General features: G+C 34.8%; 3 protein-coding genes across 4 annotated transcripts; 2 read left to right on the forward strand and 1 right to left on the reverse strand.

Annotated features, from left to right (window-relative positions):
* LOC109835654 (transcription initiation factor TFIID subunit 15-like) lies at positions 14,218–20,469 on the forward strand. 2 transcript variants are annotated; one of them, XM_020403631.1, is made up of 8 exons: positions 14,218–14,377; positions 15,364–15,498; positions 15,611–15,972; positions 16,461–16,658; positions 17,815–17,898; positions 18,702–18,783; positions 18,867–18,993; positions 19,988–20,469. In XM_020403631.1, exons 2-8 carry the CDS (start codon positions 15,379–15,381, stop codon positions 20,179–20,181), a joined length of 1,167 nt encoding a protein of 388 aa, XP_020259220.1. In that variant the 5' UTR covers positions 14,218–14,377; positions 15,364–15,378; the 3' UTR covers positions 20,182–20,469. The 2 variants fall into 2 exon arrangements, with proteins under 2 accessions (XP_020259220.1, XP_020259221.1); XM_020403632.1 differs by having other exon boundaries at positions 15,369–15,498.
* Positions 21,304–35,116, forward strand: LOC109835656 (V-type proton ATPase subunit C). The gene is made up of 11 exons (XM_020403634.1): positions 21,304–21,531; positions 21,609–21,677; positions 21,763–21,890; positions 22,395–22,494; positions 24,117–24,184; positions 24,289–24,430; positions 26,850–26,966; positions 32,656–32,781; positions 34,252–34,335; positions 34,433–34,512; positions 34,753–35,116. The coding sequence occupies exons 1-11, from the start codon at positions 21,418–21,420 to the stop codon at positions 34,847–34,849; spliced, it is 1,125 nt and encodes a 374-aa protein (XP_020259223.1). The 5' UTR covers positions 21,304–21,417; the 3' UTR covers positions 34,850–35,116.
* On the reverse strand, positions 35,243–38,649 carry LOC109835655 (protein CHUP1, chloroplastic-like). Its single transcript, XM_020403633.1, has 4 exons — positions 38,288–38,649; positions 37,507–37,589; positions 36,702–37,382; positions 35,243–36,249 (listed from the first exon to the last, which is right to left on the reverse strand). The coding sequence occupies exons 1-4, from the start codon at positions 38,427–38,429 to the stop codon at positions 35,626–35,628; spliced, it is 1,530 nt and encodes a 509-aa protein (XP_020259222.1). The 5' UTR covers positions 38,430–38,649; the 3' UTR covers positions 35,243–35,625.

Here is a 52,397-nt window from a genome sequence, read left to right on the forward strand (position 1 = left end):
AAAAAGTTGTAACTCAAGATGACAATTATCTCATTAATGAAGAAAGCAACAGTTTTCCACGCGAACAGCCCTTCTTCTTGCTATTCTCCTTCTCCTTGATGTTTAGACAATCTCTCTTTCAATATCTCTGCTCCTTGTACAATATACACATTGGTTCTTTCCTAGCTGGTAATAGCCTCTTGACTTTGACATGCCTCTATTGCCACATCTCGGATATATGCTTCTACCTCTCGTCGACAAGGCCTCTCCTGAAGTACTAGCGCGGGAAGTCTCCTTGTTTTTCCTCCTCAAATCATAATTCATCAAAGCGTTAGTTACTTTATTATAAGTGATAGAAGATCTCCCGTTCAATAAAGTAAGCACAAATGTATCATACTCCTCATCTGGTAAGGAGCCCAACACAATAATAGCCTTGTACTCATCCGATATCTTCTCATCAATATTCGCCAAGTCTGACAACAACTTAGTGTAGTTGTTCATATGAACTACTAGTGAGGTGTCCCTGGATATCTGAAATCTGAATAACCTGCGCAGCAAGTGTAATCTATTCTCAACACTCTTCGTAAGATACTTATTGTTGAGAATTTCCCACATATTCATTGTATACGTCACCCCAATCACATCATATTTCAGCTCCTGTTCCAAATAAGACCTGATCACCCCACAAATGTTCCTATTCATCTTTTCTCATATCGCCTCTTTATATTTTGGTGGCCTCTCATGGACCATGATGGTCTCCTCCAAATTCTGAGCATTGAGCGCATCCTGAACACAAGCCTAGTTGAACCGGACCAGACCAAGTTGAACCGGACCAGACCTGATTTGAACCAGAATTCAAATTAAAGCTGAATCGAGCGTCGAAACAACTTCAAATCGATAGAGGGCTCAGTCCTTGGTTTATTCTTGCCTCTCCCACATGTTCGAAAAAATCAGAAGATTTTTTGAGCCGAATTACTGCCTTTTTTGGCTCATTATCAAGCCGGTTCAGCTCATTTGGGCACAGAAAATACTCCAATAAGGTATATGAGTATAAACTGTTCCCTAATGTAGTTGTTCATATGAACTACTAGTGAGGTGTCCCTGGATATCTGAAATCTGAATAACCTGCGCAGCAAGTGTAATCTATTCTCAACACTCTTCGTAAGATACTTATTGTTGAGAATTTCCCACATATTCATTGTATACGTCACCCCAATCACATCATATTTCAGCTCCTGTTCCAAATAAGACCTGATCACCCCACAAATGTTCCTATTCATCTTTTCTCATATCGCCTCTTTATATTTTGGTGGCCTCTCATGGACCATGATGGTCTCCTCCAAATTCTGAGCATTGAGCGCATCCTGAACATCGCTCATCTACAAACCAAAATTGATCTTGCCGTCATACTTCACCATACTAATTTTGGTGTTCTGAAAACCAGCTTGAACTGTATCCGTCATCTTGATACTTTTACCAACTTCTTCACTCATAATCACAAACTTCAAATTGCAAAGGAAGATTCAAACTTTATAGAATTTAGAAGTTACCCAACTAAATCCTAGAATGGATTCCAAATAGATCTCCTAACCACCTGAGGAAAGCGAAATCTTCAACGGCAGCCCCAAACACTATCTCCATCGAAGCCTAGAACTCCAAGAACCAGGCTTCCACGACGAATCTTCCTCCACCTAATGCCAAAACCCTAGATATGAAATCTAAGCTCTGATACCAATTGTTGCACGCCTATGCGGAAGCGTGCTCGCACACCGAACGAATCTATGATCACGGGAGAAGAGAACAAACCACACACGAGCATAATTCAATCCAAATACGACAGATCAAACCAAACACAGAGATATACGTGGTTCAGTAATTTGCCTACGTCCACGGGGAGAGGATGGGAAGATTCCACTAAATCAAGGAGAGTACAAAGGGTTACAATCTCACAAAATCAATCACACAAACCCTAAACCAAATCTCTCAACTTGCTCACAAGTTCTCCCTCTCAAAGTGCTCAAAATACTCACAAATCTTTGTTAGAACTCTCCTCTCATAGCCCTAGAAACGAGTGTTTCAATATATATCAAAACACAAACCCAATGCGAACAGGAAACCAAATTCAGGCCCAGTCAGACTCACGGTTGACCGCAGAGATACGTGCGGTCGTCCGGACATAACGACAGAAACTAAAAAAACATTACAGGGTTTAGCTGGTCGATCGCCGCGCCAATCATGATCGACCGTGAAAAGTCTAGAGACTTTTCCAAGAGCTGTGCACATTTTCGGTCGACCGCAGAGTCAAGTTCGGTTGACCGCTGGAAGTCTAAAATAGTTTCTGCAGTTTTTCCTGTAATTTCTTCAGATAGTATTTTTCAATGGAGTAAAGATCTCATCCCTTTGAACTCAGTACTTCGTATGGAGATCAACCTAAAGTCGAGCAAAGACCGAGGTTTGGTTTGATTTGTGTACAAATGTAATTTAACTTTTTTAACCTAAAGAATGCTATTTTATAATTGCTGGGTTGTTGTTGACTTTTAATTATTTTATTGGATATTGAACTTTTCGGATTGATATTGTTTCAAAAGGATGACTCTCGGTAGTAGTTCAAGGAGGAAAACCCCCATAAATAAGAAGATTTAGAGGTAAATATCTCTTTATAGTTTAGATATGATTTTTCTTAAATAAAAAATAGCTGATCAATTTTTCCTTTCTTATTTTGTTTCCAATTTGGATGTTAAAATGTAACACCTATGAACTATCGTTACGGTGTACGGTGTCGTTAAGAATTTCCATTAAGCTATGAGTTCATAATTTCTGTATGAGAACTTTTACAATTCTCGGTCTGGAAGAGCATTAATTCTCAGCATCCAGTATCAAAATAATAATAATATGTTAGAATATAACACTCATGAATCGTCGCTATGGTATACGGTGTCGTTAAGAATTTCCGATAGGGTATGACCTAATAATTTCTATTTATGAGAATTTTTTTATTAGATAGTGTAGGAAATGTTATTACTTGCTTAAATGTTCTGTTGAGGTGTTGAGTGCAAAGAAACCCAAGCTATTATGTACTGATAGATTTTAATCCAATGTTCCAATCTTTACTAAATTAAACCTTATTTTAAGTGGGAGACCATTATTTTATTTAAGGGAAATAACATTACCGTGCGGTATATTTGAGTGCAGAGGCGAGAGCACGCATCGCCAATGCTCTTGAGGTCAGAAGTCAAAATTAGGGTTTTTTCCCTTCCTTGGTTGGGATTTTGATGATCATATTCGTTTCAATTTTCTTTCTTTTTTTGTTTAGGCTGACTCTTCTTGAAATTTGCGGGAACGTTCCGGGTGTGCTGCCTGAGACCCTTGCCACCTGACTTAGGAGTGCGTTTTGTAGTGCTGCGGTCATGGACTGTGACCCGTACCATCCCCCTATTTGTCTGCTATCATATATATATATATATATATATATATATTCTTTCTTTCTATTATTCTATTATATATCTAACTTATTCTGAATAAACTAGTATTAGCGGTTTTGCTCTCTATTCTCTCTTTCTATATGGTTATGCAGAGCACAGAACCCTAACCCTAATCCACCACCGCCACAATCCTCATCCAACATAGCCGCGCCGCCGCTAGCTGCCTGCGCCGCCGCCGCGCCTGCGCCGCCGCCGCGCGCGCCGATTGCGCCGCAGCCCGCCGCTAGCCTGCTGCTACCGCCGCTCTGCCTGCCTGCTCTGTTGCCGCCGCCGCCTGCGTTGGCCGCTGCATCGTTTTGCTTACTGCTGCTCCGTTGCTGTCACTTCTTTTGCTCTGCTACGTCGCTGTCGCTTCTCCTCCCATGGCCTCGGATAGATCTGGTATGTGTCTAGATGAAATATCATCATATTGCTACTGATATGCTCTTAGTTTATGTTTAAAGAATGGATCTCTACTACTGCCCTAGCTATTTGACTACCAGCTGTCTACTATTATTGTGCAAAAATAACTACTACTACAATGTCAGAAGTCTCCTCCTCTACTCCTCCCTCTGCTGCTGGTGGTAAGACTTCTACACCTAAGGTAGTCTTGGAGACTATAATAAAATTGAATGGTACAAACTATCTGCTCTGGGCACATGCTTTCCGCATCTTCATTAGTGCTCAGAGCAAACTCCCGCATCTTCTGGCCTCTCTACCCCCCACCACAAATCTCACCTACAGTTCTTGGCTCTCGTCTGATTATTGTGTTATCACTTGGCTTCTCAATAGTATGGAAGCACAGATCAGTAGCAGTGTTATGTTCTTAACCACTGCGAAGGAGATGTGGGACAAACTGAAGATTATGTACGGGAATAAGAAGAATGCTTCCCGTGTATTTGAGATCTATGAGCGATTGTTTGCGCTCAAACAGGGAGATAGGTTAGTTCCTGAGTTCTTTGGTAAGTTGAAGGGACTGATAGACGAACTGGAGATGCATCGGCATATAGTCACTGATGCAGTGATGTTGTTGGGATATCGTCGCGACCTGACAATGTCCAAGTTTCTTTATGGATTGCACCCTACCTTACAGCCCTAGGTGAGAGGACAAATATTAGGTGGAGATATCATCCCCTCACTGACTACTACATTCTCCAGAGTCATGCAGGTCTCTACTAGTGTTACTTCTGATACTACTGCACTGTCTCCACCTTTAGTGGATCAGTCAGCCATGTTCTCTAGTCGAGGCAGAGGCTGCGGTCGTGGTCGTGGTCATAGCCGTGATTAAGGGGGAGGATGTGGCTCCTTTGGTGGGAGACAAGGTGATTTTGATAGGGGCCCATGTCAGTATGGTTACTGTGGGAGGACCAATCATGTTTCTGAGAAGTGTTAGGAGAAGTTTGGTCTTTCTCAGTGGGCCCAGGTGGCTGACACTGAGTCGACTCGCTCGTCTATTTTTGCTACTACTTCTGGTGGTCCAGCTGCTACTGCTCCTACTGTTCAGATTTCTCAGGCAGATTATGAGAGGTTACACCAGCTAGAGCTCTCTCAGAACAATCATTCTGCTACTCATGCATCCTCTTCAGGTATGGATGCTTACGTAGCTTCTCCTCACAAACCCTAGGTACTAGATTTTGGAGCCTCATCCCATATGACAGGTATAAATGATCACTTTGTATCTTTACATATTTCTGATAAGTTTTCCTCTATCCGCATTGCTGATGGTACACTTTCTCCAGTTCGTGGTGATGGAGTAGTTCATGCTACTTCCTCTTTGAAACTAACTAATGTGTTATATGCTCCTAAATTCCCTGTTAGCTTATTATCCATTAGCAATCTTACAAAGCACAATAACTATAAAGTCACCTTCTTTCCCTCTTATTGTGTTTTTCAGGACATAGCAACTAGGATGACGATTGGTTCGAGGCATGAGAGAGGAGGTATGTACTATTTGGACGATAGTGTGCCAGATGCTGGACTTGTTGCATCACAGCCTGACTCTACTTTACTGTGGCACTGGCATCTGGGTCATCCTTCACTATAAAAACTTAGATCGGTAGTTTCCGTTCAGTCTTCTATTTCTTCTTTAGGTTGTGAGTCGTGTGAACTGGGTAAGCACGATCATGCTACTTTTTAGAGTCGTGTCGATAAATGCAGTAGCTTTTCATTTGAGTTAGTTCATTCTGATGTCTGAGGTCCTTATCGTGTTCCCTCTGTGAAGGGTTTTTGATATTTCATTGTTTTTGTTGATGATTTCTCTCGCATGACTTGGCTGTATTTGTTAAAAGAAAGGTATGAGTCTCGCATATTATTGAACTTTTTTATAATGAAATAAAAAACCAGTTCTCTAATTCTGTTCGTATTCTTTGTATTGATAATGCTTTGGAATATATGAAAAATGATGTTTCAAAATTTTGTGCACTCAATGGTATTATTCATCAGACTTCATGCTCTCACACTTCACAATAAAATGGAGTTGCTGAGAGGAAGCATGGACATGTTCTAGATGTTGCTAGAACACTGATGATACATATGAATATTCTAAAGTATCTGTGGTCTGATGTTGTTCTCACTGCCTGTTATTTGATCAATCGCATGCCTTCCTCTGTTCTTGATGGTTTAATACCATTCAATTGTCTTTATCCTGCTAAAAACAATTTTTTGTGATTCCTCGCATCTTTGGTTGTACGTGTTTTGTTCAGGATTTGACCGCTGGTTTGGATAAATTGTCTCCTAGGTTAATTAAGTGTGTGTTTGTTGGATACTCACATACTCAAAAAGGGTATAGGTGCTATCATCCGTCCACCAGGAGATATTTTGTGTCTGTTGATGTTACCTTTTTTGAGTCTATCCCATATTATTTTTCCTCTGGTTCCACTACTGATGTCTGTCCACCGGTACCACTACCTTCTTATGCCCCTACTACTATTTTGTTATCTGCTCCTGTGGCTCCTGCACTGAAGCCTCTACTGACATACTCCCGTTGTCCTAAAGTATATGCACATGTCTCTGCTCCTGCTGACTCTTCATCTCCACCTGCAGGTCTATTTCATGTTGAGACCTCTATCTCTTCTGATTTGGATCTTCCTATTGCTCTTCGAAAATGTAAACGGTCTTGTCCAAAATATCATCTCTCTCTTTTTGTCTCTTAAGACCATCTCACCACATCCTTTCATCAGTTTTCTTTGTCATTGTCCATTGTATCTATATCCAGGTCACATGAGGAAGCTATGTTAGTACCAGCCTGGAAGCAGGCTATGGATAAGGAAATGGATGCATTACTTTCTAGAGGAACTTGGGATTTGGTTTCTCTTCCTACTAGAAGGACTGTGGTTGGTTGCAGATGTATGTATACCTTGAAATATTGCCCCGATGGGTCTGTTGACCGCTATAAAGCTTGCCTAGTTGCTAAAGGTTATACCTAGACATATGACATTGACTATTTTGAGACATTTTCTCCTGTTGCGTGTCTCAACTCCATCAGAATCCTTTTCTCTTTGGCTATTAATATGGATTAGGTGATGCACCAACTAGACGTGAAGAATGATTTCCTTTATTATGATTTGAACGAAGAGGTTTATATGGAGCAACCTCCCGGGTATGTTGCTCAGAGGGAGAATATTATCTACAGGCTGAGGAAGGCCATCTATGGGTTGAAACAGAGTCTTCGAGCTTGGTTTGATAAGTTCAGTAAGGTTATTTCTAGTGTTAGTTTCCAACGTTATCATGCTGATCACTCTGTCTTTCTTCGACGCACAATAACTAGTTTGGTTATTTTAGCCGTATATGTTGACGATATTTTACTGACTGGGAGTGACTCTGTTACCTTAGCGGAGACTTAAGGAGTATCTAAACCGTCATTTTGTAACTAAGGACATGAGAAAGCCCAAGTATTTTCTTGGGATTGAAGTTGCATATCAAAAGCATGGCCTGTTGTTATCCCAAAGGAAGTATGTGCTAGATTTATTAGAAGAAGCAAGTCTCTTGGGATGCAAACCCGCAATCACTCTAATGGAGGCAAATGCTGATTTGTGGCGTGATGATATCTCTCTACTAGATGACGCCGAGCGATACAGGAGATTGATTGGGAAGCTAATCTATTTGACAGTTACCAGACCTGATATTACCTTTGCAGTAGGTGTACTGAGCAGGTTTATACACAAACCTGGAGAGGTTCATTGGACAGCTGCTCTGAATATTTTGGCATATGTCAAGAGTTATCCTGGTAAGGGATTGCTATATAAGAAGCATGAGCATACTCACATTTTTTGCTTTCTCTGATGCTCGCTATGCAGGAGATATGGGAGACCGACAGTCAACCTCAGGATTTTGTACTTTTGTTGGAGGTAATCTTGTGACTTGGAGAAGGAAGAAACAAGATGTAGTATCATGGTCTAGTGTAGAGTCCAAATATAGAGCAATGGCTCACACTGCTTGTGAGATAATGTGGCTATGTAAGTTTATGACAGAACTTGGTTTTGTTCAGCCTGGACCCATGCGTATGCATTGTGACAACCAGTCTGCCATTTATATTGTACAGAATCATGTGTTTCATGAGAGGACAAAATATATTAAAGTTGACTGTAATTTTGTTAGAGATGCTTGGGAGAAGAAGATAGTGTTTCTCATATTCACTACATCCTCACAACAACTTGCTAATATTCTTACAAAGACTACTTCTTCAAAGGTGTTCTCTACTGTATGTGATAAGCTAGGCATGGTGGATATCTATGCTCCAGCTTGATAGATTAAGTCTATTGGGTATTGGGTTAATGGGCTATGACCCATTAACCATACCCCTATATATATATATATATATAACTATCTGAATAAACTATATATTTAACTATCTGAATAAACTAAGTAATTAGGGTTTTGCTCTCTATTATCTCTTTCTACAATTTCGATTGGATTTATGTTCCTTTCTTGGTGCTGTAGTCGTGATTCTTGAGTAGGATTTAAGTTTTTGGTTCTTGTTAGGGTTTTGAAATTTCGGGGTTAGCGGTGGATATATTCCATAAAAAATGACATTTTGGGTCTTCAAATTGGTTTCAATCATGCAATTGACGCTAGAATTTACACAAGAATATGTAAAGCAAATCCCTATTAGCATTTGAAGATTCCTAATGATGACAGTGGAAGCTTGAATGTAAAGTCATTTATTGATTATTGACCCCTTTTTTTTGGTTGCTTAAGAACCATCACATGAAATAGATCATTCTGCTTTGATTATATATAATGTTTCCTCAGATACAGGACTGATTGATTATATATAATGTTTCCTCAGATACAGGACTAATTGGCCACCGGGTTCACTAAGAATTGTGTTATTTGTTGTGTTATTCAAATTGGTTATAATTATGCAATTGTTGTTGGAATTTACACTTTGTTAGTCAAGAAGATGTAGTCAGCACTTCCTCTTCTACTTGACTTACTCAAGAAGATGTTATGAATGTTTTGATCCGACCTCTTTAGCATTTGAAGGTTCCTAAGTTACAAGGTCGATTTTGTATCGCATAAGCTTGCTTATATACACGTTATATGAAAGCACAGGGGGGGGGGGGGGGGGGGGGGTGTGTGAATAGGGTAATTGCTAATATAATCTGATTTAAATGCCAAATTAACACTTGTTAACAATATCCTATAAATGTGATATGCAATAAGATATATGCAAGGATAAACAAATAATCAATAGGCGATATGAAAATATACACAAGAAGAAGAAGTGTGCCAATGCCAAAAACAAACTCAAGAATACGTTCACGGAGTTCGCTCACCCTCGACCTATGTCTCCGCTCCTCACCCTCTAGGAGATTCTTTACTATCAAGACAAAAAGCTACACAATTTGGTTTTTTCAAAGCTCACCGAAAACTTTTACAATCACACATTGTCAATCCCACAAGACACTCCTCTAAGTGTTGGTCTACCAGTGTTATCTTTCTCAAATGCTTAGAATTACTACCTCTCCCTAGGCTTTTACAACCAAGCTACCCCTCTTGGAATTGACCCCGTCACTACCAACCACTCCTCAAAGTGTCAATGTGTATTACAACATGTTCTCAATAATGAAGTGCAAATAACAACATTTGTTCTCTAATACAAATTGAGAACGAAATTGAAAGCTCACTCAACAATCACACTCACAACCCAATAATACTATATGTGAAATACTTAAGCTCAATGGTTGTGTGTGAAATAATAAGTAAAACAAATTAAACTCAAATCAATTTAGCATGAATATATGAGAAGCAAAATAATAAAAAGCTAGATGAAGAGTTTTAAAAACTTCTCCAAACAAGAGATAAAGATGTTGAGGATGGAAGCCTCAAACTCGAAATTGAATTCCTTCTCTTCTGAAGAACTCTTCACATAAACGAATTTTTTGATCTTCAAAATTTTGAAACAAACAGTCCAAAAACCCTTGAAAAACTTATAAAACCTTTTTCTAAACTTCCATGAGTGAAACAAATGGGTTATGAGGCATATATCTAGCCTATACAACCAAAAAATCCCAAAACTAGTCGTTATTGTGCTTCTAACCGTTGATCGGTTGACTGATAAACAGTATTGGTCGACCGATGCACTGTTCACAGAGTACTATTCACAGAAACATGAAACCTAAAAATCTAATTTTGTAAAATCAATTAAAAATAACAAATTAACTCAAAAAATAGTAAAACTTGGAGAAATATTTATATACATGAAAATAAATATGTTAAAGAAGAAAATTTTGAAATATCATTTCCCATTTGTAAAAGCTCATCTGTTTTGTAAAAACAGCATGAAACCTGAAAAGCTGATTTTCTAAATTCAATTAAAAATAACAAATTAACTCCAAAATTAGTAAACTTTTGGAGAATATTTATAAACATGAATATAAATGTGTTAGAGAAAGAATTTATAAAATATCACTTCTCATTTGTGATAAATTATTATTTTAAAATAGATATTCTAGATTCTGAAAAACTGCTGAAAACTTCTTTTTGTAAATTCAATTTAAAATAACAAAACAACTCCAAAATTAATAAAACTTAGGAAAATGTTTGTATATATGATGATGAACATATTAGAGAAGAGAATTTTCAAATTGCATTTCCCAATTGTGAAAACTCATGTATTTTGCAAACTACTCAAAATATGAAATCTCTTAACACTTGTTTTTTGATGAAATTCTTTCAAGCAAACTTTGAGATTCTTTTTAATAGATTTATAGAACTTTATAAAAGATCTAAAACTATATCATAAAGTCAATAAAACAAGATTGAGTTATTTTTTCAAAGAAGCGTATAAAAAGCTACGCAAAATTTCAGAATCTGCCAACTCAGCGAACGGTCACACTATCAGTCAACGGTCACATTATTTTCTCAAAGTCACCTACACAAAATTTTAGAATCTGCCAACTCAGCCAATGACCATATTACAAAATTTCTTTTTTAACATGTTTATTTTCATGTATATAAACATTTCTCCAAGTTTTATTATTTTTGGAGTTGATTTGTTATATTTAATTGATTTTACAAAATCAAAATTTTAGGTTTCATGTTTCTGTGAATAGTGCTCTATGAACAGCGCATCAGTCGACGGTCAGAAGCATAATAACGGCTAGTTTTAGGATATTTTGGCTGTAGAGGCTATATATGCCGCATAACGCATTTGTTTTACTCATGAAAGTTTAGAAAAAGGTTTTGCAAGTTTTTCAAGGGTTTTTGGGCTGTTCGTTTCAAGTTTTTAAAGATCAAAAATTCGTTTATATGAAGAGGTCTTCATAAGAGAAAGAATTCAATTTTGAGTATGAGGCTTTCATCCTCAACATCTTCATCTCTTGTTTGGAGAAGTTTTCTAAACTCTTCATCTAGTTTTTTATTATTTTGCTTCTCATATATTCATGCTAGATTGATTTGAGTTTAATTTGTTTTACTTATTGTTTCACACACAACCATTGAGAAGTATTTTACATATAATATTATTGGGTTGTGAGTATGATTGTTGAGTGAGCTTCCAATTTCGTTCTCAATTTGTATTAGAGAACAAATCTTGTTATTTGCACTTCATTATTGAGAACATGTTGTAATACACATTGACATTTAGAAAAGTGGTTGGTAGTGACGATGCCAATTCCAAGAGGAGTGGCTTGGTTGTAAAAACGTAGGGAGATGTAATAATTCCAAGTATTTGAGAAAGGTGACACGGGTAGACCAACACTTAGAGGAGTGCCATGTGGGATTGACAACGTGTGATTGTAAAAGTTTTCGGTGAGCTTTGAAAAACTAAATTGTGTATCTTTACGTTGATAGTGGAGAATCTCCTCAAGGGTGAGGAGCGGAGACATAGGTCGAGAGTGAGTGAACTCCGTGAACATATTCTTGAGTTTATGTTTGGTATTGGCGCACTTCTTCTTCTTGTGTATATTTCCATATCGCCTATTGATTATTTGTTTATCCTTGCATATATCTTATTGTATATCACATTTACTAGGATATTGTTAATAAGATTTAATTTGACATCTAAATCGGATTAGATTAGTAATTACCCTATTCACCCCCTCTAGGGTGGTTTAATTTGGTATCAAAGCTTGGTGCCCTTGATTTGTGGCTTAATCGCCTAGAGTAAAAGATCCAAATTTTTATATCTTGCTAATCTAGTTTTGTTTTTTTGCTTGCATATTTATCATGGACATGTACGATGTACCTAGTTTAGGCTATGCTATTGATATTGCTCCTCGTTTTAATAATTTCTCTTATACTCAATGGTGTTTTAGTTTTAAACCATTTGTTAGATCTAAAAATATCGAATTGTGGGAAGTTATTGATTGTGCTTAAGTTGTGCCCACTTTGGAGAAATCCAAGTGGAGCAATTATGATAAGAAGATGTTTACCATGAACAAGTTAGTGTTAGAATTTATACTTAATGATTTTGATTCATCTACTTCTAACAAACTTGCTTCTTTTAATAGTGCCTATTTATTGTGGAAATATATAGAGGCACATCAAGGCAACTTGGAGGAAATCCGTTGTGTTCCGGAGGATTCCACTTCAAGTACGAATGGAGTTTCATCGTGCACATGGCCACTTGGCGATAGCCCTAGTAGGGTATTATGTCATAGTACTCTTGCAACACCAAATAGAGAATTTAAAATAGCTTAGGAATGGAGCTAAGAGTTAAGCAAGAATTAAACATAGTTGAAGAACGTGATAAGAGTGACAATGGGTGTTTATCATTAGCAGCTACTTTCTCAATAAAACCAAAGAGAGCAGCTAAAAACAAATCAATTTTAATAATCCTAATTTTTTTATCACACACACATGCTTTCTTTTTTTTTGTAATAAGTGAAGGTGAAAATCTTTTTTAAGAGGGTATTTAGTAATGACCCATTGGATATGGTCATTTGGTCGGACTATTAAAATCATCACTAGGGCCTATTGCGAAGTTGGCTGTATTGAAAGCCACCCATCGATGGCTCATATTGAGCCACAAATTGCCAGACCCCCTCTGTCGACTAAAGAGTCTGAACACACTGATGTGTCCTACATGATTTGGACACGTTTCCGAGTCCTGTTTGGATTCGAATTGGGGAGTTTGTTTGGCTAGTTGAACTCCTATTTGGATTCAAATTGAGAAGTTGTTTGGCTAGTTAGACTCGAATTTAAGGGATCGAGACTATGAATAAAGATTGCCTAGGGTTTCTCTATGTACGTATCTTTTACAAGAAAAAATAATATTTATTTTGGCTTTGTAAGGGGGAGAGATTAGGGTTTCTAATCTTCTCCGTCTTCGTTGTAACCTCTTGATAAATAGTGGATTGTCGATCTCGCTGGTTGTGAACGTAGGCATCTTGCCAAACCATGATCAATCCTTGTCTTTTCTTTATGAGGTGGTTGCACATCCGTGTTTGTCAGTACACCTATCACCTAACAAGTAGAAAGTCATACAAGACTAGAGCTTGTCCATATATCGGTCTTCGAGCCTTCAAATTGCCAGGCCATTTTGACAGGGAACAAAAATAATTCCAAATCAATCTTTTCTTTTTCTTCCTTGTTTTCGCTTGATGTAGGGTTTTTGGAGAACCCAAACTTCTTGACCATGACTTAGTGCATACAAAAGAAGGTGGCTCAAGAGGTAAGGGTCTTTCAATTGACATCAGAGCTAAACTTATGCTTCTCAGCTGGCAATGAGTGTTTGCTCAGACTAGTCTAATGCAAACCCAAAATAGTGACACCAATACTAAAGTACTTGATCAAGCGAATTATGAGGGGTCAACTCAGTTTAAAGCCTGTACAATTATTTTATGTTTGGTAGGTTAGGAAGAGTTTAACTCTCCTCAACCATTTTCTTAACCCTTTGCCAAACAGAGAATAAAAGCAATGTGTAATGAATCTGGTGCTACATTTAAGGGAGTGCTTTTAAAAGCAACTGAGAATTTTATTAAAATGGCTTTTGTTTTTTATTTAATACCATATATACCATTAAACTTTCGACATTAATATTTTATCTATTCTGAAATTATTTTTTTAGTATGTAAATTTATAGTTTTCATTTTATTTCAATAGCTAAAGTTATGTTTATTTTCAAAAGTAGCTTGTAATATATAATTACTAAGCCACTGCTTTCAGCAACTTGTGCATAGCAATACAAAACTAGCCCTACATAGGGGTTCGTATGAAATAATCCAAAGGTTTGGGGGTTTAATAAACTTTACCCCGAGAAAAAGAACATGATACCGGATCTTATTTAAACTTTACCCGCTAACCCATTACCCAAAGCTTCAATTCTCTCCCCTCTCTCTCTCTCTCTCTCTCTCAATATCTCAAAAAAACGATACGAAGGAAAACGCAGATCTAGGGCACACCCCAGCGCCGCCGAGAACTCCGCCGGCGACGATAAAACTCCGGCGAACTCCACCGCGCCGCCTCTCCTTCTTTCTCTCGCTCTAATAAAGGTTCAAATTTTCTTGTTTTTTCTTATCTTTTATCGAACGCCTAAGAAAATAGCACTGTGGAAATGTCAAAAATTCTGAGAATTTTGGCAAAAATGAGACCGATTCACTTATTATTCTTACTGATTTGATGTGAGGATGGATCGTATTAAAATTATTTTGAATAACGAAGATGTGATGTTCGCAAGCGATGATAAGCGTTGATCAAACTATATTTTGGACGAATAAAAATTTGATTATTAAAATTCAGTAAATGAATAAGTATCAATCAAACTATATAGTCCATCTAAGTAAGCAAAAACAGATAGATGATGTATACCTTGATTGGAAATTTGGAAGGGGAAATGTTCCTTCAAATTTTGACGAAGAACAATTTATAATTGAATATTCTCCTTATAATCACCAGATGAGTAGAATGCTTTTGAGCCGTCAAGCCGGAGCAATTGATGATTGGATAAAACCTTAGTTTATATTCAATTGTCGCATGTTTCATACATTTGACGAATATCCCCAAGAGCTTAATTGTAGCTCATTGGCTACCCCTTTGCTAAGTCATAATAGGAAGTGGTCTCATTTCTCGCATGAGATCGAATGGCTTGCATGAGCTCACATTACCAGAACCCTAGTCCTAGCCCTTACTGAATTCATGCGTTGGTCCCGGACCAGATCGGTCCAAGCCTAACCACCCATCGACAAGCGGATCAGGTTTGAGTTCAGCTACATCCGTGACTAATGCTGAAATGCATTTGGGTCAACATGTAGCAATTTTCTTGGTTTCTTTGTTGGCATCAAGTGCACATTTAATTAATTATCTCTTGAAATGTTCCATTGAAACATGCACACATTATTTATAGTCATTATATTTGTATGGAAAGACACTAATTCATTGACATGACATGTTGCTAAGGCATAAGTGGACTACTAATGACTATGTTTATGTCTATAAAATGCTTGGATATTTAATACTCATAGTTGCATAACGGAAACAGTGCAGCTTTGTTGGTATGGCAAGTTATTCTGGCAGAGGAGGCCCTGCAAATGGCTCTGTTTACGTATGTAACTTGCCTTCTGGAACTGATGAGGATATGCTTGCTGAGTATTTTGGCACCATTGGGTTGCTAAAGGTATGGGTCTCACCAGGTATCATTTGAGATCCATCAGTACAATTCCTCTATATTTGTATTTGTAATGCTTAATTGTGACAGCTTATGAACCTCTAGTATGCTTTCATTGCAGAAGGACAAGCGAACTGGGCGGCCAAAGATTTGGTTATACAGAGACAAGGCGACTGATGAACCCAAAGGCGACGCAACAGTTACATATGATGATCCACATGCTGCTCTGGCTGCTGTGGAGTGGTTCAACAACAAGGATTTCCATGGAAGCACAATTGGAGTATATATAGCAGAGTCAAAGACCCAAAGTTCATGTGACCAGTCATATGATCAACAGCTTAACCATCCTGCAGATCCAAGCATAGTCGGTGACTTGGGCATGCAGGATGATATCAATGGTGGTGGAGGTAGAGGTAGAGGACGAGGTGATGCTTCAGCAAAAGCATGGCAACAAGATGGAGATTGGTCGTGTCCAAATACAAGGTCTGTGTTATGATATTGGTGAGCAACTCTTTCTGGCTCTTGATGACGCTTATATAGTCAATTGCATTGGTTAATAAGGGTTAATTTCACATAACCCCCTTGAACTTTGGGGCTTTTTGACATAAGCCCCCCCGAACCTTGTTTATCTTACATCACCCCCTTGAAATTTTGGTGCCCGCTGAACTTTAACCTTATCTCACTGGAAACCCTGCCTGTAACTAAAATGTACTTGAGAGAAAAATTTCCATAATTTGTCATTTACTGGCAATGTACCCCTTCCCCTAAAATTTAGGGTTTCTCTTGAGGAGATTCTATTTTATTGCAAAGTACTTTTTTTTCCTTTTTTTTGGGGGCGGGGTTTCCTGTGAGAAAATTTCTAACTTCAGGGGGGTTATGTGAAGCCCCCCCACCCCAAAGAAAAAGTTCAGGGGGTTTTGTGAAATTATTTAGGCATGCAGCCTGTTTCTCATTCTCTTTTATCCTTGCAGTTGCACAAATGTAAACTTTGCTTTTCGTGGTGTGTGTAATCGTTGTGGAACTGCTCGCCCTACTGGCTTTGGTGGAACAGGAGTTGGAACTGCTGGTCGAGGCAGGGGCCGCGGTAGCGCCGATGCTGGTGGACGTGGTCGACCAGCTGGTGGCCCTACAGGGGGCCTTTTTGGTCCCAATGACTGGGCTTGTCCGATGTAAGGGTTTGCTGCCTCTGATATTTTTGATTCAGCAAATTATTGGTTCATGCCAAGATCTAGTATTGGTGATGATAAGAAGGAATATAATACTGATGAATAAAAAATTAACATCAGTTAATGGTACATATGGTTTCTTTACATTTAGTTGATCCTGTTTCCTTCAGTATTGTTTCCCTGAGCTAATCAGGCGCTCTAGTTACTTGCATGATCCTTGTTGATGATTTGACAGAAGCATTTGTTTGTCTATGTTAAATGTGCTGAATATTTGATGCTTCATTAAAACTCATGGCACTATTTTGAACATTATGGCGCAAGTATTGTCTGCCTAGTGCCATAGGGTGAGGCAGCCATTTCCCCAATTTACGCACACCCTGTTAAGTGATTCGCTTGTTTCTGGTGGGCATTATGGACGATGAATATATGTCAAATTGTTAGCTTTAACGGATTAATTACTGGAACCCAATATAAATAAACCCTCTTTCTCTTGTCCTAATTTTGGAATTTGGATATCTGCTTCTGCATTGTCATCTCAAGTAAAATAAATATCTTTATATCCTCGCCTGTTTAAACTTTTCTGCAATATTACCTGCTCTCTGCCGTTTGGATTACACTGTCCACCAACATGTTTCTCATGAATGGTGTAACATATGAGACCTTGTTTCAGATGTGACCTCTCTATTTAGTATAATCAATGATTCTACTTGTTCCAATGTGCTCAAAGTTTCTCTATTTTACTAAATACAACAACAATAGAAGAAGCAGATGGATTGATGCTCATAGATATAATTGTGGATGCATATTCTGCTTTCTTTTGTTGTGAACAATGAACAACAGCACAATACATGGTACAGGGGTTGTTACATTGAGCGATTTTTTATTGCAATTTTCTTTAACTCATTACTTGTATGTTGTGGGCTATAGGTACCTGAATGGAGGGTTACATACCCCTAAAGTGTATGCTTGTGGCACCTCTTTCTGTATGCTAGTATCTAGAAAACTGTTATCCACAGTTTGACCAAGAATCACATATGCTCACTGTTTGATATCACTGACATTTTTCCCCTTTAGGAGGACGATAACCTAGTGGATATCAAATGACTCTTGTTATATCATCCATTACTAAGTGGCCTGACAAGCTAATGGGTTGTTTCAGGTGTGCCAACATCAACTGGGCAAAGCGCCTAAAGTGCAATATTTGCAACACCAATAAGCCTGGCCATAATGAGGGTGGTGTGAGGTAATATCCCAATCAATTGTGTCTTTGAAGTACTAGTAGACACTAGACAGGACTCTTTTAAACGATTATAATGTTTGACGAGTTTACTCGTAAGTACCTTTCTGTGCTGTATGTTCTCAAACACTTGTGACGATCACAAGGTTGCTTCTATGAGTTTATCAAATACCGGGGGATTGTTTTGGTTTCTAATAATGATTATTTTTTGTTACTGGGGATATACACGTGTACATATGTTGAAAATGAAAGGAAAAATGAGCCAAGGAGCCATGTAAAAATATATTGGGTACATTAACATTACTAAATATTTCAGTTAACATTGTAATATCTCATTGTAATAAGACAGCAGAAATGTTTTTTTTGTTTTGTTTTGTTTTGTTGTTGTATACCTCACATGACAGAGACATAAAATCCTTTCCTGGCATCTCACTTGGCTAAGAACTAGAAAACCTTCTCAATGCCTGGGTCTCTCAGATCAGAAGGAGCATACCCACAAGTACAGTGTTTATATAATACTCCCTGATGTAAACTCTGTATACATCGATTTCAGAGCTTGGTGATTGTCTCTTGTTGGCATGCAGATGTAGTTCATATGTCAGATATTGTAATATATGTATTGAGCTGTTATTTAAATAATTTTAGTCTAGAAAACATATCTCTCTCAATGGCAGCACAGATTTAACTTGATACTGATAGTTCTTGCATTTATTTCTTTAATGCGTATAGATGTTTTCCCGAATGAAGCTCCTCTATCAATAACTTGTACCTCACTATTTTAACTTGATTTTGTGTACTTTAAAACTTAGAGGAGGTCGTGCTGGTGGCTATAAAGAACTTGATGAAGAAGAAATAGAGGAAACAAGACGACGGCGAAAGGAGGCTGAAGAGGTATGCATCCTAGCATCTTTTGTTGAAATGAAATAAAGAAAAAAGAATCATGAACTTCTGGGTTATTCATTGTCTACACTCAGGATGATGGAGAAATGTATGATGAATTTGGAAACCTCAAAAAGAAATTTCGTGCCAGAACACAGCAAGCTGAAGCTGGACAGGTGCTTCCTGGTTCAGGCCGTGCTGGATGGGAAGTTGAGGAATTAGGTACCATCTCTCAATAGTTCTGTGGAATTTGCTTTCATTTTTACTTTATTTATCATTTTTTTAACGTTAAAGCACAGTCTGGACTTTGGATGTGTATAGCGGTCCTAGAGTAGCGGGTTAGGACATCCGAGATGTTTTGGCAAGTAGGTTGTTCAGTATTGTGAACTACAACTCAGAAGAAAGGGATCATTTACCCGTGTGTTTTGAGAGCACTGACTTAAAGTTTAATCAACTGATTTTTCACACCTTAATATGGGCGATGTTCAGAGAGCTTATCTGCAATCACTCAATGGACACTCCCTTTTTTAATTGACCCACATGTTGCAAGTAATTTGATTTATCATTAGTTTCCATCAGCATTAAGAATGAGAGGTGTGTATATTATATTGTAATCCCTATTTTGGCAATTTTAATTTTGGTAGATCTTACTGAGCGTTGAGAACAATAGGGCTTCTCGCCTATTGTTTTAAAGTATTTCATACAGTAGTAGAATTCTAATAAGGGTAAATTTCACAATTATACTGGCATGAACTTTGGGGGGTTTTGGGTTTTGCGCACAACTGCTATAAACTTTTTTATTAGAGAACCACCATGGACATTTTTCACTTAACTGTTATATTTGATGGACTTGTCACGTGCTTTACACTTTGTCATGTTTTGGGCAATTTACCTAATGTACTTTATATATCTTCTATACCAGCCTTTTTCCCTCTTCCTCTTCGTAAATATTGATAATGGCCGTTTCGACCTTTTGTCCAAGACATGCTACACCACTAGCAACAATTTCCAATAATTCATGGTACTTCTCTCCAGTTTTAAAAGCTTGTGATAGTTTTCTCTAAGAAAAATGTTCATAAAAACTTCGTGCCAGACATCCCAAATTACATTCTAGTTTTGTGAAATTTACACTTCTAGTAATCCTTCTTCAGTCATACAGGTAAAAATCAGTGATTAATTTTTTTGTACTTTGACAAGCTCTGGATGATGTCTGTAGGTGTAGTTGAAAGAAATGGTAGAGAGAGAAGTAGAGACAGAGGAAGAGACCACAGTGACAGAGATGGTTATGGACACAGGAGGGGGAGGCATAGAAGCCGTAGCAGAGAGAGGGGCAAGGAAAGAGGGAGAAGAGATAGAGATCGAGACTACGATGACTATGGCAGGGATCGTGATCGCAAGAGAGAGTGGTAGTTAAAATCACTGTTTTTAGCCTTCTTCAGCATCACACATGATGTATGGCATTCGAAGTTTGTAGCTGTATTCTTTCCAACAGGACGAGTTGGTAGATGCTGATCCCTTAATGCTTGGTATTTGGATGTCTTTTTGTTGATAAGATTTGTGACTTCCATATATTGAGTTAGTCTGCATTTCTAGCAACAAATATGAGTTTGTTGGGGAAAATTAAAAAGTTCTTCGCTCATGATACTGAAGTGCGCAACTTGAATGATGGAAAAAAAATGGTGATGGATTTGGTTCTGATTTCTTGAATCTTTTATAGTTGATTGATTGGTCAGCAGACCAGTGGTTTTCAAGTATTTTGAGGCATTACTTCTTTTTTCACCAGTATGTGTATTTGAGTTTTGGTTGTTATTTTCCTTCAAAAATTTCGGGGAAGTTGTGAAGATCGTTTTGAGTTTGGGGTTTTTTCTTTAGTTTTGAATGTGCTGGAGGGTGTTGAGCAACTTACACCAAAATGCAGGGGGTTTTTGTGAAATTTACAGCTCAAGCTAGCGCGTATCCTAGTTTGAGATGAATGGTGATGCCCGATGTTTTTTTAATTTATTCACATATTTTCTTCATTTCCCTCATGAATTTCACTACACATTTTTTCACTTCTGTCATAAATTTGGCACGATTGGAAAATTCAATTTAAAAAAATCTTTCATCTTTCTAAACTTGGAAAATGCAGATATTTGGCATTATGAAAAAGAGAGTAAAGTTTTTTTCAAAAGTCCTATCTTTCATATTTTGAATTAGTCCCTCAAATCACTAAAGTTTGTTATTGTAGTCCATCAATTCATTCAAATTTCAAAACAAGAAAACCGAAAACTGATCTTTTATCGCTTGTTTAAAAAATTCCTAATGTTTTTTTCCTCATCAGAACTCGTTCAATTGAAGAGATTTTTTTCATATTTCAATAGCCATTACATGGATAATTACAACTACTAAACGTGGACAGGGATTATGATTTAAGACCCATGGTGTCAAAGTTCCGGGGGGCTTTTTGTGAAATTCACCCCCAAAAAAATAAAGGGGAAAAAATAACTAAATCTAATTAAGAGTTAATTAATCAATTATCTAATCTCAATCGAATTCGATCCCCCACCCTCTCTTCTCCTTCATCAAACTTCGAGAGAGAGCTCAGTTCCTCAATCAAATCACAAATCAATCAAAAACGAGCAAGAAAGAAAAAAGATCTCACCTTTAATGGCGTCAAGATACTGGATCGTCTCTCTCCCCGCCCAAAACTCCGCCTCCTCCCTCTGGAGCCGCCTCCAGGAGTCAGTCTCCAAGCAAGCCTTCGACACTCCCCTCTATCGAGTAATCCAAACCCTAAAACCCCTCAATTTCGACCCGATCTAGGGTTTCTAACCATATTCTCTCCTCTTTCGCTGCAGTTCAATGTTCCCGATCTTCGAGTTGGAACCCTAGATTCGCTACTGGCGCTCAGCGACGACCTCGTGAAGGTAAGCTACGCGGGATTTGATTCGAGTTAGGTTTCGGTTTCTTTTTTTTTTTAGGGTTTTGACGTTGATTTGTGAGGTTTTGCAGTCCAACGCTTTTATAGAGGGGGTGTCGCACAAGATCCGGCGGCAGATCGAGGAGTTCGAGAGGGTTTCGGGCGTTGATGGCGGGGCTTTGACGGTTGATGGAGTACCTGTTGATTCTTATCTTACGAGGTCTTTAAATTTTTTGCTGGAATTTTTTTTTGTTCTTTTTTAATGGAGTTGAGTTATTCTACTATTAACACTATCCAAAATCTTCGTGCTATCGATTCGAATTTAGAATTTGGATTTCTAAATTGAAGATCCGTATCGTTGGATGTGATGTAATACATACAAGGACCGGCAAAAACAAAATTTCCGACAATTTCGATGAGTTTCTCGTCATAGCAATGGGACAAAATTTTAGCAACTCTATGAGAACGTTTATTTCGGAAACATGTGATACATGGTTGAGACATGTTTAAATCCTTCAAAACTTTGTCTAGATACTTGATGTGTGGTAGATCACATCGAATGGTGCAACTTTTAGACTTCGAAATCCAAAAATTTTAAATTTGGATTCATAATATCCACATTTTTTTACTATTAATAGTACCCTAGTGTCCAACTCTTTTTTATTGGGCTTGGGTTCTGTTTTATATTTTTCTTTACTGATAATTAGAGAACGAACTGGTGTAGGTTTGTCTGGGATGAAGCTAAGTACCCAACGATGTCGCCACTTCGGGAGATTGTTGATGGAATTCATGTCCAAGTAGCCAAAATTGAAGATGACATGAAGGTGAATTGAACTGTCAAACCCATCTTCTAATTTGATTGAAATTTTATTTCGAGTATTGTTACCGCTGGAATTTTAGTTTTATTTTAAATTCTAATGTGTAAATGTATTTTAGAATGACATTCTAGTAGTTTAACAATATTAGAGAGTGAAATGAAAATCTTAAAAATTGAGGTTATTTAGAGTTTTGAGTCTTCTACCCAAAAGGTGTTTTTCCCCCTCCAAGATTCCTGCTACAATATTGTTTCTTTGCTAGAAGCTTGATGTGTTATATCAGCAAATTGCTTCAGAGACATGTGTAGATATGCATGCAACCCGGTGATGGTGAATAGAAAATTATAATCCGTTTTCAATTGTAAACTATAGATTTCTTCCATTATAGTTTATCATGTAGAATTGCAGTGGACAAATAATTTATTAATAAATCTGAAACAGCATTGGCCTCTTTTTTCATTCATAATTATCTTTTACATTTATTATCAACAACTTTTATCTACTAGAAGTCGTAGTGTGATGTATTTTGGTATTTCATGAACTCAAACAAAGCTACCAGAAGATATGATGTTGTTTAAAGATACATGCATTTGGTGTTTCTGATGATTAGACTTAAAGGGTGTTTGGGAGGGTTTTTTTTAAAGCTTAGTTTTTGTTAGAGTAGACTAGAGATGCATAACCGTAACATTAAAATCCATTAAATGCTTACATTGATGAGCAAATATGCACATGCTCATATTCAAATTGTTTAATTTACATATGCCATGGTACTTTTGATTTCTTTTAAAAATGATAATCTGAATCGAATTTGAAAGAATAATTAAACAAACCAGCATTAAACTAGTTGATAATTATTCGATTAATTTCCTCTCTTAATTATGTCACCAACATCATGGACAATTAACAGTTATAATTCTAGAGGTTAAACTTACTGTTGTATCTTCACTTACAAATAATTGAAAAGTTTACTCACTGATTGTTTCCTACTTGCTGTTCATATATTTTAAGGAAACTTGTCCTTTCTACTGGATGTATAAATGATGATGACAATGCTAATAGTTTCCGTAGACAAAAGTAGGAAAGGAAATCATGCCAATTCTTGTATCTTGATGGTGATGTTGTTCAGGATGGCATGGAATTGTTTATTGCACTGAGGATTTTATTTATTTATTTATATCTCTGTTGGATAGAATGTAATGCAAAAAATTCATCATCCCATGGCATTAATTCATCTTGTAATCATGATGACACACCCATTTTAAAATTTTGGAAATGTATATATTACTACAGGTTCATAATAAGTTCTCGAATAAGCAGTAACTGAAGTAGCTGCTTGCATATCACTGGCTCCAAATGATACCTTATTGACATCAGACTAGCAGCGGACCGTTAGTGCCTAGGTTGCAAGTCAATGAAGTTTGTTGCGTGAACAATACCTGGCAATCGATGGCATAGTACATAACATATGCTCAAACTGTCTAATGCACCTAAGGAAGATCTTCTTTTACTTTTTCAATGAGATATTTTGCATAATTGCACATATTGATCTTGAAGGATTGATTTATTACGCACAATTTGAAACACTACCACAATACATTGAATTTATCATGAATAAAATATAAATCTTGCAGGTTCGAGCTGCAGAGTATAACACTGTGCGTAGTCAGCTTAATGCAATAAACAGAAAGCAGACTGGAAGGTACATTATCCTCTGTAGATGTTAACCTTATTTATGCAAAGCACAAGTTCTGAACACATAATCCGATATATATTTTCTCTTATTTTGTGTTTTCTGCTTTTCAGCTTAGCTGTTCGTGACATCTCTAGTTTAGTGAAGCCAGAAGATATTATCACTTCTGAGCATTTAGTGACCCTTCTTGCAGTTGTTCCCAAGTACTCTCAGAAGGATTGGTTGTCAAGCTATGAAACTTTGACTACATATGTGGTTAGTGATTAACTGATTATCAATTTAGAGCTTTACATTTGATGTTAGATGAGAACCTTCGATTGAATAACCTCTGCAAGCTGCATCCATTCCATGTTGTGTGACATCTCTTATCATTTTGATTTTAAATTCTTTTATGAAAATTGAACATTAAGATATGATCTTCTCTGAGAATTTATGAAGTGGACAAAGGAATATATGTACTATACCTGTCCTAATGTGTTCTCTAGTCCATTTTATTGATGCTCCACATGAGAAACTAGGTCTCTCTATTATAGTGAGACTTAAAAAAAATAATTTCAGACCAAAAATCTGCTGATCTGAGCTCTGGTTGTATATAGAAGTTGGGAACTTAAGAGAGTTCCCGTGTTCCATTGTACCATTTGGTAAGATCCTGAAACTCTTATGCTTTACCTTTTCATGGTTAGACTATATCAAAAAGGATTTTTTTTTCCAGTGTGACAAAGTTAAAAATTTATAGGCTAGGAGAAAACAGTAGTGACAAAGTTATAGGCCAGGATGAAACTATCTTTGGTACATTTTTTGAGAGTTACTTGAACTCGTGGAAAGCAACTGACAACGAACTGATTTACTTTCAAAATTATAGGTCTTGTTAAATTGGAAGTTCAATGAACAAAGGAAGACAAATACCTGCAGTTACAGGTGGATACTTAGTTTAATAATCTGGTGTAATGAATAGGTGGCATATCTATTCCTTTATACAAACAGGAGGATCAGAGATTCACTGTTCATGCTACAGTAAATGCTACAGTAGAATTATTGCTGTAGCCAATAATTAATTAGAAATGCTATTGCAGCACACGGGTCTACTGTAACATTTAAAAGGTACTGTAGCAGAGTGAGACACTGTAGCAGAGCGGGGTACTGTAGCACTTCCAAAAAATTCAAAGCATGCATATTAAAAAATGGGATTACTGTAGCAAAAAAATAAATAAATAAAAATACCGTGCTTTGCACGGACCGCAAACTAGTTATTAATTAGTAGACTAGTTTGATTTGCTGAAATAGTGAAACTTCTTTTGATTAAATCAGTCTGGCATGCCTGATGAAATTTCTAGAAGACTGAAATATATATGCCTTTTTGGTTTTGACGACATTGAAGCAAGGTTTTAAATGTCGGATGTCGGGTTCATGTCGGATGGCTGAAATCCATGTCGGATAGCGAAAATCGGGGATATATCGGGGGACATTGACTAAATATCGGATTGTCATATCGAGTAGTGCACATATGTATAATATCATGTCCTAAATGTAATCTAAGCATTCGTATATTCAATATAAGCAGACTTTACAAATTCTATAGACTAAACATATAAAAAAGTAAATAATATATGGATTTGGGTTCATAAATTCTTTCTACCGGGTTCATAAGAAACCCTTAAACATGAGAACGGGTCAAACGGGTTTGGATATTTATCACTAAACTCAAACCCGATAACAAAAAACAGATCTTAAAAAAAGTACCATATCGGCCGATTTTTCAAAGCTAAAAAATAGGCCGATATGCCCGATATGACCCTGATATTTCTGATTTGGCTCTGAAAACCGACGTACGAGTTGAAAACGTCCATGTCGTATCGGTCAAGCTCTCAAACCGATATGTCGGCCGACATGTTGGACATGTCGGCCGACATTTAAAACATTGCATTGAAGGTGCTTATTCTTTTAAGAAAAAATGTCATGAGTTAGGCAAAATTAATGGTGGCTACGCTGCGTCTACTGTTTGAAACTCAGTTTTCAAATTATTTCTATCAGTTCAAATAACAATATTGCTTGGTAGTATACATTTAACTTTATATGTCTTGTTAACTTGGTAGCTTGATAAATAAGCAGGAAATGCAATTGCAATTATGAGTGTTGAAAATGTTCTTTGTTTTATGAATTTATTGCTAACTAGTCTGGCATTTTACCAATTAATAAGCCATTTTCTTTTGAAGAAGTAAAATTTAGTATTCCGAATAAATCAGTCGACAAATCTGAAAAATTCTTGAAGACTTGGTAAACATACGCTTCTTTTTGGTTTTGAAGACATTGAAACTTCATTTTTCTCATACAAAATTTCAGTGTAGAGGAAGTCTATGGTGCCTGAGGATGTACCTATATTGTTTGAAACTTAATTCTCAGATGATTTCTTTATCTTTTGGAATAACAGTATTACTAATCTAATTGCATCAGATTACATCATATTCATGAAACCTTGTGAAATAAACTTAGCTGGATTTGCGTTCATTTTTCTTGTTTACTTTTAAAAGAAAATATTTTTGCTTCTGGATTTTTTCTTCTTCTGGTGATAACATCTTCTGGATATTTTGTTTATGTAAATGGCTCTCAGAAATATTCTTCTAGTTCTTTAGTGATATGAAATTTACAATGCTAACAGTTTTTCTAACCAATTCAGGTTCCTAGATCGTCAAAAAAGCTGCATGAGGACAATGAATATGCTCTCTACACTGTGACACTTTTTGCAAAGGTTGCTGATAACTTTAAAACAAGTGCACGTGAAAGAGGGTTTCAGGCAAGTTCTCTTTCCTTATTGTGTATGCAATATAGTTCTAGCTGTAGGTCCATGGTTTAGCGCTGCTGAATACACATCTTCAACCATCTTGGATTGACTTATAAGGAAGAAGATCTAAAATAAAGCAGGTTTATTAGTTGTTTCAAACTACGGATTTCCATGAAAAGCTTATCCTGCTATCAGGGTTGTTGAATTTATAAGAGATCATCATACTCTTTTTAAAAACACGAGTTCGGAAATATCTTTCCATGGTCAATATTACCCTTCACTATTTTGAATATTTTATTTAAATCTTAATCTATTCTAATTCATCTTTCCATGGTCAATATTACCCTTCACTATTTTGAATATTTTATTTAAATCTTAATCTATTCTAATTCTAATTGTATCTTATTACTATTTTGAATATTTTATTTAAATCTTAATCTATTCTAATTCTAATTGTATCTTATTTAATCCCACGTGAACTACCTAATAGCTCAACAATTAAAAAAAAGATTAACAATCTACATAAAACATTATTTTGAATATTTTATTTAAATGTTAATCTATCCAAATACTAATTATAACATGTATTAACTCCACATGAACCACCCATAGCTCAACAATCTAAACAAACAAGATTAAAAAATTCTACATAGATAACATATTATAGTACATGAAGTATTACAAAAAAACCCAAATTTTTTTAAAACTTACACAAAATATCTTCAAAAGTTTAGAATTACCCAAAACACGCTGACTTTTCAAAACTTAAAACAACAAATATAAAATTTAAAAATTAACAATAGCCCCCCGATGAATTTGAAATTGTAGAAACAACCTAAAAAGTTTAAATTTTATAAAAACGCACCCTAAAATTCAGAGATTTTAAAACTTGCAAACAACATAGACGAATCCACAGATTACCATTAGGCACTTGAAAATTTAAAATTTGTAAAAAAATCTCAAAGTTACAAAAATTATAAAAACTACATTAAAAGTTAAAAATCTTAAAAAATCCTGAAATTTTAAAACTTATAACTGGTAGACATCAAATCTGAAAGTTATCAGCAGATTGCTGGAAATTTAATTTTTTTAAAAAACAACCCAATGTTTTACTAATTACAAAAAAGTCCTTAAAATTTCAGAGTTGCAAGAAATATCTTAACATTTAAACTCACAAAATATGAAAATTACAAGCACCCAACGTAAAATTTAAAAATTTTAAAAAATGCTATCAAAGATTAAAAATTACAAAACACACACTCAAAAGTTCAAAATCACAAAAGGCTAAAATTTGGCAAAGAAGAGAGTAAATGTTTGATATTCTTTCATTAAGACATAACTTTCAATTTAAAGTTTATCATCCCTTTTTAGTATCTAAAAGTAGTCTAAGTTGATACTAGTAAAAAATAGCAATTACAATAAATTAAAACTATTCAGTTAAGAAATAAAAATTTAAAAAACATATGATAGATTAAAACTAATGTTGCTATATAAATTTAAGGATCTGCATATAATTTTACTAATAGCATTAATTGATAGAAATTTAAATTATATAAAACTAACAAAAGACTATAATATAATAAGTTAACATTAATTGATTACAATGTATAAACATTCATCTCTAATGTTAATAATATTTATAGGGTAAAAAAATACAATGAGTTAACGGATCCAAAGGGACAGCCTCTTGGAGCTTCGTTATACCTCCCTCAAATCACAGGCCTACCTCAGCTTTTACAGCTTATCAATTAGCTTCTCATTATATAATTATCTGCTTAATTCACCATAGAATTTGATGCGTCAAAACTAAAAGCATGTTTTGCAATAGCTCAAGAGCATGATATGTGATCATAGATCATTTGGAGATGACATGGAGTAACAAATTTATGTATAGAGAAATTATCAGAAAGTTTATAGATATCCTTTTAAAAAATCAAACTATTTTTATTTCAAACGGAGAAGTGAAGGAAATAAACCTAAAATTCGAAAACATTCATGAATCACTTGAACTAACATTGACAAAAGTTATATCTAGCAAAGAAGCACCGACTGAGTTCCCCTTGAAGAATATATTGAATAACTTTATCCCGATCAAAAAAACATTCTCCATAAAAGATACAAGAAAAATTAGTAAGCATTTATAAATTTTCATACTTTATTCTTGAAATACTAAAGGAATAATAAACTTAATATAAAATTACATATTAATAATCTTACAATAGAAACTAAAGTGAAGTCATTGTTTAACTATGTTGCGAGATATCTATAATGGATAAAAGGTATACACATGATACTTAGTTACAATAGCGTAAGTAAAAAAAAGTTCCTATATAATGGCATGACTCAGCAAGTAACTTTATTTGGGGATATGATTACTAATGAATGATCAATTTTTAAAGACATGATCAAAGATAAACATGTAATAGCACTGTCAGATTTTAAAATCTTTAAATATGGAGGTAACATATTTTACTTCTAAATTTTTTATTAAAAGTCACTAAATATAAAATTCACATTATATTTGTCTTAATTTTATGTGGGAAATATGCATGTCATCGTAAATTATGTTAACAATACATATCAACCCTAAGATACAACTTATTTAGGAAATAAGAGAATGGTAAGTAAGCCAAGCAAACATCAATATAACATAATAAAAAAAATATTACACTTTAAGGCTAATATGCATAACTCATTCAGAATAAGCTGCTAAAATAAAAGCATATCCATCAAGGTTCTTTACGAATACAATACAAATTTAAACTATTGATATATGCAATCATCACAACATTCAAAAGAGGTATGTTCTTACAGGACCTACTCTAAAATGTACACAATTAAACTTAAAAATACTCTACCAATATACAGACACGTTGTTGGACCTATAATGTAAAGCTAACTATCATTTACAATATAGTTGAGCCGTGGTTCTAGCTTGCAAATGCTACAACAATCTTTAAATATTGAGGTAACATATTTTACTTCTAAAAATAGCTTGATTTCAAAATCTTTAAATATGGAGGTAACATATTTTACTCCTAAATTTTTTATTAAAAGTCACTAAATATAAAATTCATATTATATTTGTCTTAATTTTGTGTGGAAAATATGCATGTCATTGTAAATTATGTTAGCAATACATATCAACCCAAAGATACAACTTATTGAAGAAATAAGAGAATGGTTAGTAAACCAAGCAAACATGAATATAACACAATAAAGAAAAAAACATTACACTTTGAAGCTAATATGCATGACTCATTTAGAATAAGCTGCTAAAATAAAAGCATATCCATCAAGGCTCTTTACAAATATAATACAAATTTATACTATTGATATATGCGATCATCACAACATTCAAAGAGGTATGTTCTTATAAGAGCTACTCTAAAATGTACACAATTAAACTTAAAAATACTCTACCAATATACAGACACGTTGTTGGACCTATAATGTAAAGATAACTATCATTTATAATATAGTTGAGCCGTGGTTCTAGCGAAAGGCTACAATAAGAAGGTGAATAGTGATGTTACTAAGAATGTCCAAATGATAATTGTCATAGAATCACTGATGATGTAATACTAATTTGAGTAATATCTCTTCATGAAATAAACATATCAAAATTAAATATTAACATTATAATATGAGGCAATTTGATAATGGAAAATACAGTTATTTAGTTCAGATTCTTGTGAAAAATGACTTGGACAAAGCAAAAAGGTAATATTATTAACACAATAGAAACTCTTATTGGATGCACACCAGAAAAAATTCGTTGCAGAGAAAAGAGGTAACACCTAACATTATTTAAAAAATAAATTAAAAACATAAAATTTTTATATATATGAAATTAACATTTAATCTCATTGAAACACAAAAATAATCAAAGTCTGTATTTTTAAAAGTTTCTGTTGAATATCGAAAATACATTTAACTTCTTTGTGAAGTAAGACAAGAAGACAGAGGAACGAGCTCATGGAAAAATAACATCACAAGAAATCCAGCTCCAACCTGATGTCACAATCAATGTAGACAACGAAGACACAACTCTAGAATTGCTTAGGAAGAAGATAAATGTAAAGAAGGATTGATCTTAACTTAATAAAACACAACTCTAGAATTGCTTAGGAAGAAGATAAATGTAAAGAAGGATTGATCTTAACTTAATAAAAAAATGAAACAGAAAGAATAAAAGATTTGTTTTTCGAATTTTATAGAATAGCTTAATTTTTTTGAGTAAAAACCAGGAATATTTAGAAGAGATTCTCATCAACTGTTTTAAGTATTTTTATATGGTTATGTGGATGATTTTAATATATAAAAGTGTACTAGAGTTATTATTAATCTTTAATTTATGATTTATTCTTAAGTTTATGATGATTAGCAACAAACTTCATATTCTCTTTAGTTTCGCTCTAGCCCACGTTAATTAGTCATCTTGGCTTATTGGTTTTAATTATTCATCTTTATTTTATAACACTATTTTTAACTATTTTTCACTTTTACAACATTATACTTTCTCAAACCAAGCTTTGTTTCATGCCGGTCCAAATAACGTAAAAATTCAAATTAGTTTTGGATTACGTTTGTTTCCTAGCAATTCAATTATCAATCATGAAAATTTAAATTTAGTGTAGCCCATTCAAACAAACATCAAAGAAAATAAATAATCACAGTGTTAAAGTTTAAAGATATAAGTGAGCAAAAACAATAGAAGTGTAACTGAGAAATAAATTTTAGTAATAAAATAAATTAAAAATATTTAATCATGGTATTTAACCACGTGCATTGTACGTGCATAAAACCTAGTAAGCATGAAACATGCAAGTAATTGGTCTTTCATTTCCGGAACTTTATAGGTGTCTCTGGTGTTTTGCTTTGTAGTAGTAAGTGCTTTTAAGTGACTTGTCCTGAAACACTTTTTAGAAAAATATTTGTTTAGATATTTAAAATGCTTATGTTTGTTTGAAATTTTAAGTAGCTGTAAGAAAGTACAAAATTCGAAGTAGTTTGAATAAGATGGATGCCTAGGAGAGAATTTTTGGATAATATTTAAGAAAAATATAGAGCAGGGACTGTAATTTTCTGTTGAAGGATGTTCTATGTTGTGTGGTTGATTTTATCATGAAGCTGTGGCTGTAACCATCACCAGCACTTCTTGGATAGTCCTTGAATATATGCATGCATTTATTTGGAAATGTAATCAATTATCCACTACATGCTTTAATTTAAAATTTTGGTCATACATTTTTTGGACGTATGTCCTACACCCGTATCTGTACACATGCAACTTAGAAGATATCACATGTGGCAGGACTTACTTGCTTTTGCAGCTGAGAGAAGTCTGCAAATGTTGCTTCTCCAAATCAAAAAACTATTTTTTTAATAGAAGCTCCCTTAAGTACTTATTATCAAACATCATTTTTNTTATCAGCAGTACAAGCACTAATCACAAGCAAAACATCAACGGTATTATGGCAATCTTATGGCCCTCCAATTCCTTCATCTATCTTGCAAAGGATTTGTTGTATTTTTATGTTGCACGTTAAGGTTGAAGGACATTGATGGTATTCTGCATTATTTTGCTTCTCTCTTATATGCTTGCATTATATTTTCTGTTATGAGAACATACATGAGTAGAACATGCAACTTGTGTTTCTCTATTTTGTTATAACCAATTTGGGGCATTATGTTTCAGATCCGTGAGTTTGAATATGGTCCGGAAGCACAAGAGGATCGAAAACAGGAGCTGGAAAAATTGATGCAGGACCAAGATACCTTGAGAAGCTCTCTTCTGCAATGGTGCTACACCAGTTACGGAGAGGTACTTTCTCTTTTATGAATTTCTTTGTTCAATATTTTTCTAATTGCATCGCAATTATATTCTGATACACGCTTCCAAGTTTAGGCTACGAAGAATTGGTGGTATCAAGTAATTCTGCTCATGAACAAAGATCTCTTAAGTCATTTCTCATCATTTTTGCTCATCTTAGTTTGTTTTCATGCTTTTGAAAAATTACAAGCGTTAGCTGAATAGTTTTTTAAATTTCAGTTGCTTATTTAGAGTATGAGTTGCTTCCATAAACTTCTGATAATATGTTGGGATGACACATTCAACTCGTTTTTTGCATGTATGATGAATGTTAATGAGGAAGTTATTAATGTATGTATGTATAGATTAGTTCTTTGAAATTGAAGACATGGAACTTCGGAAAGGAGTGATTCATAAGCATGTTGCCGGCACATAATATATGCAAATTGAATATTCCTTTGTAAAATTGGAAGGTAGATAAAGAAGACAGCAATCTGCTTATATTTAGATGTTCCTGGGTGAGACGAATGGTACACATAGATTTAAATTCTAAGGGTTTGCATTAAACGTTCAGTGGCCGCAATAACAAAATGTGCTTAGCTTTGATATCTAACTGAAGTATGACAATTCACAAGATAGTTGAATGTTTATAATAACCAGACAAGGAATTAGTAATCCATACTGATATTAGATGATTATTTTGACTGTTTATGAGATATACATTTAGCATTGTTGTATTGTGTGTCTTTTAAAAGAGAGAGTATTTATGGGTGCATAGGCCCTTTACATTAGTTGTACTATTAGGCGTAGTTTGTGGGCGAATATGTAACAGGACTAGTAGCCACAAAAAGTAACTGATCTTCTTATCATGAGTATGGCATAGGCATTGCACTTTATGCTATATGTAGCACTTGTAGCCATCCCTGAACTGGAAAGTTTTAGGCTTATCATATAATACTCATTTGGTTAAGTGACAAATGCACTGACTGAATATAATGTTAGTAACACAGTATATAGGTTGACACATGCTGTGTTCTTGCCTAGGTACAAGATATTGTTGAGGACGGGAAATCCTGGCTGCATCTGGATAAAATTTTATTTGTCAATCTTTAATAATCCAAGATTCCAAGGACAAGAAAATTTTATTTCAGATTAGAATTTCAGATATCATGAGGTTGTGGTAGATCCATGATCTTGCGACGTTTGATTTTACCTACCAAACAGATTTGCAGATAATGAAAATTGAGATACGCCTAATTTTGTGATATTTATGGTTACACAAAAGGAACCCAACTTGTATAGGACCATCGTTTTCTATTCAGAAGATTTTTTTTGACTGAAGTCTCCAAAAACTAAACACTCATAAATGTAAATAGTATTAGTCTGCTTATGCACATGGCTTGTCAAAAAGTAAATGTCAGGATGTGCCAAGCCAATTATCATGTTTCTTGCTTGCCTCTTAAGTCTTACTCTGACTTGCAGGTTTTTAGTTCCTGGATGCACTTTTGTGCTGTTCGGGTGTTTGTGGAGAGCATCCTCAGATATGGTCTACCACCGTCATTTTTGGTACTCAAATACGTCTAAGAACTAGTTTGATTATAAATCAGTTCCTCCTTTTTTACACACATGAACATCATTCATATGTCTTTTTCAATGATTTCAGTCTGCAGTATTATCTCCGCCAACAAAAAGTGAGAAAAAAGTACGCAGCATCTTGGAACAGCTTTGTGGAAATGCCAACAGGTAACTAGCATTTTAGCTTATATAATGAATAATGCTAAATTTACTATCTACTTAAAACATAACACACAAGCGCTGCTTTCATTTCACAAAGAACACACCACCTTTGAGCATCTCCTAGGACCAAAGTGGTTTGAAGTTAGTACAGTTAGCATGTTCCTATACAAATTGGAATGTCGAAGGATTTTCATACATCAGCTAATCTAAATATGCAAATTGAGTTTTATTTTTTATGTTGTGCAGTACGTACTGGAAATCCGAAGAGGATGTAGGCCTTGCTGCTTTAGGAGGCGAATCTGATGCTTATCCCTATGTCACCTTCACAATTAACATTACCTAAGACAATAAAGCTCAAGTTATCACGGAGTTTCGAGTAGTTATTCTGTCAGTGGATGACAATGCGGTGGTCATTGATAAACATATTTTAATTGTATATTAGCTGTCCATTCTATTTGTTATGCATCCCATACTCCATGTAGGTTTTGGGTGGTATCTCAGTATCCCATAATCTTTTTTGAGTTGACGACTTGAAGTGGCCATGAAGCAAAACCTTGGTTCCTGTATTTTATGTTGCTGTTCAATAAAGTTCGACTTGAGTTGAGGTTGATACGTCGACACTGTTTGTGGTGGTCCACTCAATCCCAAGTTTGTTGCAGTTATTTTGACGAGGGTTTTGAGCTTCATATATAACAGGAAACCTCGTTAGCTAGCAAAGATATAAACCATCCAAAACTCTGGAGCGATGGTACTTATAAAAAGGAATTGTGTGGTTTGATCCTAACGAAAATCAACAAAGATTTGCATTGTTCTATCACTATATTTCGTATAATCTCTTGCGTCCATTTCCTCACAATGGCGTATGAGGATGTTCGGAGGTTGTATTTGTGGACGTTTTTGAACTATTTTCACTACATTTAGGCAAGCTATGAACATTGAGTATGGTACAAATTCATCCGTGTAAACTATTTACATCATGTAAATCCCATCTTTTATCTATAATAAAATGGGACAATACCCTTATTTCTCGGAAAGAAAGCCATCAACATTTCATGTCAATTCAACTACTGCCTTAACTGAGCTCATCGAGTCACCTGTCAGAACGCAAGCATAGCCGCATCAATTAGAACTGAATGATGCGTATCCCACTCTACCGCAACGCTGTAACCTCCTCCTCGACTTGAGATGCTCGTGAGAATCCTTCAGAACATCAGCAAATTTCTTCGTCTTCGTCTTCTCAGGATCATCAGCCTCTTCATGGTCAAGATTATAAGTCCAATTACTCAAACAATCCTCAGAAGCTCTCTGTTTTTCCTGCCAATTTTCATTCTCCACCGAGATGCACGAGAGAAAACTATCAAAAGATTTTCTCCTTGCATTTGCATCTTCAACTTTACTTACACGTTTGTCTTTCCTCAGTACAAGCTTTTGGAGCTTGTTAATAATCTTCGATCTTCTCGATTTCTTTGTTGAGGAGGTAGTGGATGTGTCACTGTGGTCTTCAACCGAGATTTGCGAAGGAGAACAAGTCTCCGTGTCAAACTCAAGGGGGGAACCGTGTTTCTCATTTGCACCAGATTCAGGAGAATGATGATGATCTCTATGTTCGTGTCGTAGACAAGCATCAATCCGTCTGAGGTACACTAATTCTTCGATTTCTGAGAAGCGATCAGTTTGAATTTGTTCGGTTTGGTTTTTTTGGTTCTTGTTCTCCTCTCTCACGTTGCGGGTTTCGTCCGTTGCCTGCAATTGAAATGATTATACGACCAAGGTAATTTGACTGAGAGGAGCCAAGAATAGCATATGGAGTATAGAGCAATACTTGCTAAAGAGAAACTCAAATAAAAAGGACATGTAAGCCATAAGATAATACAGGATTATTACTTCACTTAGTTGGTACATTTTGTGGCAACTGTGGCTATTGTTATACATAGTCAAAATCATCTTACTTGTTTCTCTCTGATTATATTCTCTATAGGAAAAACCTCTAACTTCCTATTGAATGTACACAATTCCTACCATTTTATGACTTGGTGTACATACATACGTTCACCATCACATTTTTATTTCTGAGGTATTCATTTTTTGCGCATGTTGTTTCTTACGTAAACAATTAACAAAGCAGATTTCCATTTGCAATGACGAATGAGAAGTGACGATAAAGCGAGTAAGGTAATGTATGGATAGAGAATAACCTCTGCTTGATCAGAAGAGGCTCTCATCGGTGCACGCTCCAGTTGCTGAACAAGCTTCAAATTCTCTTCTTCCAGCCTTGAATTAACCTTTCGAAGATCGACTGTCTCTTCTTCCAACTCCTTCAACCTCTTCAACTTCTTCTCAACCTCGACATAATTTTCACAGTGCTTTCTCTCTCTATCGACAAGCTCAGTGATCCTCTCCTGAAGAGCAAGTAACTTCTCCTCGGTTTCTTCTTCATCGAATTTCAACCTTTCCTTCAAAAGCTCAATCTCTTCTCTTGCGGACTCGAGTTCTGATACTAATGTAGGATACCCTACTGCTCGAGCTTGAAGCTTCTCGTTGTTTTCCTGCAGAGATTCAATCTTCAAATTCAAGAGCTTAGACTCCATTGCATTTGCCTTCAACCGATTCTCGAGCTCTCTTAATGAAGCCTCTTGATCCTTTAACTCGTAGTAATCAATAATTTGCATCTCAAGACCCCTCTCTCTCTCTTTGAGAGCCTCAACCAAGTTTCTGAGATAACCAATCTCTTTCTCCAATGATTTCACTGTGTTCTCTTCAATTTTGTCATAACCTGGCATCAAAAGCACCTCTTCAACGGTGGCAGTGGCAATGTTACTAATATCATTGGACATGATGGTAGATGAGCCATGGACGATTTTGGCGAAAGCTTCCTCCTTTCCAAAAAAATTCACCAAAAAACAACAAATATGTCAAAGACCCTTCCCCCAAAAATCATTTAAATCACAAATTTGTTAAAAACCCCATATCTGAAAAATCACTAAAAATTGAGACGCTAACATTTTTAAGGATGTGGAGCTCATCTTTGAGGCCAGGGGCAGTAATGGCTGAGGATTTATCAGTCGATTCTTTAGACCCATCACCTGTTGCAAAATTTGAAGTTCTGTCAAGTCATCATTAATCGAAACAACAAATTCACATTCACAATATTCCGATATGTGATGTTTGATCGGATGTCGTTGCAATATCAGAAAATTGTTGCAAAACCAAAATATGTTAAAAACTAAAGGAACATCCCAGCGGTAGGAGTTGGTGTATCCATCATATATTTCAAATTGAAACACTCTTCAATTACAACCGCAATTATTTTGCTTTTGCGCAATATTTTCGATTGTAACAAGATCAAACCGAACTTTTTATTAAAATTTGGATACAATCAGAACAACATGAATCTCTAAATAGTCATATTCAAAATAATCCCTCGATGAAAATTAACCCAAAAAATTTATTAAAAAATAATCAAAACTGTTAAAATTAATATAAAACTATAATTCTCGACCATCGGAGTTTTGGTGTAATGATTAGATGAGCTAAATTTAAGATGTTATCAGAGAAACCCATGTTCAAATCCCACCGGCCACAAATTTTAAAGCGGATTTTCTAAAAATTGACACCGCCGCGTGAGTCCAGGTTTTAGCCCATAAAAAAGAGCCTTCAACCTGCGGGGTCATGTTAAAATTAATATAAAACTATAATTCTCGATCCTCACCGTAACTTCGGAGTTTTTGTCTAATGGTTAGAGGAGCTAAATTTAAGAAAAACAAGAAAAATAAATTGAAACCTGAAGAGGACTTGGATTTGAGTTTGTCATGAAGTTGATGAGCAAAATATCCAGCTACAAAGATCGCCAGGGTGAAGCCTAGTTTGAGGACAAGTGGTCTGATGTTCCTCTTGACTCCTTTAACGAGAAGGCCGGCTTCCATTACCAATCTCCCTCTCTATGATTCTCTTCCTATATGAAGTTTTTATAATAATCACTTTATATTGGAAAAATAAAAAAAAAGGAGAAAATAAAAAGTAGAAAGAGCAAGAATAAGAATAACAAGAAGTGGGTAGTTTAAAAAGGAAATCCATTGTTGTGACATTGATTGGGATCATCAGTTTACACTACACGCACATGATGATTTGAAGGGAAGGAACAAGGAAGAGGGAAGAAGTGAGAAACTTTACAAGGTTTGGGAAAATTAGATATAACCCCCTCATTTTATACATTCAATTACACCTATCATCTCACGATTCATCATTAGCGCTAATCACTCCTGTGATTGAGTGATTAGTTCATTTAAGAACAAGTGACTTCAAATGTTAAATTCAGAAGTGATAAAAAGTGCAAATAAATAAGTTGAAAATTGTATGGCAAAAAGGGTCATATGCAATTTACCCTTTTTGTATATAAGCCCTCCTGATGTTACCTGTTCTGTTTTCTTAATTCTAATTGGCTTATAATTGGCTTATAATTCATATATGGATTATAAGCCAAAGTATTTAGTATATATAATCCAAAGTGTTTAGTGGATAATCAGCCAAAGTGTTTATTAGTGGGTTATAAGCCAAAGTGTTTAGTAAATTTACTAGATTAGCAAATTGGTGAGTTATAGGAGATAATCATTGTCAAAATGACAAGAAAAAAAATATTTTAGGGGTTGAAGAGAGGTAAATTGGGATTGGGATTGGAATTTTCTCAATTGATGAGGGTGTTTTGGTCTTTTACATGGTCAAAGCATGTGGCTTATAAGCCACCAAAAATAAGCTAGGGTACACAACTTATTTTTCGATGGCCTATAAGCCCAAATAGGTCATTTTCCAAACATGTCAAAGTGGCAGACCACTTGCCGAGCATGCTCTAAAACTTTGTAATCTTTTTTATATTCCACCTAAGATTGAACTTAAAGATTTAAATATCAAATGTAGGACTAATTTGGGATGATGCTTTAAAGCTGATCTCTGTATTTGTAATGTTGCATACGAAGTCATGGATAACCTCTATATACTTACTTCAGTGTATAAAAACTAGATCTTAACTAAACATTTATCTCTCTATATATTTGTTTTAAAAAATAAAAATTATAACTTCCATCTTTATGAACTATACTAGAGAGCTTCTTGAATGTAATTATGAATCAATCTGAACTAAAAGTTTAACTTGATACGTCTTAACTTAGATTTATATTTGATCATATTACTCTTTTCTCAAGTCATCCTAACATTGAACTATATTCATACATGAATTTTCATTCCTCAGTGACATAGCAATGTGAAGTTGAAAAGGAAGTGTAATCTTTGTCAATAAAAAATAATAATTTCAAATATAAGAAATTTTCAAGAGGGAAAGGACTACACTGAGCGAATGATGGATAAATTAAGAAAGATTTTTTTTGGGGGGGTATATCCAAAAGCTACGTAAAAATTAATGAGCAATCTTATTGCTATTATTGCTATAATCAAAGGCTTGAGAAAGGAAGAATAACTACACTTTGCTTCTCCAACTTTTTTTTTAGTTTTTGTTTAGTTTTTGTTTCCCTTTGTGAGGTTTTTCAATCTTTCGCTTTCTTGATTCTTATTTTACTCTTTAGTGTGTTACATGTGAGATACTATGATCTCCCTTTGTTTTATTTATTCATTTATGTGGGAATAAATGAGAATAAGGAAATTAAACTAATGGCCAAAAGGGAAGACTTTGAAGAAAGTGGAGGATTCTTCATGTTCGCAACAGCCAAAAGAAAAAGGGATGGTCGAAGAACGCATCCCACGAGTATGTTTAATTTAGCAATAATTGCATATATATAATCTTTGTATTACTCCACGTACGTTGGTCATTTAATATCACTTAAACTTCTATTATCATCTCGGAAAACATAATATACAACAGAGACGGAAATAAATATATAAATCTATAGGGTCGAAAAATTGATGTTGGATTGAATCTCTTGTTTTAAGAAATGGATTTGATCACTTAGTACGAAACCCTTATAATCACTCACACACTCTCTCGATTACAGAGGAAGAGAAGATTAATTCAGCTTCTCTTTTGTTTAAGGTGGGTTCTAGGTGGCGAAAGGATGCTTCCCCCGATGCTTGAGTCGAGCTTGCCTCCCGTTGACGATCAGACCAAGATTGCTGGAGCTTCTGAACTTTGTTAACCGGCTAGAATCGAGATTCGTACTCCGGATCAACGTGCAGAAACTTTGATCTCTGATGCTTCTCTAAGTCCAAGTTTGAAAATCTCCAATTAATTGATAATCAACCCTTTCCTCCGTAGCCGTCGATGGCTATTTATAGGGTTTTAAGCACGTAACCGACGTGCTACAATAGTGGAGTTGTGGGCGTAACTGATGCACTGAAATTACGAAGTCGTGGCGTAACTGACTCCTTGAATTTAGTCCATGTGGCTGACTGGGTCTTCATGACCGTTACAGCCTAATTTAATGTGGGCGACGAACTTCACTGCGTTGGCGAACCTCGTCTTTGATGTCGAGCCTCGCTGCGTGGCGAGCCTCGTCTTTGATATCGAGCATTGCTATGTGGCGAACCTCGTCTTTGATGCCGAGCCTTACTGCGTGGAGAGCCTCGTGAGCTTCGTCTTCACTGACGAGCTTTAAATCTGATGACAAGCTTTGTTCTCATTGACGAACTTCACCTCCGATGATGAACTCCGAACCTCGTATCCAATTATGAGCTTCGAACCTCGTTTCTAATGACGAGCTTCATCTTTGATGTCAAGTCTCCTTTCCAATGATGAGATTCAAACCATGTTTCCAATTACGAGCTTCACATCTTGTTTCCAATGACAAGCTTTGTTGTTTGAGACGAGGTTCATCATTGTAATGACCCTCGTCATGCTCGTTATGAGCTTCAACGTTCTAAGGCCAAATGATTAACCAATGATCTATGAAGATCCATGAGAGTGGAGGAGAGATAGGCTTTTTTCAAAAATAATCAAAACTGTTAAAATTAATATAAAACTATAATTCTCGACCATCGGAGTTTTGGTGTAATGATTAGATGAGCTAAATTTAAGATGTTATCAGAGAAACCCATGTTCAAATCCCACCGGCCACAAATTTTAAAGCGGATTTTCTAAAAATTGACACCGCCGCGTGAGTCCAGGTTTTAGCCCATAAAAAAGAGCCTTCAACCTGCGGGGTCATGTTAAAATTAATATAAAACTATAATTCTCGATCCTCACCGTAACTTCGGAGTTTTTGTCTAATGGTTAGAGGAGCTAAATTTAAGAAAAACAAGAAAAATAAATTGAAACCTGAAGAGGACTTGGATTTGAGTTTGTCATGAAGTTGATGAGCAAAATATCCAGCTACAAAGATCGCCAGGGTGAAGCCTAGTTTGAGGACAAGTGGTCTGATGTTCCTCTTGACTCCTTTAACGAGAAGGCCGGCTTCCATTACCAATCTCCCTCTCTATGATTCTCTTCCTATATGAAGTTTTTATAATAATCACTTTATATTGGAAAAATAAAAAAAAAGGAGAAAATAAAAAGTAGAAAGAGCAAGAATAAGAATAACAAGAAGTGGGTAGTTTAAAAAGGAAATCCATTGTTGTGACATTGATTGGGATCATCAGTTTACACTACACGCACATGATGATTTGAAGGGAAGGAACAAGGAAGAGGGAAGAAGTGAGAAACTTTACAAGGTTTGGGAAAATTAGATATAACCCCCTCATTTTATACATTCAATTACACCTATCATCTCACGATTCATCATTAGCGCTAATCACTCCTGTGATTGAGTGATTAGTTCATTTAAGAACAAGTGACTTCAAATGTTAAATTCAGAAGTGATAAAAAGTGCAAATAAATAAGTTGAAAATTGTATGGCAAAAAGGGTCATATGCAATTTACCCTTTTTGTATATAAGCCCTCCTGATGTTACCTGTTCTGTTTTCTTAATTCTAATTGGCTTATAATTGGCTTATAATTCATATATGGATTATAAGCCAAAGTATTTAGTATATATAATCCAAAGTGTTTAGTGGATAATCAGCCAAAGTGTTTATTAGTGGGTTATAAGCCAAAGTGTTTAGTAAATTTACTAGATTAGCAAATTGGTGAGTTATAGGAGATAATCATTGTCAAAATGACAAGAAAAAAAATATTTTAGGGGTTGAAGAGAGGTAAATTGGGATTGGGATTGGAATTTTCTCAATTGATGAGGGTGTTTTGGTCTTTTACATGGTCAAAGCATGTGGCTTATAAGCCACCAAAAATAAGCTAGGGTACACAACTTATTTTTCGATGGCCTATAAGCCCAAATAGGTCATTTTCCAAACATGTCAAAGTGGCAGACCACTTGCCGAGCATGCTCTAAAACTTTGTAATCTTTTTTATATTCCACCTAAGATTGAACTTAAAGATTTAAATATCAAATGTAGGACTAATTTGGGATGATGCTTTAAAGCTGATCTCTGTATTTGTAATGTTGCATACGAAGTCATGGATAACCTCTATATACTTACTTCAGTGTATAAAAACTAGATCTTAACTAAACATTTATCTCTCTATATATTTGTTTTAAAAAATAAAAATTATAACTTCCATCTTTATGAACTATACTAGAGAGCTTCTTGAATGTAATTATGAATCAATCTGAACTAAAAGTTTAACTTGATACGTCTTAACTTAGATTTATATTTGATCATATTACTCTTTTCTCAAGTCATCCTAACATTGAACTATATTCATACATGAATTTTCATTCCTCAGTGACATAGCAATGTGAAGTTGAAAAGGAAGTGTAATCTTTGTCAATAAAAAATAATAATTTCAAATATAAGAAATTTTCAAGAGGGAAAGGACTACACTGAGCGAATGATGGATAAATTAAGAAAGATTTTTTTTGGGGGGGTATATCCAAAAGCTACGTAAAAATTAATGAGCAATCTTATTGCTATTATTGCTATAATCAAAGGCTTGAGAAAGGAAGAATAACTACACTTTGCTTCTCCAACTTTTTTTTTAGTTTTTGTTTAGTTTTTGTTTCCCTTTGTGAGGTTTTTCAATCTTTCGCTTTCTTGATTCTTATTTTACTCTTTAGTGTGTTACATGTGAGATACTATGATCTCCCTTTGTTTTATTTATTCATTTATGTGGGAATAAATGAGAATAAGGAAATTAAACTAATGGCCAAAAGGGAAGACTTTGAAGAAAGTGGAGGATTCTTCATGTTCGCAACAGCCAAAAGAAAAAGGGATGGTCGAAGAACGCATCCCACGAGTATGTTTAATTTAGCAATAATTGCATATATATAATCTTTGTATTACTCCACGTACGTTGGTCATTTAATATCACTTAAACTTCTATTATCATCTCGGAAAACATAATATACAACAGAGACGGAAATAAATATATAAATCTATAGGGTCGAAAAATTGATGTTGGATTGAATCTCTTGTTTTAAGAAATGGATTTGATCACTTAGTACGAAACCCTTATAATCACTCACACACTCTCTCGATTACAGAGGAAGAGAAGATTAATTCAGCTTCTCTTTTGTTTAAGGTGGGTTCTAGGTGGCGAAAGGATGCTTCCCCCGATGCTTGAGTCGAGCTTGCCTCCCGTTGACGATCAGACCAAGATTGCTGGAGCTTCTGAACTTTGTTAACCGGCTAGAATCGAGATTCGTACTCCGGATCAACGTGCAGAAACTTTGATCTCTGATGCTTCTCTAAGTCCAAGTTTGAAAATCTCCAATTAATTGATAATCAACCCTTTCCTCCGTAGCCGTCGATGGCTATTTATAGGGTTTTAAGCACGTAACCGACGTGCTACAATAGTGGAGTTGTGGGCGTAACTGATGCACTGAAATTACGAAGTCGTGGCGTAACTGACTCCTTGAATTTAGTCCATGTGGCTGACTGGGTCTTCATGACCGTTACAGCCTAATTTAATGTGGGCGACGAACTTCACTGCGTTGGCGAACCTCGTCTTTGATGTCGAGCCTCGCTGCGTTGGCGAACCTCGTCTTTGACATCGAGCCTCGCTGCGTGGCGAGCCTCGTGAGCTTTAATAATGAGCTTCGTCTTCACTGACAAGCTTTAAATCCGATGACAATCTTTGTTTTCATTGACGAACTTCACCTCCAATGATGAATTCCGAACCCCGTATCCAATGACGAGCTTCGAATCTCGTATTCAATGACGAACTTCATCTTTGATAGCTAGAGTCCAACTCGTGTCCAATGACGAGCTTTGAACCCTGTATCCACTAGTGAACCTCGAACCTCGTATACAATGACGAGCTCCGAATTCCATATCCACTAGCAAACCTCGAACCTCGTATCCAATGACGAGCTCTGAGCCTCGTAGATCCGTTTCATTCAATAATGAACTTTATCTCTTAATGTTGAGTTCTGTTGCATGGCGATTCTCGTTCTCGAGGTTGATCTTTTCTAAACAACGAACCTCGTTTCTGATTGAAAAGGGATTTGTTTTCCTGACCCTTCTTTTCACCTTTCGAATTTTGGTATTTTTTAATGCCTACAAAATCATTTTTCAAGATCTTCAGAAGATAGCTTCCCCCAGTAAAAAAAAAGTCTCCAATCGAATCCATCCGTCGTGAAGAGGATGCAATACAACACACAGATCTATAGGATCTCTAAATCATAAGTTTTTCCTATCTCTTTTATGTTTTTTGTGTTTTCCTTGTAGCCTTCATATGACCACATATGTCTTTCTTATGTAGGCTTTGGTTATATATCCATCATTTTAACAGTTTTAACAGATGTGAAGCTCTTTCAAAAAGTTAATCTATAACAATTATAATAAGACAAAATTGTATCGGAGCTAGACCTCTCACAATGACATTATGACACTACTTTTGTTCCATATTGAGAGACAATTACTAATCAAATTAATTATTAATTAACTTGATTAATAATTTTAATTTAGCAATCAAATCTTTATTCGACCAACTATCAATAAAAGCTCTTGCATAATATGTGATTAAAATATTCAATAATAATATTTTCTTACATTCAGTTCCTTCTAGTATCAATTTATTTTACTTTTAGATAAATTAATGAGCAAGAAAAATTCACCTATTTGCTCGTCTAAATGTGAAAATCTTCATGAACAAAAAATCATTTCAAAGATATCAATAATATTATAATAAATTAAAAAAAAGTTTCCAAAACCACCTACTAGCAGGGTTTAATAAATTCGTGTGATTGCTAATAAAATTTTCTCATCATAATAAGCTAACCGGATCTTATCTAGATACACATCATTTCCCTAAATAAAATCTACTAATCTAATATTTCAGGTTTTGTAGCACTTGCAATATAGAAGCCAACAATCACATCAAAACATACTAGACTATCAAATCGAAAATAATGACAATATCATCAAATCTAAGGGACTACATAACAATCTGGATTCTCTATCTCTTAGGTGACATATCCTAAAGAATTCAAATGATGTCTAGTAATACACACATCATAATGCATGCTCTTGACATACACTTAGCAGGTTCCAATTCTAATGGTTGAAACCTACCAGTACATCACTTATGTTAGTATCATGCATGATAACCTATAATAACATAGTTATCCTATACTAGTTATAAGTTAAGTACAAGTTTTAAAAAATTTCTAAATTAGATCATATTTCCAAGCAAGTGACCCATCACAATGCATGATCCAACAAAACAATTTCTGGAGATAACATAACAGCTATGTATATAACGCCTAAGTAATATGTGCGATAAATAAAATCTTTATTAATATTCAGTAATATTACATAAATTATATTGGATGTGTGTAGCTATACTTTACTATTATAACAATTCATATATGTCACATCAGCCTCATGTGAATTTAATTTGGAATTATACTGGAGGATCTCTTCGCACTAAAATATCATGGAATTTGTCTGCAGCACATTGTCGATGTGTTGAGTCATTCATCTCCTTGTTCTCGTTTAGCTATTTGAAAAAAATATCTCTTTGTCACATCTAAAAATAAAAAATTTCATTAATATTTTTATGAATTTTGTTAGATTTGAGAATTCCAAAATCATACTCCTTATAAGAGTCTTTGAGAAAAACTTTTCATAGTCAATATTACTATTAGATCTTTTTAGATATGACCTTCTAATCTTATCCTAAATAATAATATATCAAAGTTTTAAAAGTAAAATCTTAACCAAAAATTGATATGGAAAGAAATCAAATAGTGAAACTAATTCTCTATCATATTAAAAGATGACATATGTCCAACTAACTCTTATCTTCCGGAGAATTCTCATTAAATTAAAATTATTCAAATCTATAATTAAAAAATTCTATCTATAAAAAGTAGAAAATTTTAACAATTAGATCTTTGTTAATTCTAAACAATTTATAGCTATTTACAATTAGAAATCTAAAAAATGTCATGTGTCCCTCCTTAATTAATTTAAAAACTTAAATTTTAGTAAATCTCCCATAACTTTGGATTGAGCACTAAATTCCTAAATATTTGCAACTCTCACTAAATCCTCAATAAACTTGATAATTTTAAAAATATCCAAAACATTTTGATTTTTCGCACTTAACCTTCATAATGGAAAAATTAACCCTCAAGCATAGTATTTACCCCTCAAATCATTCTGTTATGGTGTTCCCATTTTCGCCAAAGTGCAATTCATTACCAAACATTAGACATGTGTATTCCCACATTTAGCGCCCCAATCAACTTGGCGGCCTAGGCCTAGCAAGGATTCTAACTTAGTCGACTCGTCGAGTCGATACTCTTTCATGCCGACTCGAAAGGCGGTACTAGTTGACCTTCTTGCCGAAGATGACTCGCCAGAAGTCCATCCGACCATTTGTTCAAACGCCTCACTAGGACGACTCGAAAGACGTTACTTCTCGGCGAAGTTAAATGACTATTTTCACCTCGAGCATCTCTCTCTGGCAACGTGTCAACATCGCATTTAATACATGGCAGGCGCATAATGCATCTATCCCCAATAGTCTTCATGACTCATCGGACCATGTGGGGTAACGCCATGCCACCATTCACTTCTCATTTAATGTTGAATTGATCATCCCCTCAATTACCGGCCGACGCCTGTAAAGCAGGCGCTACCACAACTGCCAACTCATACTTCCCCACCGCTTCTCAGTGCTCGCCCTAAAGTGACCAATTTACCCTTACAATTTTGGTATAAATGCAGGTACTATTTAAACTTGGGTTGGATCTGATCTCTAATTCTAGATTCTGATCCAAATTCTCAAAATTTGCAAATCATACTGCACACACAAAAGAACTCTCACAGTGTTTATTGACCCCACTCAAGTTCATTAGCTAACTTGATCGTCGGATGTACAACGAGAGAACCAAACCCCGTACTCTCATGAATTTCTACACGTGCAGATTTTTTAGATACTATACTTAAAGATCCAGACATAAAGTCGGGGAAGAAAGCGGCTCATCATCAATCCTCAACAAACTCATCAAAACACGGATACATATTGACTGTGTGATCACTAGTACATCAACACATTTTTATTTACAAATGATTCTATTCATTTACGAACAATCCTAAAAAATATTACATTGACTAACATTAACCCTCAAGCACAATACACACCCCTCAAATCATTCTTATTTACAAATTATCCCAAAAATTTACAAATAATCCTAAAAAGTATAAAAAATTACAAATAGCTACCAAAAATCTAAAATTATAAATAACACATAGAAAAATTTGAAAGCTACAAGCAACTTCCTTTAAATTCCTAAAAATCGTAAAAAAACCATTGACAAATCGGTATACTAAAAACAAACCCTTGAAAAAATTTAAATAATATATTATCCCCTAAAAATCTTAAATTACAAAAAACCCTTGAAAATCTAAAATTAAACAAAAAAAGCTCTTAAAATTCAAAAATTATAAATGACACACAAAAATGCATAAATTTAAAATAACCTCTTTTAAATATCCAAAAAGTACAAACAACCCCCTTTCAAATTTGAAAATTACAAACGACCCCTAAAATATTAAAACTTCTAACAAACACATGAAAAATATAAAATTACAAGAAACCCCATAGAAAACAGAAAATAACAAATAACATCTTAAAAATTTTTAAATTACAAACAACCCCTAAAAACCTAAAAAAATCATAAACAAACCCTTAAATTAGAAAATTACAAATAATACAAAGAATATTATAAAACCCAAAAAATATAAACAGAATAAACAACCCTCAGAAAGATCTAGAATTAGATACAACCCCCTTTAAAATCCAAAAATTACGATGAACATCTTGAAAATTCCAATAATTACAAACAAACATTTGGAAAAATCTAAAAATTATATACATCCATTATTTGGGGGTTTTTTACCAAAATATATTGGTGGTTAAGTAAGAAAAAATATAAACATTATTGGATTGTTAGGATTTATTTTTCATTTGACTACACACAAACTAAAGATGTTAATTTTGCGAGTTCTCTGCCAAAAGTTATTGGAGGTTTAGTGAGAGTATTAAAGATAAAAGAGATTTAGTTCAAAATACTAAACTTATTAAAGATTTAGTATAATTTAACCATTTGTTAATTTTGAGGGTTTGCTAAAATTGTAAAACACCTCTAAACTAAAAAATGATAAAAGACTCTTAACATTCTAAAATTATAAATGCCTCCAAAAATTAATAAATTACTGCTAAAAAGTACAAACAACCCTTTAAGATTTAAAAATTACAACCAACTCTCTAAAAAAAATAAAAATTTCAAACAAACACTCAAAAAATAAAATTACCAAAGAACTCCATAAAAAGTTAAAATATTATAAATAACACTGTAAAAATTTAAAATAGCAAAGAGGTCCCTAAAAATCTAAAAAATAGTAAACAAACCCTTTAAATTGGAAAATTAAAAAGAAGCCCTGAGAAAATTTAAAAACCCCAAAAAATATAAAAAGTACAAATAACCCCCCCAAAAATATAAAAGTACAAATAACCCCCAAAAAATCTAAAATTAGAAACAAACTCCTTTAAAATCTAAAAATTACAATCAATAGCTCTTGAAAAACTCCAATAACTTTAACAATCTTTAAAAAATATTTGAAAATTATGAACATACAATATTTGGGTTTATTTTTTGCCAAAAACTATTAGGGGTTAAATGAAAAATGTAAAAGTTTGTGGGTTATTGGGCTGTATTTTGGTCATTTGACTATACAGGAATTAATGATGTTAATTTTGAGGCTTTTCTTCTAAAAGTTATTGGGGGTTTAGTGAGAGTTTTAAATACATTTGGGAATTAGTTCCAAACACCAAACTCATTTGAGGTTTAATAAATTTTACCCCTCTTTTTAATTTTGTATTTTTTTAATATATACCTCCTGAATCATAATAATTAATTGTAAATTTGCCTCTACAAATATTTTATTAGAAATCCCCCCTTAAATCCATCGCTTTTAATGATGTTTTCTAATAAAATTTTAAAGTTAAAGGGTTTTTAATAACCTCTAAACTTTAGGCGGTTTCTTGATATTTTTAAAGTTATGTCGTCTAATTATTGTCCAAAGTTAAGGAGAGCTTTCTAAAATTTCGTCTTTAAAATAGGATACTATGTTCGCATAGTTATCTACACTAAATATAAGATATATCATGTGCCTAGTAGTTTATTATATCAAATAGGAAATACGCAACATTTTACTATAATCATCCAACTAAGTGGATTTTTTTTAATGACTGGAAAATGATAGTTTAGAAAGTGAAAATTTGAATATCTAGGCATTTGAAATGTTCAATATGTATATTAATTAGAAAGAATCATGTGCGTAAAATTACTCAAATAAGGACTCCTAACTTACAACTAAATTCTAATTTAATACATTTTGTTTTAAACATTTTATCTTTCCAATATTGTACTCTGTAGACACATTTAAGTTTTTTTCCCAATGTGTTGATTATGAGAGGCTCATTAGGCACATTTCAATATATTTAGGATCTTTACCAATTGTGAGCCTTTGAGATGTTCAATAGGTATTTAATTAAAAATAATTATGTGAGTTTAATTACTCAAATAGGTATTGTTTAAGTTTTTCTTGAGTTTTGATTATGATCAATATATATAATTTCAAAAGATCTAAGGTCTTCACCACTTGTACTTATTTTTGATAGGTTTGAACTAGAATAACTACATCCCATAACAATGTCACTAGCCACAAAGTTCTAAGAAATAAATGAGTCCTGATAGAAGGTATAACTGAGGTAGTTAAGTAAAAAATTTTTGAATTGCAAGACTAATCGAATGGGATGGAGAATGACACTTAAATAAAGAGGAATATGATATCCATTGATAAAATTTAAAGACATGAGTATATTTCCAATTACGTGAAATAGTCAAAGCCAGCTATAAGGCAATATTTCACAACCTAGGTCGAGTAAGGAAATAGATAAAAAAAGAAACAATAATGATATTTAATCACGTGCAATACACGTGCACGCAAACTAGCCAAGGGAAAAACACCAAATCACTACTACATTTTTTTTTCTTTTTTTCTTCTTGACCGTTCACAAGTATTAACATCACAGCCTTTGTAGATATAATATTCAAATGGGATATTATTAATAGTTAGGGGTGGTAAACGATCGGATCGGATCGAATCGAATCAAATCGAATCGAATCGAGTACTAAGGTGTTTGTATTTTTATTTGTTTAAAATTATCGAATTCGAAGACTTTAATATTCATATATCTAGTCTTTCGAATTCGAACTCAAATACTTGGTATTTGATAAATATTCATGAATATTCACGAATAAGTATATTTATTCAGCTAAAGAATTTGATTTTCAAATAGTATTAAAATTCATATTCCTTTATAATATATGATGATTATATATTCAAATCAAAATTTAATTAGAAAACATATTTAAGATTATTTAAGTCTTAAAATCGGTATATAAAACTTAAGTAGAAATGGTAAGTGAGTTAAAAATATGACGATCATATGTGCAAGAATACAAATAAGAAGTTGTGATCAAAATTCAAACGAATATTTAATAGACAAATGAATCAAATATACCTCTGGTTAAATTCTATTCGTTAGTAAACTCGAATATTAAAAAATATTTGTTTAGTGATAAATGAACTATCGAATCGAATATGACCGAATAGTTGTTCGAAGATATATCGAACCCTTTGTTAATTATTTTGTTTATTTCCACCCCTAATAATAATTATAGCCTACCTTAGTTCAATTCAAACGAAAGAGAGTTATGTAGTTTTGACATCTTCTGCTCATTGGCAAAGCGAAAACGCTTTTTGGCTCGCGCTTTAACGCGCGAGCCAACTCGCGCAGAGACAAAGGGGTGGCAAATAGCAGCATTGTTGGCAAAGTAAGTAATAATGAAGCTAGTGTATCCCTCCATGCTCCTGATTAGACGTTGTTGGCGTCCGCTTAACACGCGAGCCAAATAGCAGCGTTGTTGGCAAAGTAAGTAATAATGAAGCTAGTGTATCCCTCCACGCTCCTGATTGGACGTTGTTGGCGTCCGCACGTATCCAGCCCGCTACGGTCCTGACAATGGACACGCTGACATCAGACGTGAGGTCAACAGTTGACCCACGTCGACTACCCATTTAACATCAGAGATGTGACCTTTTATGAAATATGCATTGAAAGATTTTGATGGAGATGGAAATCTGCGCTGCCGTTTTTACATTGCTATTTACTAGAACGTGATACGCACGTGGTGTTAGTTTTGGGTGTAGACCAAACTCACCTCTGCAGGCGAGCTCGCGATCGTCAGGCGAGCTCGGGTCCAGCGATTCGTGGCTGGCGACTTCTATGGTAGGCGAAGTTGGGGAGGCGGAAATGATCTGCAGGCGAGCTCGACAAGTGACATGCGAGTTCACGACTAGCAGACGAAATCAGTGGA

Source organism: Asparagus officinalis, chromosome 3, assembly GCF_001876935.1.
Source record: "Asparagus officinalis chromosome 3, Aspof.V1, whole genome shotgun sequence".
NCBI classification, from domain to species: Eukaryota; Viridiplantae; Streptophyta; class Magnoliopsida; order Asparagales; family Asparagaceae; genus Asparagus; species Asparagus officinalis.

Bases quoted from the DNA above. Each gene is read 5' to 3' on its own strand.
- LOC109835654 (XM_020403631.1), top strand. From the start codon at position 15,379: ATGGCAAGTTATTCTGGCAGAGGAGGCCCTGCAAATGGCTCTGTTTAC. The intron at 15,973-16,460 runs GTCTGTGTTATG...TTATCCTTGCAG, and splicing joins TGGTCGTGTCCAAATACAAG to TTGCACAAATGTAAACTTTG. The intron at 16,659-17,814 runs GTAAGGGTTTGC...GGGTTGTTTCAG, and splicing joins AATGACTGGGCTTGTCCGAT to GTGTGCCAACATCAACTGGG.
- LOC109835656 (XM_020403634.1), top strand. From the start codon at position 21,418: ATGGCGTCAAGATACTGGATCGTCTCTCTCCCCGCCCAAAACTCCGCC. The intron at 24,431-26,849 runs GTTAGTGATTAA...TAACCAATTCAG, and splicing joins AAACTTTGACTACATATGTG to GTTCCTAGATCGTCAAAAAA. The intron at 32,782-34,251 runs GTACTTTCTCTT...TCTGACTTGCAG, and splicing joins GCTACACCAGTTACGGAGAG to GTTTTTAGTTCCTGGATGCA.
- LOC109835655 (XM_020403633.1), bottom strand. From the start codon at position 38,429: ATGGAAGCCGGCCTTCTCGTTAAAGGAGTCAAGAGGAACATCAGACCA. The intron at 37,383-37,506 runs GTTAGCGTCTCA...TTTTTTGGAAAG, and splicing joins AGCTCCACATCCTTAAAAAT to GAGGAAGCTTTCGCCAAAAT. The intron at 36,250-36,701 runs GTTATTCTCTAT...TTTCAATTGCAG, and splicing joins CCTCTTCTGATCAAGCAGAG to GCAACGGACGAAACCCGCAA.